Below are 69,923 nucleotides of genomic sequence, written 5' to 3' on the forward strand. Positions count from 1 at the left end.
CAAGCAAAAAGAAGAACAGGAAATCTTTTTGGGTTTTCTTTTTAATTACTACTACAAGCATGGAAAGTAAACTAATAAAAAGCTACAACTAATTTTTTGTTTTTTCTTAAGGTTTATTAAACACACAAGAAGAAAGCATAAAAAGGGAAATAAACTAGCATGGATGATACAATGAAAAAGTATGAGCACCGACATCTAGCAATGAGTGTGTGAACATGAATGTAATGTCGGTGAGAAATGCGTACTCCCCCAAGCTTAGGCTTTTGGCCTAAGTTGGTCTATGGCCACGGTTGGCCTGGCGGGTATCCATAGTAATAGTTGGGGTCGTACTGCGAAGAATAAGACTCTGATTGCCACTGGTTGGCAATCATCTCCGGATCCCACTGGTAATTAGACTGTCGTGGAGGATCAACTTGTGGTTCCGACTCTGGCTCTGTGGCTGATGTAGGGTTCCGGTAGGCGTGAATAGCCTCTAACGGAACAAGGTACTGGCCTGCAGATAAATCAAAGAAGAAAGGAGCAGGCAGGGTAATAGTCTCAGGATGATGTTTATCAAAGAACAATTTGTATTTAAGCTCCCCTTCCCTATTCTTTATAATAAAATCATGCGCTACCATACTCTTATAATCTAAATAAACAGTGGGCAGCAATTTTTCTTCTTTTTCATAGTGCCTAATGGGTATGTTAAAATGTGCAGCTAGGTGTGAAGCATAGATGCCTCCAAAGATGGAGCCCTTTGTACGGTTCAGACTTAACCGTTTAGCAATAATACCGCACATGCTAACAGAGTTATCACAGAATAAACCGTGGAACAAAATAATAATATCAGGAACACTAAGGTTTCCACAGTTTCCGTGACCAATTAAGCAATGACTAGCAAATATTGCAAAGTAGCGTAAAACAGGAAAATGTGTGCTAGTGATTCGTGCATCGGAAACCTTCCTCGTTTCCCCTACAGTGATGGGTATCATTAAACCCCTCCACATCACCGCGATGTGGTTCCTCTATCGTGCCCTTGAAAGGGACCAAACAAACCCGACAAAAATCATAGTGACAGCTCCTTATGCCCATCATATAAATAAAACTCCACCGTAGGTGGTGAGCTCCTAGCATGGAAATGAAGGTTTTGCACAAAGATATTGCTGAGTAAGAGATAATGTGCGCGTTGGTCGTGGAGGAAGGCGGTGAGGCCTGCATCCTCAGCCAATTCATAAAAATCATCATAAATCCCGACTGCTCTCAAGAAATCATCGGAAGGCCATTCACACGGCCGAACCTCCGCGGTGCGAGGCAGATTATATTTGGGCCTTTCTGCTTTTTCATTTTGCTTTTCCTTCGAGCTTCGGCTCGATGAGCCCCTCAAAAATCTCTTCATTATTTTATGAAAAAATCTGAAATTTTTAGTAACTTCAAGTAAAAGTAAACCAAACTCAACAAAATTGATAGCAACTACTCCTACAAGTGCCTAGAGCCTATATCATGCATCAAAACTACTTGGAACCATATAAATTTGACATGCAAGCTCAAGAACATGATCACCTAGGCAGCATAAATTTGTGATGAATAAAGCACTAGAACGAAAACTAATTGGACCAATGGAGGAGTCACATACCAAGGAACAACCTCCCCAAGCAGTTTTGTGAGGTATTTTGAGCAAGGAGATCGAAAATGGCAGCAAAATAAGCTAGAACTCGTGCTTGAGCTGGATATTCGTGTTTGTGGGAGGAAGGAGTGTGTGGGTGCAGGAATAGTGGAGGAGGGCTATCGTGGGCCCACGAGGTAGGGGGCGCGCCCAGGGGGTACACTAGTAGAAAAAGGGTCAAATGTGAAGCACATTAGTGTCGGTTTGAATTTGAGCCGGCACTAATGTGTCCATTAGTGCCGGTTCCAACGGCTAGGCGGGTGGACATCATTAGTACCGGTTCGTGGCGAACCTTTAGCACCGGTTCGTGCCATGAACCGGTACTAAAGTGAGTGGTGGCAGGATGTTGTCAGTCTAGGGCCCCTCCAGCACCTTTAGTACCGGGTCGTATCACGAACCGGTACTAAAGGTTGTCCTACATACACCCTTCGTCCACCCGAGCTCGCTCTGTTCTTCCCCTTTCCCCTCTCCTCTCTGTTCTTTCCCTCTTCCTCTCAAGATCATCACACATTTTGCCCAAAATTTGTCAAGATTTGAAGGCCCCCATCCATTCAAATGATCAAAAGGTTAGCAACTTTGTCCTTTCATCTCTCATTGCTAGATTAGCTCATGCAATGCTTTATATAGTGATTGATTTTTGAGTTTAGTAATTTGGGAGGAATTATATATATGTGCTAGTATTTGATCTATATGCAATTTGAGGTCAAAAATAACACTTAGTTTGCATATGTAGGTGTGGTTTACTTAGTGCCTTCTAAATCTCCGTCGTAACCACCGTCGATCGCCCGCAACGTCCCGTCGCCGGCACCACCTTATGGTGAGCCTCTTGTTCATGAATGCTTTATATAAAAAAATTGATGTTTGTGTGATTTGGATATATAGTTACTCGTATAATTATCTTACACATACGTTGTTTGTTATACATAGTGCCATGGTTTTGATATCCGTTCCCGTCGGCCCTCGTCTGGGTTATGATTCGGATGTGGTATATTCTCTTTTAAAACTATTTGTTGCATTTCGTGTTTATGACAAATTATGCCCATCAAGTTGACATAGATATTTGTATGTAGGAGGTAGTTGAACCGGAAATTCCAACCGACCCTATTGTCGAGAGGTTAAATTTAGTTGAAAGAGAAAACGAGGATTTGAAGGAAAAATTGAAAAGAATTGAGGGGGAGAAGATGGAATTGGAGTTGCATGTTGTCGATGTCGTCGTTGATCACAAGATTAAGATGGAGAAAATGCGCTTGAAGATTAGAAAGATTAGAAAATATGCCATTCATAGTGAGGCTTGGTATCATTACGTTGTTGGATCAATTGTTACCTTAGTTGCGATCTTGATCGCATTTGTTGTTGCATTTAAATTATTTAGCTAGAGAGTTATTTGTTTGTTGCATTTAAGTGTTGTATGAACTTTATGTATTGTATTAATTTGGTGTTTTCGGTGTTGTGTATTGAAGATGAGCCGGCAATGGATGTACGATGACCGATGCTCTCTCGAGTTCATTAATGGCATGCATACTTTTCTGCTTGCGGCTGAGGCAAACAAGCAGGCGGATGGTTTTATGCCTTGTCCATGTGCTGGCTGTAAGAATGGTCACAATAACTCTACGTCAAGAACCATTCACGTCCACCTGTTTGAGTCTGGTTTCATGCCCCACTATAATGTTTAGACCAAGCACGGAGAAAGAGGGGTTATGATGGAAGACAATGAAGAAGAAGAGGACGAAGACAGCTATCCTGGCCATGGGTTCCCTAAATACAATGATACAACAATGAGGGAAGAAGCTGAGCCGGCAATGCGGGAAGAAGCTGAAGAAGAGGCATCGGATGAGCCCGTTGATGATCTAGGTCGGGCCATTGCCGATGCAAAGAGAAACTGCGCAAGTGATTTGGAGAAGAAGAAGTTGCAACGCATGTTAGAGGATCACAAAAAATTGTTGTACCCGAATTGCGTAGGTGACAAGAAAAAGCTGGGCACCACACTGGAATTGCTGCAATGGAAGGCAGAGAATGGTGTATCTGACAAGGGATTTGGAAAGTTGCTGGTAATGATAAAGAATATGCTTCCAAAGGACAACGAATTGCCCGAGAGTACGTACGAAGCAAAGAAGGCTGGCTGCCCTCTAGGGTTAGAGGTGCAGAAGATACATGCATGCCCTAATGATTGCATCCTCTACCGCGGTGAGTACGAGGATTTGAACGCTTGCCCGGTATGCGGTGCATTGCGCTACAAGATCAACCGCGATGACCCTGGTGATGTCAAGGGCGAGCGCCCCAGGAAGAAGATTCCTGCCAAGGTGATGTGGTATGCTCCTATAATACCACGGTTGAAACGTTTGTTCCAAAACAAAGAGCATACCAAGGCGATGCGATGGCACAGAGAAGACCGTAAGAAAGACGGAAAGTTGAGAGTACCCGCTGACGGGTCGCAGTGGAGAAAAATCAAGAGAAAGTACGGGAAGGAGTTTGCAGATGACGCAAGGAACGTATGGTTTGGTCCAAGCGCAAATGGCATTAATCCTTTTGGGTAGCAGAGCAGCAACCATAGCACCTGGCATGTGACTCTATGTTTGTATAACCTTCCTCCTTGGTTGTGCATGAAGCGGAAGTTTATTATGATGCCAGTGCTCATCCAAGACCCTAAGCAACCCGGCAATGATATTGATGTGTACCTAAGGCCATTAGTTGAAGAACTCTTACAGCTGTGGAATGGAACAGGTGTACGTGCGTGGGATGAGCACATGGGGGAAGAATTTGACCTAAAGGCGTTGTTGTTCGTGACCATCAATGATTGGCCTGCTCTCAGTAACCTTTCAGGACAGACAAACAAGGGATACCGCGCATGCACGCATTGTTTGGACGATACCGACAGTATATATTTGGCTAATTGTAAGAAGAATGTGCACCTGGGACATCGTCGATTTCTTCCGAGCAGGCATGCCATAAGAAAGAAAGGCAAGCATTTCAAAGGTGAGGCAGATCACCGGACAAAGCCTCGCCACTGTACTGGTGCTGATGTACATGATATGGTCAAGGATTTGAAGGTAGTCTTTGGAAAGGGTCCTGGTGGACAACCTGTTCCGAATGACGCTGACGGACGCGCACCCATGTGGAAGAAGAAATCTATATTTTGGGACCTGCCCTATTGGAAAGACCTAGAGGTCCGCTCCGCAATCGACGTGATGCACATGACGAAGAATCTTTGCGTGACCCTGCTTGGCTTCTTGGGCGTGTGTGGGAAGACAAAAGATACACCTGAGACACGGGAGGACCAGCAACGTATGCATGGAAAAGACGGCATACATCAGGGTCATGCCAGCTACGCTCTTACCAAAGAAGAGAAGGAATTCTTTTTTGAATGTCTGCTCAGTATTAAGGTACCGTATGGCTTCTCATCGAATATAAAGGGAATAATAAACATGGCATAGAAAAATTTCCAGAACCTAAAGTCTCATGACTGCCACGTGATTATGATGCAACTGCTTCCGGTTGCATTGAGGGGACTTCTACCGGAAAATGTTCGATTAGCCATTGTGAAGCTATGTGCATTCCTCAATGCAATCTCTCAGAAGGTAATCGATCCAGAAATCATACCAAGGTTAGAGAATGATTTGGTGCAATGTCTTGTCAGTTTTGAGTTGGTGTTCCCACCATCCTTCTTCAACATCATGACGCACGTCCTAGTTCACCTATGCGAAGAGATTAACGTTTTGGGTCCTGTATTTCTACACAATATGTTTCCCTTTGAGAGGTTCATGCGAGTCTTAAAGAAATATGTTCATAACCATGCTAGGCCAGAAGGAAGCATCTCTAAGGGCCATGAAAATGAGGAGGTCATTGAGTTTTGTATTGACTTTATTCCTGACCTTAAGTCGATTGGTGTTCCTGAATCGCAGCATAAGGGCAGACTGGATGGAAAAGGCACGCTAGGAGGGGATCAAATAATATGTATGGACGGACATTCTCTAACTGAAGCACACTACACAGTTCTACAGAATTCTGCCTTGGTGGCTCCGTATATGGACGAACACAAGAATTTTCTACGCTCCAAACACCCGGAGCGGTCTGATGACTAGATTACATGTGAACAAACCAGGAGTTTCGCCGGCTGGTTTCAGACACGTACCATGCATGACGCCTCTATTGAAGATGACCTGTACTCGTTGTCCCAGTTACCATCTTTGAATATAATGACTTTCAAAGGATACGAGATAAATGATAATACATTTTACACGATCGCCCAAGATAAGAAGAGCACCAACCAAAACAGTGGTGTCCTCTTTGATGCAACAACCAAGACGGGAAAGGAAACATATTATGGTTACATAGAGGAGATATGGGAACTTGACTATGGACGTGGTTTGAAGGTCCCTTTGTTTCGGTGCAAATGGGTCAATATGACACAAGGCGGGGTAACGGAAGACCGGCAGTATGGAATGACAATAGTGGATCTCAACAATCTTGCGTATGCAGACGAACCATTCGTCCTAGCTAATGATGTGGCGGAGGTTTTCTATGTGAAGGATATGTCTACCAAGCCGAGAAAAAGAAAAGATAAGGAAGCAAATGCATCATACGATGAGCCAAAGCGCCACATAGTTCTTTCTAGGAAGAGAAACATCATGGGAGTGGATGACAAGACAGACATGTCAGAAGATTATGAAAAGTTTGATGAAATTGCTCCATTCACAGTGATTATTGACCCGAGCATCCAGTTAAATGATGAAGATTTTCCATGGCTACGGCGCAAAGGGACACACGCGAAGAAAAAGTTTCACACCCAAAGATCTGGGATGTGATCGGCTTCACTATCATCACTTTCTTCTGTGTTTCACACCCAGGAGGGAATCTCTGTAATAGTTAGGGTAGTTATGTGTTTTGGCATTTGAAACGCGAAGAACTTTTATGTGCAAACAAATTCTTTCATGCATTTACTGATTTTTTCAGCTAATTGACCCTGAAATTGAAAAGCATTTCAAATGAACTCAGAAAAGGTTGAAAGTTGGCATGGTATCATAATATCACCCACATAGCATGTGCAAAAAAGTAGAGAGGGTTACCGCAAAAACTGGATGCACTTCATGTACAAAATGGACAATCTCTTTCGAAGTATCGGGGTTTCAGACGAAAACTCATCCGTTACAAAGGCATTTCATTTTTTAAATAACCTAAGCATTACCAAATTGAATATAATGATAAAACACACTAATATTAAACATAAGAAAAAGAATCACTGAAAAATCTATTTTCAAAGTTAAGTTATTCACAAACTAGTGATTCACACAAATTTCAAATAATTCAAAATTTAAACTATTCAAATTTGTAAACTACCGGCACTAACAGAAAGTTTGTAATTTTTTGTACCTAAAGAAAAAATATTCACAAAGAAACTCTAAATACAGCAAAAAACAACTCAAAAATAAATAAAACAAAAATAAATAAAGCAAAAAAAAGCCCGCCTATTGCGCCACAACGGCCTGCATACGACTAGAAACCCAACCTGTTGTTGGGCCAGGATGCAGGCCCGCAAAGGCCTAGTGGGCCCACAAGACAGCACAGAATATTTAGGCCCGGTAGGCCTGCTTTGAGAGGAGCTCGAGAGAGCTACCGCACTGGGGCTTATAAACCAGTGTGAACGCCCCTCGGCTAGCGAGGTGGGACTAAACATGACGCACCGCACCTGCACCAGCGCACCCCCTTTAGTACCGAGTGGTGGCTCAAACCGGTACTAAAGGGGGGGGGTCTTTAGTACCGGTTGGAGCCACCACCCGGTACTAAAGGGGTGCCGTTCTCGCTGCTTGGCCTGGCCAAAACAGACCTTTAGTACCGGTTGGTGGCTTCAACCAGTACTAAAGGTTGTTCTATATAAGAAAACACTTCAAAAAATTTGTCAGTTTCTCATCTCTCCCTCTGCTTCTTTCTCCTCTGCCCCGTGGCCGCCGCCCCTCGTCGCCGCCCCCGTCGTCGTCCGTCGCCGCGACGCGCCCCGTCGCTGTGCCCCCGCCCCGTCCTCCCGTCGTCCCCGCCCGGCCCGTCCCCGTCCCCGTCGTCGCCGCCCCGTCCCCATCCCCGTCGTCACCGCCCGTCTCCGTCCCCGTCGCCGCCCCCGTCGTCGCGCCTCGCCGGTGAGCTCCTGCCCCGGCCGCACACACACACACACACACACTGTGTTATAGAAATATTAGAAATGTTGGTTATATAGAAATGTTTTTTAGTTATAGAAATATTAGAAATGTTAGTTATATAGAAATATTAGAAATGTTAGTTATATAGAAATGTTAGTTATATTAGAAATGTTAGTTATATAGAAATGTTAGTTATATAGAAATGTTTTTCAGTTATAGAAATATTAGAAATGTTAGTTTTAGTTATAGAAATATCAGAAATGTTAGTTTTAGTTATAAAATTTAGAATTTGCATATATGAAATCACAATTCATCATTTAAAAAATGTTACTTTACTTTTGCGGCATATAGTATTTGTTGTCGACGATGCCCGGCCCGCATCCTCGCCGTCGACCAGTTCGCGACGACGTCCTGCTTCAGAGGACCCATGTCCGGGACTGGGCTCCGCCGGGCTGGCACTGGGAGGTGCTACCTTCAGGGGCGCGACGCTTGGTGAGGAACCCGGCCCCGGGTCCCGTCATCGACCCTGATCTCCTTTGGTGGCGTTCGCGTGGGCCACTTTCGGTGCGGAGGGAGCCGGCCCTGCCGGAGGTGGTACGTCGCCGTGTCAGGGAGGAGACGAGCACGTCCATCGCTACATGGCTGCTATGGACGTTAGGTTCTCCAATACCTGGCAGGTTCTTTGGGGAGATCACCCGAGCTATGATCCAGTGATGGTTCCTTCACTTTGGTTGTCCACCGCCTAGATTACTCTCTAGTATTCGATCTTTATTAGCTAGCTAGCTAGTGTTGTATTCGATATATAATATTCGAGATGATTTATTTGAGATTATATATATTATTCGAGACGATGTATTCAAGATTATATCTATTATTCGAGACGACGTATTCGAGATTATATTCGATGATGCTTATTATGTACTATGATTGATTCAGTTTTTCCTTATTAATTGATTGCATCCATGCATTGTAATTTGAATATATTTCTTTTGGATTAGTTAAATAAAACCTATGGCGGACAATACCGGCAGAGAGGGAGAAGAGGCCCTGTTCAATATCACACGCAATCCTCGTGGGCCAGATGATGATCAGAATGAAGAAGATTATGACGGCTCCGAATATCTAAACAACAACGGGGAGGGTGATATGATATTCGATCGCGACGACCGAATTGATGAAGTCATGAACTATGAACATGATGAAGAAAATGTTGATCTTGAAACAACAAAGATCGGCGAGGTATATTTATATAAGCAGGCATCCGGTGATCATCACATGTTTTAAATGACTTGAAGATATATATTAACGAATCGATATTTCTTCTTTCAGCCATCCGGATCGGGCAAATCTTCAAGCAGCAGGACAGTACGAGGCCCGAACAAAAAGTTGAAGGAGGGCGTAAAGTACAATATCGAGGCCATCAAACCTAATGGCGAACCATTAGCGCCTAAGAAGATTGCGGACAAGTTCATTCTTCAGTGCGGAGTTCTTGTGAAGGACCAACTCCCGATCTCCCTTCAAGAATGGAGAGAGCCAGCAAAGCCACGTCCAGATCTTACGTTTGTCGATGACAGACAAAAACCTCTACTTTGGGAAATGCTCGTGGAACATTTCACCCTACCAGATCATTTCACAGATGCAGATATGGAGAAAGTCAAGGACGCTGCTCTTAGGAAGATGGCAGTTGCATTCAACAACCACAAGAATCGTGTATGGGACCAGTACGTCAAGGGAGGAAAGAAGACTCCAGTATTCAAGGGAAAACTAGAGAAGCAAAGTGCTCATTGGGACGATTTTGTGAAATTCAAGGAATCGGAATTATCTAAGGAAAGGTCGAGAATAAACAAGGCCAATGCCGCAAAAAAGGATAAGTTCCATAAGCTGGGGCCAGGTGGCTACGCGGTGGGAATGCCTAAGTGGGATAAGTCTGAGAAAGAGATGGAGGATGCAGGTGTCACTCCAGAAACATTGAGCTGGCCCCCCAGGTGCAGGACTTGGTTCTATGCGCATGGGGGGGAGTTGGACCCGAAGACAGGCAAAGTTTCGAAGAAGGCAGGTCTGGACGGAGCCGAAGATAAGCTACTTGTTGCAATAGAAGAGGCTCGATCGGGGGTGTTCGAGCCCAACAGAGAGAACGACGAGCTTACGCGTGCCCTGGGAAATCCTGAACACCCTGGAAGAACACGAGGCAAGGGCGCTATTCCGTGGTATGAGGGGTTTTCGGACTGGAACGCCGACTACAGAACCCGTGCGAGAAAGAAGATTGCGGAGGAGAAGAAGAGGAAGATGGAGGAGGAGCAGAGGAAGCTGGACTATGAACGCCTTCAAGGCCTAGAATCAGTGCATGCGGACTTGGCAGTCAAATTCCAGCGGCAGTAGGAGCATATCGACTCACTTAGCCAGCAAAGGGGGTCTCAGCAGCTGCAGCAGCTAGCGGATGATCCAGCATTGGATAGCACCGTCCCATCCATGCCGAGAAGCAGCGTGGGTTCCGCCCGGGGCGACGCATTGTTGGATAGCTACCCAGTGGATGACATCATGGAGAACACTAACTGCGAGCTACACTTCAAAATGAAGAATATATCCATGAAGGTGGCGGACGCCGTTGCTTTTATAAATCCCCCGAGGCAACCTTCCATTGCAACCCGATTCCGGCGGGCTATGCTCGTGTCTTGGTTGATGAGGTGGTGGACCAATATTCGGGGCTAGAGCTTGACATTCCTGGAGGTGACGAGGAGCACACACTGGGAGAGGCCAACCATCGTATCATCCTATGGAGAAAGGATTGCATCATCTTTCGAAGGCCACCGACACCGCGTCATCCGACTCCTCGTCGAAGTCCGCCACCGAGTCAGCAGACTCCCGCTCCTCCAAGTCCATCAACGCGTCAGGCCACTCCTCCTCCAAGTCCGGCACAGCTTCAGGCCACTCCTCCTCCTCCAAGTCCGGCAAAGCGTCAGGCCACTCCTCCTCCAAGTCCGGCACAGCTTCAGGCCACTCCTCCTCCTCCAACTCAGCCACGTCAGCCGTCTTCGCCGCCTCAGCAATCACGGAAGAGAGCCGCGTCAGCTATGGTGCGTAGCGGTACAAGTTGAGGTAGTACTGGAGGTACAGGCGGAGGCAAGCGATTTCAATATGGTCCAAGCAGCCTCGCGCCTCTTCCGCAGAGGCCTTATGACAAGTCTGAGGAGAAAAACGCATCCATATCGAAGGCCGAGGTGGAAGCCCATTTTGCACCGAAACCGCCACCGCCGCCAAGGGAGAAAGTGCTTGAGGAAAAGATTGAGCACTTTATTCGTATGGCTAGAGCACCAGCTCCCAAGCCTGTTGACACAGACTATGAGCGCCACCTCAAGAATTTAAATTGAGCGCGTCTACAGAAAGAGGCGAGCTCAAGCTCGAGCAAATCAGCTAGCAAAAGGAGCGGTAAAACCGTTCCCCAGCTGGGAGAACAGGCGGCGCAATCAATCCCCCGCTTGTTGTGCCAACAACACATGAGAGTACGCGCGCCCAATATTATTGTGGGCAAACCGTTAACGTTCCCGGGCTGGGCGATGTGGTAATAACCGAGGAGCATATTGAGCAGGCTAAAAGGCTCATGATCACTGTTGGACAACTCCTCGATATCGAGCCCATGTCTCCGATTAGAGAGGAGGAAATAAAACGGAAATATGTCCGGGGCCAACCTTTGGTCGAGCCAGACGAGGTCAAGAAGCTCCCAACGAGAATGTATGAATTGCATCAATGGTACATGGACATTACCAAGATTTCCAATCGAGAGTCCCTCATGGTGAATGTCAAGAAGGATCATTACTACCATGAGAAAGCTGTGTCCGTTGAGTATTCAAAACTATTTCAGTTATACAATCAAGACGCACTCGACAAATCTATTATCAGTTGCTATTGTCTGTAAGTGATTTCTTTCTGTAATTTAAGTCTCAAGCTAGCTGTAGTGATCATTTTGATCAATCATTATCTGTAATTGTCCTCACTATATTATTTTCTGTGGTATTATGCAGGATGAAGATTTATGAAATGAAAAAAGGTGGACGCTATGGCATTGGGTTCATTGACCCAAATACCATTAATGAATACACATGGAAATTAGATCCATATTATGAAAAAAGTATAGAGGAAAGCATGCTAGAGTTCTTCAAGTGCCTTAATACCAATGAAGATATACTACTTCCTTACAACTTCGAGTGAGTCACACTGTCTTGTACTACAAATTCTGTTTTTGCCTACTAGCTAGCTACATGTTTTTGCTTATATATGCCCGCTTAATTAAGACATGCAAACATGTGTGCATGCAGATTTCACTGGATCTTGTTAATCATTAAAGTTGATGAAGGAACAGTTGAAATACTAGACTCACTACTTAAAAAAGCAAGTGACTACGCCATCTTGTTTGGGATAGTCAATAGGTAATTTTAATCATTATTAACTATATCTCGGCCTATTTAGTTCTTCATTTCCTGATATGAACTATTTAATAACCCCTTTATTCATTTTCTTTGTCGGCGGGCAGGGTTTGGGCAAAGTTCATCAGCGTCACTCCAGGCCAATGGAAACGAAAGCTGAAATGGTATCGACCCAAGATAAGTAATTAACTAGTACTAGCTAGCTACCTGCCATCTCCTTAATTATCATGCTTGATTAATTATTATCTGATCAAATTCTATTCTCGTAAAGGCCCTGAAGCAGGCGTCGGGGAATAATTTGTGTGCATACTACGTTTGCGAGAACATTCACATGATGGCGTCCGAAAGGAGCAGATCTCAAAGACAAGAGTGGGTACGTTTGTCAGAACATTATTCACAATTTTTACACCATTATCGATATCTAGTCACACAACTAATACACATGCATATTGATCTCCTTCTTAACAGTTTAAAGAGGTGCGGGAGCAGCTCCTAGCAAAGGACCGCATAGGAGCAATTCAAGAGGAAATAGCGGGATTTTTGCTCGACCAGGTCATTGATCCCAAATGAGAATACTATTACCCGCTACCGCCCCCATGAACCACTCCCAATTGTCATCGTGCTCCGAAGGCACCAATTAGGCTAATGTCACTGGCTCCGAAGGCACCAATTAGGAGAAATTATATATAGCTAGCTAATTGTATATATATATATATACATGTGTATACATGTGTGTATATATGTGTGAATTAATTAATGGTGGTTGTGAGACATTCGATGATCAACCTTATATGATCGGTTCTACTAGAAATTCTATTTATATATATGCATAACGTGTACAATATGTAGTATCGTAAAATACCAGCAAACGAAAAAGAATTAAATGGAAAACACAAAATTAAATGAAAAAGAAATCATAAACCCCAAACCCCCCAACCTTTTAATACCGGTTGGTGTCACCAACCGGTACTAAAGGGCTCCCTGCCCCCGGAGCTGGCTCGTGCCACGTGGTTGCCCTTTAGCACCGGTTCATGCTGAACCGGTACTAAAGGGGGGCCTTTAGTGCCCACACTTTAGTGTTGGTTACCGAACCGGCACTAAAGGGCCTTAAGAACCGGCGCTATTGCCCGGTTCTGCACTAGTGGTAGGGCGCGCCCTCCACCCTCGTGGCCAGCTGGATGCCCCCCGTGCTGTGTTCTTAGTGCCAAATATTCTCAAATATGCAGAAAAAATCATATTTAAATTTCAGGGCATTTGGAGAACTTTTATTTTTGGGGTATTTTTATATTGCACGGATAAATCAGATAACAGACGAAAAATATTTATTTTTATTTTATTTAATATAAATAACAGAAAGTAAAAGTAGGGTACAGAAGGTTGTGCCTTCTAGTTTCATCCATCTCATACTCATCAAAAGGAATCCACTAATAAGGTTGATCAAGTCTTGTTAACGAACTCATTCCGAATAACATGGAACCGGAGAAATTTCGAATAACGCTATGTTACCTCAATGGGGATATGCACATCCCCAATAATAAGAATATCATATTTCTTCTTGGCAGTAGGAAGAGGAAATTCGAAACCTCCAAATATAATCGATGAAATTTTTCCAATAGAGTTGATACTATAAACTTGAGCTTGTTTCGTCGGAAAGTGTACCGTATGCTCATTACCATTAACATGAAAAGTGACATTGCCTTTGGTGCAATCAATAACAGCCCCTGCAGTATTCAAAAAAGGTCTTCCAAGAATAATAGACATACTATCATCCTCGGGAATATCAAGAATAACAAAGTCCGTTAAAATAGTAACGTTTGCAACTACAACAGGCACATCCTCACAAATACCGACAGGTATAGCAGTTGATTTATCAGCCATTTGCAAAGATATTTCAGTAGCTGTCAACTTATTAAAATCAAGTCTACGATATAAAGAGAGAGGCATAACACTAACACCGGCTCCAAAGATCACATAAAGCAGCTTTAACATAGTTTCTTTTAATGGAGCATGGTATAGTGGGTACTCCTGGATCTCCAAATTTTTTTGGTATGCCACCCTTAAAAGTATAATTAGTAAGCATGGTGGAAATTTCAGCTTCCGGTATCTTTCTTTTATTAGTAACAGTATCTTTCATGTACTTAGCATAAGGATTCATTTTAAGCATATCAGTTAATCGCATACGCAAAAAGATAGGTCTAATCATTTCAGCAAAGCACTCAAAATCCTCATCATCCTTTTTCTTGGATGGTTTAGGAGGAAAAAGCATAGGTTTCTGAACCCAAGGTTCTCTTTCTTTACCGTGTTTCCTAGCAACAAAGTCTTTCTTATCATAACGTTGATTCTTTGATTGTGGGTTATCAAGATCAACAGCAGGTTCAATTTCTATATCATTATTATTACTAGGTTGAGCATCATCATGAACATTATCATTAGTTTCAGGTTCATTACCAGGTTGTGTTTCAGCATCAGAAATAGAAACATCATTTGGATTCTCAGGTGTTTCAGCAATAGGTTCACTAGAAGCATGCAAAGTCCTATCATTTTTCTTTTTCTTCCTTTTAGAAGGACTAGGTGCATCTATATTATTTCTCTGAGAATCTTGCTCAATTCTCTTGGGGTGGCCTTCAGGATATAAAGGTTCCAGAGTCATTTTACCACCTCTAGTCATAACTCTAACAGCATTATCATTATTCTTACTATTCAGTTCATTTAGAAAATCATTTTGAGCTTTAAGTACTTGTTCTACTTGAGTGGCAACCATAAAAGCATGTTTACTAATAAGTTTAAATTCACCTTTGACATTAGCTATATAATCACCCAAGTGTTCAAGCATATTTGAATTGTATTTCAGTTGTCTACCAAAAGAAGCATTGAAGTCTTCTTGCTTAACCATAAATTTATCAAACTCATCTAAGCATGAGCTAGCAAACTTAGTAAATGGGATTTCAGCTTTATCATATCTATAGAGAGAATTTACCTTTACTACCTGTGTCGGGTTATCAAGACCATGTATTTCTTCAATAGGTAATGAATTAAGATCATATGTTTCTTCAACAGGCGGTAAATTAAGACCATGTATTTCTTCAATAGGAGGTAAATTCTTAACATCTTCAGCTTTAATACCTTTTTCTTTCATAGATTTCTTTGCCTCTTGCATATCTTCAGAATTGAGAAATAGAACACCTCTCTTCTTCGGAGTTGGTTTAGGAATAGGCTAGGAGTTGGCTCAGGAAGTGTCCAATTATTTTCATTTGTCAACATATTATTCAATAGAATTTCAGCTTCATCTGGTGTTCTTTCCCTGAAAACAGAACCAACACAACTATCCAGGTAATCTTTAAAAGCATCGGTTAGTCCATTATAAAAGATATCAAGTATTTCATTTTTCTTAAGAGGGTGATCAGGCAAAGCATTAAGTAATTGGAGAAGCCTCCCCCAAGCTTGTGGGAGACTCTCTTCTTCAATTTGCACAAAATTATATATATCCCTTAAAGCAGTTTGTTTTTTATGAGCAGGGAAATATTTAAAAGAGAAGTAATAAATCATATCCTGGGGACTACGCACACAACCAGGATCAAGAGAGTTAAACCATATCTTAGTATCACCCTTTAATGAGAACAGAAATATTTTAAGGATATAAAAGTAGCGAGATTTCTCATCATTAGTGAATAGGGTGGCTATATCATTTAATTTAGTAAGACGTGCCACAACAGTTTCAGATTCATAGCCATGAAAAGGATCAGGTTCAACCAAAGTAATTATATCAGGATCAACAGAGAATTCATAATCCTTATCAGTAACACAGATAGGTGAAGTAGCAAAATCAGGGTCAGGTTTCATTCTAGCATTAAGAGATTGCTGCTTCCATTTAGCTAATAACCTCTTGAGCTCGTATCTATCTTTACAAGCTAAAATAGCTAAAGAAACTTCCTTTTCAAAAACATAACCCTCAGGAATAACAGGTGATTCATATTTATTATGGGGGGAGTCTTCATCATCACTTTCATCAATATTATCAGATTCAATATTTTCATTCTCTCTAACCCTAGCAAGTTGTTCATTAAAAAATTCACCAAGTGGCACAGTAGTATCAAGCATAGAAGTAGTTTCATCATAAGTATCATGCATAGCAGAAGTGGCATCATCAATAACATGCGACATATCACAACGAATAGCAGAAGCAGGTTTAGGTGTCGCGAGCTTACTCAAAACAGAAGATGAATCAAGTGCAGAGCTAGATGACAGTTCCTTACCTCCCCTCGTAGTTGAGGGATAAATTTTTGTTTTCCCGTCTTTCAAGTTCTTCATAGTGACAAGCAGATATAAATCTGAAGTGACCCAAAGAATAGAGCTATGCTCCCCGGCAACGGCGCCATAAAATAGTCTTGATAACCCACAAGTATAGGGGATCGCAATAGTTTTCGAGGGTAGAGTATTCAACCCAAATTTATTGATTCGACACAAGGGGAGCCAAAGAATATTCTTAAGTATTAGCAGCTGAGTTGTCAATTCAACCACACCTGGAAACTTAATATCTACAGCAAAGTGTTTAGTAGCAAAGTAATATGATAGTAGTAGTAACGGTAGCAAAAGTAATGTTTTTGGTATTTTATAGTGATTGTAGCAATAGCAACGGAAAAGTAAATAAGCGAGGAACAATATATGGAAAGCTCGTAGGCAATGGATCGGTGATAGAGAATTATGCCGGATGTGGTTCATCATGTAATAGTCATAACCTAGGGTGACACAGAACTAGCTCCAATTTATCAATGTAATGTAGGCATGTATTCCGAATATAGTCATACGTGCTTATGGAGAAGAACTTGCATGACATCTTTTGTCCTACCCTCCCGTGGCAGCGGGGTCCTAGCAAAACTAAGAGATATTAAGGCCTCCTTTTAATAGAGTACCGGACCAAAGCATTAACACATAGTGAATACATGAACTCCTCAAACTACGGTCATCACCGGTGAGTATCCCGATTATTGTCACTTCGGGGTTAACGGATCATAACACATAATAGGTGACTATAGACTTGCAAGATAGGATCAAGAACTCTCATATATTGATGAAAACATAATAGGTTCAGATCTAAAATCATGGCACTCAGGCTCTAGTGACAAGCATTAAGCATAGCAAAGTCATAGCAACATCAATCTCAGAACATAGTGGACACTAGGAATCAAACCCTAACAAAACTAACTCGATTACATGATAAATCTCATCCAACCCATCATCGTCCAGCAAGCCTATGATGGAATTACTCACGCACGACGGTGAGCATCATGAAATTGGTGATGGAGGAAGGTTGATGATGACGATGGCGACAGATTCCCCTCTCCGGAGCTCCGAACGGACTCCAGATCGGCCCTCCCGAGAGGTTTTAGGGTTTGGCGGCGGCTCCGTATCGTAAAACGCGATGAATCCTTCTCTCTGATTTTTTTTCTCCGCGAAAGCAAATATATAGAGTTGGAGTTGAGGTTGAAGGAGCTCCAGGGGGCCCACGAGGTAGGGGGCGCGCCCTGGGAGGGGGGGCAGGCGCGCCCCCATCCTCGTGGCTAGGGTGTGGGGCCCCTGGTCTTCATCTTTTGCAATGATTTTTTATTATTTCCGAAAAGATATTCCGTGAAGTTTTAGGTCATTCCGAAAACTTTTGTTTCTGCACATAAATAACACCATGACAATTCTGCTGAAAACAACGTCAATCTGGGTTAGTTCCATTCAAATCATGCAAGTTAGAGTCCAAAACAAGGGCAAAAGTGTTTGGAAAAGTAGATACGACGGAGATGTATCACGCCTCCCCGAGGCCGTCCGCTCCAGGCCGTCCCCGTGGCTGCACCGACCCTCGCGCCGCCACTGCGTTGCCCCGTCGGGCCGTAGCGAGCGTGGCACGCGGTCCACACCACCGCCCCGAGGCCGTCCCCGCGGTTGCACCGACCTGCGCTCCGCCGCCCCTTCGGGCTGTAGCATCGTGGCCCGCGGTCCCTGCGACCGCCCCGAGGTCTTCCGTCGTCGCCCTGACCCGCCCGCCGCCGCTGTGTCGCTCCTTCGGGCCGTAGCGCCATGGCCCGCGGTCTACCGCCGTCACTGCTGCGTCGACTTCTCATGGTATGTGCCGCGTCGCGTTCCTTGGTGCGGGAACGCCACCGTCCGTGCCGGTCTTCGTCATGCTGTCCGATTCTTCGCCTCCTTCGAGCATCGCCACCACACTCCTAACCTAGCCGCCGCCGCCGCTCTTCTTCGGCCACCACCGCCGCTACCCCAGTAGCCGCCGCAGCGACGCATCCACCCCGTTCGTCTTCGTCCAGCACCAGCTCGTCGCTAGCGTCATCGTCATCTACCCCGACCACTTCGTCTACTCCGACAACCATGGGCGACATCGGCCTCGCGCTGATTGGCGCCGCAACTATCGTCGAGTCCTTCTCTGCTGGCCTCTCCGACTTCTCCGACATGGCGTACAGCTCGTGCAGGTCCCAGTCTACGCATGCCCGGTGCTGGCAACACCGATGCATGCCTTCGTTCACGACGTGTCCCCGGGCCTGGCAAGCCTGGTGCGGTGCTTCGTCAACTTCGTCTTCGTCTGTCTACGCATGCCCGGTGCTGGCAACACCTATGTGTGCCTTCGTCCACGATGTGTCCCCGGGCTTGGCAAACCCGCCGCGACGCGTCGTCAACAACGTCTTGCTCCCGACGCACCACTACTTCGACACCACTGTGCCCATGTCTAACTCGACGCCTCCTTGTGCCCGCGGCTCCACGACGACTTCATCGCACCGGCTACCCCGACTCGACATCGCCCATGACTTTTTTCGCATGGCTAACTCGATCACGGCTCCACCATCCTACGCTCACGGGTACCACGACATACGGCACAAAGGGCTATCGCCTTGCTTGAGCAACCTCGTCGGTTGCCACTCCAGCCACGACTCCGCGATGCATCGACCGTTACGACTGTGGGGGGTGTCCGTCGGCTTGCCTTCACATTCTTCTCCAGTCTTAGCGTCTGCATCGCTACCGTTGTGACTGCGGGGATGTTGAGTATATTAATTATTAGGAAAGACGAGATAAACAAGGATTTATTCTGACTTGTCTTGTACTCCAAATAAATCATTGTACTCATATATAACTGTTCCACCAAACCTCTCTCTCCCGTCTAACAACCAGTTACAACACAAACAATTGTTCAGTTTTCTACACCCAGCAGCCAGCAACGGATTAGTCAGTACAAAGGATTTAGCAAGCGATCGATTACCTTGACGATGGCCGTCCACACACCCTCGGCGATCAGCTCCTCCACATCTGAGTCAGCGAGTCCACGGCAACAGAGAAGGCCAGAACTGAATCCTGCTCCTGCCACGTACACCTTGGGGCCCTTCATGCGCCGCCCGTCATCAACAACTACAGGATGTCCTGGGTGCACTCTCCATCAGCCAGCGAGTTTATCCACATGTGGCGACATGCCATTTGTGCCGGCCAAGTGCAGTGAGCATGCATGGAGTCGACGATCTTTAGGTCATCTCCAACACCAACTCTTAAATTTCCTGCCTGTCCGAACCGTAAAAGCCATCCAATGTGATCCTGTATCGGTTCGCGGTCTAGTCCAAACGCGTTTTGTCCCAGAAACCGAAGAAAAACATGGGGAGTTGTGCAGGAGTCCGGACCGCTCCCAACCCTCTTCTGATCACCCTGGTCCACAAAAAACCCCTCCCCGGTCCACACACGCTTCTCACCAGTCGTCCAGCTGCCTATATTCATACCGCTATAGAGCGCGTCGCTCCACATCGAAGGTAGCTCGAGACAGACATGACCTCTCACTGCCTTCGCCTTTGAAGCGGGACGCTCTGCTGGGGACGTCGAGACGGAATTGGAGAAGGCAAAGCTTCAGTTCTCGGGGTTCATGGCCGGACACAGGGAATGGCGCCGACGATCATAGATTAGGTGTATTACTTATAATGAAATACTACATGTTTATATGAAATCTAGCAGTGTTTGGACAAATTTCGTTTGGTTAGTTCGCATTGTTGTTGAAATGTATGTGGGCAGCGTTGGATGGCAGCCTCTCGCATCCGTGTCCGCAGACGGATGCGAGAGGAAATATGCGAGTCGTCATTGGATATGCCCTTAGTACTCAGTAGGTTCTAGAAAATATAAACAAGGATTTTTACTATTTATGCCACTTGTTGTGTCTCACTACTCAGTTTTGCCATTAAAAGTCACAACTATTCAAAATTACTATTGTTGCTCAAAAATGACATTAAATATCTAAAAAAATACAATTATTTTCATTAGATGTTTGCTAGAAAATGCCATTAGACATCGTCATTGTTAGGTCAAACCCGTAGACCATGTTGTATGACAAAAATACCCTAGACCCACATGTTAGCTCTCTCTATCTCACAATGATAAGTGTGAGTCTCACTTGTCAGGAGCAAGCAAGCGAATAACTTTAGAGGAAAATAAAGACACTGTTGGGATCAAATAGGACTCACACTTTTATTGCAGTGAGATAGAGGAAGAACTGACATGGCAAACGAACGACAATGATGTCAAGTGACATTTTTGAATATATGCGCGTAACGAAGCGATGTCATTTTTCAGTAGTTTGATATTTCTAGTGGCAAAACAAGTAGTGTGGCATAAATAAATGATAAACCCCAAAAAAAGTGAATATCTTTTTCAAGGGAAGGGAACGAAGCAGAGATTCCGTTAGCCTGGTTGTAATGGGGAGTATCATATACTAGTATCGTGCATATGATACTAGTCTATGATTCCCTAATACATAGTATTATATGTTGGTATCATAGATGACTACATTTATTGCCATGCATGACACAAAGTAGCACATCATTTAATATGATACGGTATCATGATATGATACTCAAGCCTCTTTTTTTTTATTTAATTCTATATCACTTCATCAAAATTGCTTAGTTGACATACATAATACTACCTATGATACTCCCATTACAGGCAGCCTTACCGACGGGAAGCCCAGAATTTACCGCCTCGAATTGCTCGCACAGATTCTTCACCTCGCCAAGGCAGCGCACCGGGGCCCACACGCCACGTCCACGTAGGAAACCACGCACGAACGTCCAACCCCACCCCACCCCACCGCTTCTTTATGGCGTCGGCTTGACTCGAGCACGCAAGACGCAACTCCAACCCCCCCTCCGTCCATCCCCCGTCCCCTCCCCACCCCACCCCACCACCAAAACCCCAATCTTTCCCCCCTCCGATCGCCCCCCGCCGGCCGCGATGGACTCCGACGACGAGCCCTGGGGAGGGAGCGACGACGACCCCGTCGCCGTCGGGGACTACTACTACGACTGCAGCGACGGGGGCGGCGGCGGGGGCGGCGAGGAGGACGAGGGATCCGACTGCGCCGGCGACGACTACGAGGTCCGCGAGGAGGTCGCCTCGATGCGCGAGAAGGTACCGTCGATCGCCCCGCTCGCCGGTAGCGGCATCCGCATCTACTTGCTTGTTCCGTGGGGCGGGGCTGGGCCGCGAACGCGATGGCCGCACAGCGTGTAATCTCGGGCGCTGGGTGCGGTGGCTCTCTGAATGCGCAGTGCTGGCGCCGAATTTCGGGGCGGGCCTTCTCGAGATTTTTCTTATCGCGGGGGCAGTGGCCTTCTTATCAGTCAGTAGACGTTGTGGCAGAGAAGTGGGCGCTTGCTCTGCATCTTGTCGTCAGTAGACGTTGTGGCAGAGAAGTGGGCGCTTGCTCTGCATCTTATCGTCAGTAGACGTTGTGGCAGAGAAGTGTGACGACAGTAGGTTTCAGTGTGCTGTGCTCCTCGAAAGTGGTAGGTTTGCTGGGAGATGAATTCTGCTGTGGTGAATAGATTTCACAGATATACATACATACATACATACATACTACTGCACAACGGTTAGTCTGTGCTAGGTGGTCAGTGTTGTCAGAGCATAGTGGTCCAAGGGCAAGTCTGTATAGGTCTCGCCATTTTTGGCACGCTAATTGTTAAGCATAGCAGCTTGTTGTTATCAGTGTTGCTACGCACGCGGGTGGAGCACCTGCCAAAATTGCCATCACCCTCTTGTTTCCTACAAGAAGCATACACATTAGCAATTTATGATGGAGCTTAAAAAATGACTCTTTTTTACTTTATGAAACTCTGCTTTCTTGCCAGTTTATCCTCTATAAGGATGTGCATGACATAACTCAGTTTCGGGATTTTCTCCTCCATGTTTCTTTTCTTTTCTGTTCTGTTGTCTTTTCATCTTATAGCTCTGAAAGTCACTCAAAGAGCTTGTGTTCCTTTTCACCACAAACAGAGATACATTGTGTTATCTGAAAATGACATACATGAGCGGCAAGAGGAAGCCATAAGACGGGTATCTTCAATATTTTCAATTCCAAGAGAATCAGCATGCATCCTCCTTCGACATTACAAATGGTCAGTTATGCTGCCAAAAAAATACATGTACAGCTAGCCATGTTAGATACATGAAATGAAGTCATATGTTCCAGTACATCTTATCTCTGAGTTTATTCTACTGCTCTACATTCTTTTGCAATGTACCTGAGAAATTCGTCTTGAGAAAGTTTCTGAGATTTACTCGTTTCAGTGGACATAGTAATAATATGTATAACAATTTTCTATGTAAACTATGCTACATGCATATAAGATTCTGCTTTCAAATTGTTGCAAAGGTGGAATTCTTGTGAGCTGAAAAGGTAGATTCTCTATCTCAATTTTGTTCAGGAATATTAGCAAGTTGAGTGACGAGTGGTTCGCAGATGAAGAACGTGTCCGTCATTTTGTTGGCTTGCCTACAAATGGGGCTGTTCTTCCTGACTGCCAGGAGGTAGCTTTTCTTATCAGCCGGTATCATATCTGGTTAAATCAGTGACTTAACATGTTTTATCTCTGATGGTTCCTTTGGTTGCAGCTAACTTGTGGAATATGTTTTGAAGGATATTCCACAAGTGCACTGAGCTCTGCTGGTTGTGTTCACCTCTACTGCCATGAGTGTTGGGAAGGTCTCTTTCTCAATGTTGTTATTTCATCCACATAACCAACTTGATTAATATTAGTAATATAAACAACACATAAATGCATAAGGATCAAAACGGGGGCTCTAGGCGTGTAAGAAAACAAGAATCAGCCGACTGATCAGAGTATGCCGTTGTAAGTTTGTAACGCCGGTCAGGGATGAGGAATCTCGCTGATGTTGGATCTATTTCCCCATCCCTATGTACCCTATGTCTGTTAGGAAAAATCTCAAGATCGCAAATATCCATACTGATGTCGTGTTTGTGCATGGCATGCAAATGTAGCGCAGCCTACTAAGCATGTTGCATGTATGTAATCATGTTATTTATTTTGATGTAGTGGGAAGCATAGCTGCAATTGTGAAATTGTGACATATAGCTTACCTAACATAAGTAACAGGAGTTGAAGGATTGAAGTTGTACATTTTTTACACACAGAGAACTAAATAGGGAACTATTGAATTGCCAGATCCTTCTCCTTATTCGTAGTGATCAATTGAATTTCTAGTGCTAAAATAAGGTAACTATTTCAGGGTATATTAGTGCTTCAATAAATGATGGTCCAGGATGTTTGTCACTGCGGTGCCCTGAGCCATCTTGTACTGCCATGGTTCTCGAAGAAACCATTAATAGATTGGCTAAAGATGAGGAGAAAGTGAAGTACAAACAATTTTTATCATGCTCATATGTTGAAGACAACAAGAAGGTAATTCCTTGAAGTGGCCTAGCACTTTTCTTGTTTGTAGGCGACCGGTTTTAAGGATGATATGCGTTTAAGAGTTCATTTTATGTCATTTGTATCCTATGGTTTCTGAAATTTATTCATGATATCATGTTAATATTCAGATAAAGTGGTGTCCAGCTCCTGATTGTACCCGTGCAGTGGAGTTTCTTGGTGATGAGAACTATGATGTCTCATGCATGTGCAAATTCAGCTTCTGCTGGAACGTCGGTATCTTATTTTGGTTTAATCTCTTGCCATATCTGGTTGTTTTATTGTAATAATCCAGAAGCTTATTATTGCAATGCTACCTTTTCCAAATATATGCAGTGTACAGAGGAAACTCATCGACCAGTTAGCTGTGAGACTGTCTCAAAGTGGATATTAAAGAACAGTGCAGAATCCGAGAATGTGAATTGGTTCGTTATTACACACAATTTCTTTGTTCCATAATATATTTCAGTTCTTTGTTTATAAGGCGGTGCGACCTAAGGTGAGCACCAACCACCCTAATGCCTAAGCGCCTAATGCGGACGCCTAAGCGCCTAATGTGGGCATAATTGCAAGGCACTGACAGGGCGCCTTGCGCCTAAGCGTCCAAGGTGGGATGCCTTGTAAATAATGTTTCAGTTATTGCTAGTGTTTCATTGTGGAGTAAAGTGCATTGGGCGTAAAGGTGGATTTGTTCCGGTACTTGAAAAATGGAAGTTTAGTCCTAGTGGTGCATTAAGTTACTTTTGTCCTGCTAGTCCAGTATGTATAGGTTTGCTCTTGTGGTGCCTTCACCCTTGCCACAGAGGTGAATAAAATAGGAGTGGCCTGCAGCTAGGGGTGGGCATATAAACCGAAGACCGAAGTACCGAACCATAAAAACCGAGACCGAGCCTGAACTGACCGAAACCGAGAAGTTCAGTCGTTACTTCGGTCAAAGCTTGTGAAAAACCGAAGTAGTTTCGGTAAGTTCGGTCATGACCCTCGGTCACCTGAAAGAACCGAGATATGTCGTACGTGCACGTGTATGTAGTCCAAATCTGAGAAACAACCCACATAATTGCCTAACTCCATGGCTCTTGGCCCAATTCAGGCCCAAGATCCCACGTGATGGATAGGCACGCAATCCATCCACCCGATCCCCCCAAAAAATACTATATCCACTCGATGCTTTAACCTAGCCGCCAGCGTTCCTCTCGAAAGAAAAAATTAGCCGCCGTGCTATCTGCTACTTCGGCCAGCGGCGGCTGCGGACTCGCATGCTATCTTCCCCGGCCAGCGGCGGCAGCCCAGCAGCGGCGTTATCTGTTCCCTGCTTCTTCCTCGTCCACCAGCGCTTCCTTTGCACTGCATCTTCTTCTTTTTACCTATCTCTTTTTTACCATCCCGTTGGGGATTGTTTCTTGATTTCTTTCGATGTGTTCACGTTCTCACAAGAAATTGACTGCTACACGCGATGCTCTTGCATCTGATATGTTTCCTTTCTTGTTCGAGTGGTGAGGGGCTGCTCAAATTTAGACAGAACTCTCCACAGATTCCTATTGTCGGGCATTGCTTTAGCTTTGTTCGGTTGAACCGAGAACCGACCCGAAATACCGGTGGACCGAAGTCATCGGTTATTGTTTTTCTAAGAAACCGATCGGTCAACAAAGTAAGAAAACCGAAATTTTTATTAACCGAGAAAACCGAACCGAATGGTTCGGTCTAACCGAACGCCCAGCCCTACCTGCAGCGAGTTCAACCTGGTGTGTTGTAGCCAACACCATGATCGAATGTATTAGCTTGTAGCAGTGGAGAGCAAGGACTGAAGCGACTATGCGAACATCGTTACCAAACCATGGGCCTGGAGAATGCCAAAGCAGGGGATGCTCTGGGTCTAATGGGGCCTCGTGGTGCTTTGGAGAAGGGACTCACTGGAACGGCAGACGTGCGTCGAGGTTTAATGCTGGACATGTCCCGCGTTTGATGGAAGTGAGAGGGACAAGCTCTCATCCGACATGGCTCGGGTCAAAGTGCTATGTAGGCTGTCAAAGGCTATCTATTAGTCTTTGTCAGAGCCTCTAGTTACTCGCTTAATGCACGTCACTGACTAGAACATGCAGTTTTGTAGTACGGGACCTATGACACAACAGTTTGTGTAATGGCTCATTTTAATTTCTGCATACATAAGGAAACATCAAAAACTATCTCTGAAGTGATTCATTTTTCCAGGATAATAGCTAATTCAAAGCCCTGTCCTAAATGCAAACGACCAATAGAGAAGAATCATGGTTGCATGCATATGACGTGCCGTCCTCCTTGCAAATTTCAGTTTTGCTGGTACACTCCCATCTCCTGAGCTTATTTATTTTTGTACTCTGTTTTGCTGATGAAAATTGGACATTTTGCATGTGATATCTTTGGTCTGATGCTCTTACATCATCACAGGTTATGTCTAGGTGACTGGTCAGAACACGGAAGTAGGACCACTGGTGGCAATTATGCTTGCAATCGCTATGAAGCAGACAAGAAGAAAGGCATAGTATGTTCTTTTTTGGGCATTATCCTTCTCTGTATCGAGGAAGAATCGCATTCCTGGGTTTGATCCCAAGGTGCATAGCTTGCTATTGGCCAGATAATGCAAAACAAGCCCGGTCCATTGGGTCCCTTCTAAAAATAATAATTAAAAGCTCATTTGGAAGTTAAAAAAAAACTGATTTTCTCTCACAAGTATGGATACACTATTAGTATGTACCCGTATGTTTTCATAAAGAAATATGTTTATTTGAGGGCTACCCAAAAGACAAATATCTGGGTCTATAATACTCCACAATTTTTCACTATTATAGGGCCACAATCTTTTTTTTTGTGCACCCCACAAATGAAAATATCTAGTAAAAAAATTACAAGTATGTAGATCACACCAATATGTACACCTGGGTTTTTTTTCAAAAATTTCTGAAACTTCAAAAATATGTTTTTTTTTAAGTTTCGGGATCCAATAGATACAGGATTGAAATGACCGTTCTTGCTACTGGCGTGCTACTCAATTATGTGGTTTCCTGACTCTATTTACTGCTGCCAACTGCAATTTGTTGTTACTTTCCCTGTTTATTTTATCTCATGTTCTTTTCTTTTAGTATGATGAAGCTGAAGCACAGAGAGAACGGGCTAAAAACTCACTTGTGAGATACACGCATTATTTTGAGCGCTGGGCATCCAATCAGAAGGTACATTCTTCAGGATCCTGTTGCAGCCGTTTCATTATTTGAAATTCTGAATTTTGCCTCGTTTTCCCAGGACATGCTTGTACAGTGTCATGTACTCCCTCCGTCCGGAAATACTTGTCCGAGGAATGGATGTATCTAGATGTATTTTAGTTCTAGATACATCCATTTGTATCCATTTCTATGACAAGTATTTTCGGACGGAGGGAGTATAACTGTAGACAAGACAAGTCCACATTTTCAACCCTGAACTCTAGCCAAGATTTGATACTCAACTCTGCACTACGAAACCACCTAGAGCATAACCGTTGACTATACAAACCATCCACTTCACCTCGTACGACCCTCTCCACTCTTATTTTGGCCCAACTTAGATGCTACTACATGGGATCCTCATTGTTAACTGATGAAGCCTTGTCAGCGATGGATCCCACGTGATTTCAATACTCCCTTTTGTCATTAGCAAGTTACCAGTTCACCACTTGACATGTTGCACTTACTAATTAAAAATTCAGCCTCCGGTTGGAGTCCGGGGGGGGGGGGGGGGGTTATTATTATTATTAAAACAAGTGCATGTATGTCCGGTGTGTTTGTATTATCCCCATAAAGTTGGCTATTAGGAGAGTTTTAGTTTCCTCAAAAACTGCCCAAGCAAGTCCTTATGACATTAATAATGTTATAAGAGTCAGGATCTAATTTTACATCTCTGCTTGTAAGTACCAGATCCATCTCTTATGTCCTTGCTAAGTCAATTATTTCCTTTATTCTAAACTCATCTGAGGAATTTTCTTGTGATTTTACATTTCTTCTTTGTGGTGATCACAGTTTATTTCATTTTCTACTAGTGTTTACTACAAAGTATGCATTGTTTGGTTTATGGGGCACGAGTTTCTGTATATGATGCCTTGGGTGCTTACTTTTTTGGTTCTTGCCTGTTGACAGTCGAGGCAGAAGGCACAAGGAGATCTGCAAAAGTTCGAAAGTGAAGTAAGTATTTAAAACCTTACATTGTGGCATCCACCCTTCCTCTTAAAAATACAGTGTCATGCACCCAATATTTGTCTGTCAGTGCACAAGTCTGTTGCTATTGTCTCCAATTAGTAGAAATTTTTACTGAAAAGGATGTATGATTGTCACTCCTTTTAGTTTGGGTTCTTGCATTTCAAGTCTTCTTTTTTTCCCCACACATTTATCATACCTGTGCTTGACTATTTGTTCACACTCTAGCTTGCGAAGCTCAGTGACATTCTTGGAATACCAGAGTCTCAACTAAAGTTCATACCTGAAGCTTGGTCACAGGTTAAATATCTTATAATGCCCATAAACTGGCTCTATACTTTTAACATAGCCTTCCTTTTTCTGACACGTCTGCCCTACCATCCTTCACTATGACAGATTGTAGAATGCAGACAAGTGCTGCAATGGACATATGCTTATGGGTATTATCTCGATGATAAAGCCAAGAATGATTTTTTTGTGTACCTCCAAGGTAGAAGGTTTTAAGCTTGCAGCTTAAGGTTTATCGCATGATTGACATAGCCATACATCTGGAAATTTTGTAGGTGAAGCTGAGTCTGGTTTGGAGCGCCTCCATAAATGTGCGGAGAAGGACATACATGCAATTTTACCTAAAGCTGGTGAAACTGAACCTCTTCCTTCATTACAAGACTTCAATGAATTTCGTGTGAAACTTGCTGGTCTAACAAGGTATTGCGGGGATGTCTCTGATTACTACTGACATTTGCAGTTATATACAGTATTTTTCTTGTGTGTGTGACCAAGTTACTAACTTGTGCTAGTTTAGCCTCTCTTGCTCCCTCTGTTTATCCTGTCAAAGGTCCTTATTTACCTGACTTTTGGCCATTCTTTTTCTTCTCAATTTGAACTTTATGGTGATGATTTTTGGACCATTCCGAGCGAAGATCCATATGGGCGTCATGTGATGTTGTAGGAGTTATGTGGCCCGCATAGCATTTTCAGTGGATGTTAGGTCAATCATGCTCCTCCATTTATAACCGTGTTCTCATTTGGCTGAAGTTGTATGCATTATGCCATGCATAATTGTACCAACATCTTGTGTAGCCTCACTGTGCCCTCCAAATACTGAATTTGACTTACCATTCTGTACTGCACGAGTCTCGTATCAATGAATATGTTAACTAAGCTAATTTTAAAGAGCAGTGGCTAAGCTGAAACTTTTTTTGTTACAGCGTAACCCGCAACTACTTTGAGAACCTTGTTCAAGCACTGGAAGCAGGGCTGGAGGACGTGCGTGTTACGGGCGGCCAGTCGACTTCGAAGAAGAAAGCCCGCACCGCCTCCAAGAGGAAACCATCGGCCAAAGGCAAGTCAGGCAGGAATAAGAAGGCGAGAATAACCATCTCTTAACATTCAGGTGGGGGTTGGCCCTGTGAGCGCTGCTGCGCCTTCAGTCGACCCATCTTCACAGATATCATCTGCGATGGTCCGGGGGTAGAGGTAGGCAGTTAGGGGGCCCTTGCCAAAATTTGTATAGCGAGTCTGGATGCTTGTTCTGCCCAGGCATTCTGGTGGCATGGACGTGAAGCGCTGTACATATCCTGTCATTTAGCTGGATATAGAGTGCGTACTTGTTTTTCCTTTTTCTTTTACCGTGTCTAATCGCGATATGGTGGTAAATATGATACAAGGTATAGAGAGTGAATTTGGCGTGACAAAACTCACTGTTTTGGTAGCAGCTACGCATTTTTGTGTGACAGCCTCCCATCTCTTTTGTTTCTGAAAGTTGGGGTGAGGGTGGTTTGAATTTGTTCTCTCTTTTGTCTATGTCGGGAAGGGGGCAGTACAGCGACAATAAGAGGGAGGCGATAGACTGATAGTGTATGGCGGAGCTAAGCGGCTGATGTCTTTGCCTGATGTACATGTGAAATTTGAGTACTGTCCCGTGAAGACAAGATCATGAGTACTAGTACCCAACATATATGATCCTGGTGATTTTTTTTTTCATTTTCGTGTGCGTTGCGGTTGAAAAATATGTATGTAAGACTCTGTTAGCCATATCTCAGTTGCTTGAGAAATTTGTCATGTCAGTCGGTTCTTGCGTGGAGGAGAGCAACGCAGCCCGAGGCTGGGGAGGCCGAGCCATGACCTAACGACGTTGTGGCTCGGCTGAAGGAAGATGAAGACTAGCCGTTGGATTGAGAAAATTGAGAGAAATCAGTTTTTTTGGTTAGTTAATAATAAGCAGTTGGCCCTATGTAACGGTGGAACCAGAGAAAGACCAAGAAACAATGCTCTTGCGTTCTTTTGGACGGCACATTACATGACTATAAGTTGTTTATCAGTTCAACCGAAACTTGCTTATCCATTTTTATGTTATATCTTGCTCTTCTCCTTGGCCAACTAGTATCGGTTCGCACTAAGCTATCGGAATTCTTATTTTACAGTTGGTATAACCCACCCGATCTCCTTGTAAGTCTCCGCTCTCCGGTCCAGATTCCGATCACCATCACCATCGGCCGATCGGCATGGCCGCTGGCGACGGCGAGCCGGAGCCGGCGGTGCAGCAGCGCCCGCAGCTGCAGTCGAAGAACGTGTGCGTCGTGGGGGGCGGCATGGCAGGCCTGGCGGCGGCGCGCGAGCTGCGGCGAGAGGGCCACGCGGTCACCGTCATGGAGCAGAGCGGCGACGTCGGCGGGCAGTGGCTGTACGACCCGGCGCCCACCCGCGGCCTCGTGCCCAGCGCCAGCAGCGCGTACGCGTCCCTCCGCCTCCGCACCCCGCGGGAGGCCATGGGCTTCTCCGACTTCCAGCTCCTTCCCAGGGACGGCGCCGGCCGCGACCCGCGCCGCTTCCCCGGCCACCGCGAGGTGCACTGCTACCTCCGGGACTTCTGCGCCGCGTTCGGGCTCATGGACGCCGTCAGGCTCAACACCCGGGTCGTCCGCGTCGCTCCGACGTCGACGGCGACGCGTCAGTGGGCGGTGAGGTCCGTGCGGCGCCTCGGCGGCCCGGAGGATGGTGCGCGGGCAGAGGAGGAGGAGGAGGAGGCAGTGTTTGACGCGGTGGTCGTGGCCACCGGTCAGTACTCGCATCCGGTGCTCCCCAGCGGCATCGAGGGAGCGGGGGAATGGAGGCGCCGGCAGCTGCACAGCCACTTGTACAGGACGCCGGAGCCGTTCCGCGGCGAGGCGGTGGTGGTGGTCGGCTGCGGGGACAGCGGCACGGACATCGCGCTGGACCTCCGCCGCGTCGCCAGGGTGGTGCACCTCGCCGCCGGCTCCGAGGCCGCCACGCCGGCCGTGTCGAGGATGGTGGCCAACCACGGCGACGTGCTACGCCTCCACCCGCGTGCACGCCGGCTGCACGCCGACGGGCGCGTGTCGTTCGACGACGGCTCCTCCGTCGTCGCCGACACGGTGATCTACTGCACGGGGTACGGCTACTCGTTCCCGTTCCTGGACACGGGCGGGGCGGTCGCCGTGGGCGACGGCGGCTGCGTGGTCGGGCCGCTGTTCGAGCACGTGTTCCCGCCGTCCCTGGCGCCGTCGCTCTCCTTCGTGGGCGTGCCGAGGAAGGTCCTGGTGCCGTGGTTCGTCGAGGCGCAGGCGAGGTGGGTCGCGCAGGCGCTGTCCGGCCGCCGCGCGCTGCCGCCGGAGGCGGAGATGGTGCGGGCCGTGGAGGAGCACCTCCGCGCCAGGGAGGCCGCCGGCGTGCCGAGGAAACACTCCCACCACCACATCAACGGCATTGACGTAAGAACTGAACAGTACATAGACATTGATCGCTGATTACGTTTGACATTATCCATTTGCGTTGGATCAGAAAATGATCGAGTTCATGGAGGAGCACGGCGGCCTGACGCCGATGGAGGAGTGGAAGGAGGAGCTGCTCCTGTCGAGCGTGGCGAGCATGTGCGACGACCTGGAGACCTTCCGCGACCGCGCCGACGACGGCGAGAGCGTCCGGAAGGGCCTGCAGGGATGGCGCGGCGGCTTAGCTGCTCAGGCTCAACACGAAGCCATGGATGCTGCTGCTGAAGCTGAAGCTGATGGGTTGGCCATGGATGATTAATAAGCTCCCGTTTAACTGAATTGAACTGCACAAGAGGTTCTGTGGGAGATTCAGTTTAATTCCCTTCGTTTCAATAAAAATGCAAAAACAAATGGTGGTGACAAAGAAATTTGGCGGCGCTGGTCACCATGCACCCGTCCGATTAATCCATCTGCAACCGTCAGATCTGCCCCGTCCCTTCCCTTCTTCCTCTCATACCGTTCTGCACGCGCAAAGCATCCCCCACCCCCCCCCCCCCCCCCCCCTCCCCCCCGACTCGCAACAAAAAAGCTCGCCGCCGAAGCTCATCGCTACCGAATCACGGAAAAAGGCGTAGCAGTTTTCTTTCCTTTCTTTTTTTTTCAAAAAGGTTAAAGACCATATATTAAAGTCGATCAGCTCTCACAAGACCATCATTATAGAAATTAAAAAATACACACGGTCGTTGGAAAAACCGAGCCCCCGTCGGTCAGTCAATGACAACTTCAGTAGTAGTATCAAGTAAAGGTTTTGACAGGATACCCAAAACAGGTTCCATATTGTATTGTTTAGGCCTTCTTTGGTTCATAGGATAGGAATTTTATAGAAAGAGAAAAATCATAAAAAGTGAGATGACATGCATGTCAATTCCTACAAAGAAAAAGACATCATTTGGTGCATAAGATAGAATTTTTTTTCATTGAGTCTAGTCTAATGTTTTTTTCTCTCCAAAACGTGAAGGATTGATTCCTATACTACATAGAAATAGAAATCCATTCCTACAAATCAAAGGACTTGAAAGAATTTTTTTTTTTTGCAAATCCTATCCTACAGAATTTCTACATGCCGGAACCGCCGCCGCCCCAGCCCCCAGCAGCGCCTTCCCGCGCAGGCGGACGTCTCCCGGTGCTCCGCCCGCCACCTCCGAGTCTGCCGGTCGCACCTCCCCGAGGATCACTGCACTCTCAATCAAGGAAAGAAAAACAGAAAAGATAAACAAGACAAAACATCAGGTGCACACACGAGGCAAGAAAGAAAACACCGCCCAGACTGGTCGCCGAATCAATCAAGGGAAGCAACCCAAAGGGGTGACCTGAGAACACAATCGCATGCGATCCGAAGCACCTGACAAAGGAGCCCGCGCTTGTGTTCTCAGTGGCACTCCTCTGGATCGGCTTCTCTTCATTAGCACATCCAGCAATCTATCGGGGCGTCGGCGGGCTTGAAAACTGAGATGCGTGTACATGCGAGCGCGAGATTCAGAAGAATTCGCACGCAAGCACGCGGGGGAGGTAATGATAGATAGGACGCTGTGACCTGTGAGGCTTGGAGTGCCATAGTGTTGACATCTTGGCAACACCCCTCCCCTCCCCTCCTCTCGTGTTGTTGTTTGACCCCATCATGCGGACATCCAGATCCAGTACGTGCCACTGGTTGGAAGAAAAAAACACATTTGCCACGTCCCGGTAGACATGGGCTAGGATGAATACGCATGGAGGCCTGACACGAAAAGACTAACTCTTGGACATGGCCGGGCCAGCAAAATTAGGGGCCCAATGCCAAACTCAAACAACCGGGCCTAGCATTAGGGCACATACAATGTGGGGAGCAACTAGCATTAGGTCGTACCCCTGAAAAAAAAAAACTAGCATTAGGTCGTGCTACCAATGATGAAGCACATAGTCTAGCCAAATATTCACTCTCGTTGGGTCTAAGGCGTCATGTTTGGTTTGGCCAACCTCACGACCCGAATTGTATCCCTGTGGTTTTTTATCAATAAAATAGGCTTTATCCCTAAAAAAGACTAACAAACGAGTATTCTTAAAAAAAACACTAACGAACGAGTACTTGTTTGGGAGCCCCGAAAGAGTCACATGTGGGGGCTGAGAGCGCGCCACTTGGCCCGCTTTTAGCCGCCGCCACATGTCACGCTCTAGGCGTTTCCTTCATTTTTTATTGTCCTGCATGTGTTTTTGGCTTTTTAAATGTTTTTGGCTTTTCACTGATCTTTCCTAGTTTTTAGACAAAACAATTGTGCGAAAAATACGTTTTTTCCTTACGCAAGAGGTACAAATTTGCTTTCGCGAGAGGCACGTCCGTGCCTATCGCAAGCGGAAAAAAGTGTTTGCCTTTTCTATTACTTCCGCAAGAGACGCGACAGTGCCTCTCAGAAACAAAAAAAAAAACGTGTTTTTTCCTTTTTTTTTCTTCCGCGAGAGCCACGGATTTGTTTCCGCAAGATGCACGGATTTGCTTTCATGAGAGGTACGGTCGTGCCTCTCAAAAACGGAAAAAATGTTTTTTTTTCTTTCATTAGAGGCACAGATTTACATCTCGTGAAGGCACGGATTTGCTTCTGCGAGAGGAACGGTCGTGCCTCTCCGAAAAGAAAAAAAAATAGCGTTTTCTATTTTTCCTTCCGCGAGAGGTATGGGTTTACTTCTTGTGGAGGCATGGATTTGCTTACGTGAGAGGCATGGTCGTCTCTTTTGAAAAGAAAAAAAACATGCTCCGGGCTCGGTTTTTTCGTTTGTTTTTTTTTTTCGTGAAAAAAAGTTCATCAAAACCTATCAACATGTGATCTAGTTTTGAAGATTATCGACGGGAAGAATCCAACGGCTAAAACAGTTCGAGATTTCGATGCACGGTTTAAAAGATAAAATCGTTTTGAATAAAGGATTACGAAAAAAGAGAAAACTCTCACATTGTGACCAATGCTTTATGCAAGGGTTTTATGTTTTTCTTTATTCTTTCTTATTTGGTTTTGTCTTTTTAGTGCAACAATAGGCAAAACGGGTTGTGCTTGGTTCTCTGCTAGATGAGCCACGAAAAATCGTTGGAGCTAGGCTTCCTCCCACATCGAACGTTTTCATTCGATTCGTTCGATAGTTCCCGGCGAACGATTCGTCTGATCTTGAAGCTCCCAGACCGAATGTTCGGGTGTTATTAGGGTCCAATGAAGAACAGCACGCCTAGTTCAGTGCTACATACTCCAAATGCTTTCCTCTTGAGCTTGTTCATGAATGTGAATTGCTTAAGCCTGGATCGAACATTGGACAAGCTCCCTGGGCAACACATTCAGGCCTTATCGGCGTTCTTGAGCCTCAGATGCTCTGTAAAAACCCAAACAAAGTTGGGTGCTGCTCCGCGTCGGTCGGCGGATCTTTTTAAAAGATCTGCCGCCCCGAGAGTCGTTGGACTTGATGGATTGAGTGATCCAGCGTCACTTTTTATTATTGCAACGTAGGTCGTGTTGCGAGAAATTTCTGCAACACGAGTCATGTTGCAGAAAATTTTATAAGATATTTTTTTTGCAATAGAGGCCTTGTTTTAGTTTTTTTTATACAACAGAGGTCTTGTTGCAATTTACTTCTTTTTGCAATAGAAGTCTCATTGCAAACTTAATTTTTCTACAACATAGGTCTTGTTGCAGTTTTTGCAACAGAAACTTTGCTGCAGAAACTCATTGTAGTGAATACTGTAGTAAGCAGCGGCCATATTGACCGAAAGAAAGAAAAAAAAAACCCGCTCGGTTAGGACACGCGCCGTATGGACGAGCCGGCGGATGCTCGCGTGTGATCCGTCGGTAGGAGCCAAGCGTTTTCCAACGAAGTTTTGCTTATTTTGAATAATATAATATAATTTCTGCTAAACAGATTAAAAAGTGTCACAAACGCATCTCACGGGAATTTACTCCTTTATATATCCCCTCAATGCCAGATTGCAGTGCATATAAACTTATTTCAAAATAGTAAATTTTGATTAAGTTTATGGAAATAAATGGACATTTTCCAATGCCACTGCCACCAGTACATCCGCAGAACAAAGTCGTTGCCTCGGCCACGCACGGAACGCGCGGGAGGCGTTCCGCTTCTGCAGCAGCCTGGCCCTGGCCGGCATCCGCCCACCTTGAGGTCCGTCTTCTTGTCCATGCCGATCGCCGATCGCCGACCGCATCTTCTCCCCGAGGTTCACTGCGCACAACCCACGAGGAAGAAAAGGAACAAGCGAAAACACCGCCAGTTGATGAAAACACAGCGGATACCGTCTCAAATTCGTCGGAGTAACCTGGCGGATACCGCTGGGATTATCCCAAACTGGTCGCCGAATCAATCAAGATCAAGGGAAGCAGCCCAAAGGGGTGACCTGGGAAAACAACTGCGATTCAAAATACGACGAATCAAAAAAGGAATCCGCACTTGTGTTCTCAGTGACACTCCTCTGGACGCGGCTTCTCTTCGCTAGAGCATCAAGCAGTCAATCGACGCACACAGGGGAGAGGAGGAATATGCACTTCCGCATATGCGCAGGCACGCGGGAGATGTAATGGCGGGACACTTGTGATGAGATCTGAGCGGCAGACGCGTTTTTTAAGGGGGCAAAGCACGGGTTTGTCTGGGCATGGCCGCATGGCGAAACGCTGTCCTCTTTTGGAGCACTCAGGCTTGGAGTGCCATAGTGTTGACATCTGGGCAACACCCTTCCCCCCTCTCACGTGGATGGACATCCAGCGCGTGGTTCTAGGCTTCTAGAGTACTTTCTTCGGTCCTTTTTACTCTTCATATAAAAATTATCTAAAGTTAAATTTCGTAAAGTTTGACCATATTTATATAAAAAATATTAACATCTAAAATGTTAAATTTATACAATATGAAAAGTAAAGTCATGACGCATCTACCGTTGTTGATTTCACATTCTAAACGTTTATATTTTTTTATAAACTTAGTCAAAGTTTACGAGGTTTGACTTCAGACAAATCTTATATGCGAACTAAAAAGGATCGGAGGGAGTAACTCCAACGGGACGACCCAAACGGGAGTCGTTTTTATCCGTCTGGGTGGCCGCCTGCCCGGCGTCCGTCCTCTTTTAGATTTGAGTCGGCAGTGCGCCCAACGCGCCAACCCATTTTATGTCCGCGCGTAATTTTTAGTAAAGACCCATTGCCATAGATCATGCCAACGGCCATGTCGTCGCCATGGTTTTGACGCTCCAGCACGCAGGAAAGGATCGCGCGAGCGGAAAAAAATTGGCCTAGTGCACGCTGGTTTTGGCACGCCGCGTCCGGTGTGCGTTATTAAGAAGGCGCTCCCTCCACACTCTGTCCGCCGCCCACTCGCCTCGCCCCTTCGCACTAGCCACGCCGCCTCTGCGCCACCATGTCGATGCGCCGCCTGGGTGCTTCGGATTTTCGCGGAGTCCGCGAGCGCCACACCGACGCCTTCTCCTCTGAGATCTGGTTTGGTGAGAAACGCCTCGGTCTCGGCACCTTCGACACCGCAGAGGAGGCGGCCCGCGCGTACGACGCGACGGCGTGGCGCCTCCGGCGGCCTCGTCGGGAGATGAATTTTCCCGACGTGTCGACGAGCCAGCGGCTCGCAGGATCTCGCGCCTCTCTCGCGGCTTTTCATCGACGAGGATCGTCGTGACAACTGGAGGCGGCAGCGTCACCTCGCCATCGTCGAGATGGACGAGGAAGCCATGACGGTGTGGCGCCAACGCTTTCCGCAGGACATCGTCAACGAGCGCCAGTTCTACAAGCAAAGAAGGATGGAGCGAGCCGCCTATCGAGAGAACAAGCGTGCGCGGAAGCAGGTCGCTCAATTGAACATGAAACTAGGAGAAGCGTCGTCCTGAGACTTCGAGGACGAGCGGTATGTTGACGCCTACATTCAAACGTCGGAGGATGACATTACCGAGTTGAAGTCAGAAAACGATGAGTAGTTGATCTTTTCTTTTTTTTGTTTATGCTAGAACTATCTATGTATTTTTTTTATCGGAAAAAATAGTCGGTGGCGTTGGCGACGAAGGAGGCGGGCGAGGGTGTGCTGTTGGATGGGGAGAGGCCAATGTGCCACGACCAGCGGGCCTGGGGAGGGAAGAGGGCGAGCGCGCGCGTCCGTCTCGTGTCCACGCCGATGCAAATCCGGCTCAAAAATGGGCCGGGAATGGGTCGACAGGCAGAGGCGAACGAAAAGCGGACGCGCGTCCGTTTGGGTCGGCGCGTTGGGCCGATTTTTCTGTTTGCGCCGACCCAAACGGACGGCGGTGGACGAAATGAGTCGCCCCATTGGAGTTGCTCTTAGGGCATCTTCAAGGCGGACCCGTAAATCTCCTACGACCGTTCAGACTGCGCTATCCGAACTACAAAAGTCATCCAATGCTGACTCGTATCGGTCCACGAAATGGTCCGGACACGGTTTCTCTCGCAAACTGAAGACAAAAATAAGAAAAGTTTGCTGGGGTCCGGACCGATCCCAAACCCGCTTTTGACTGGCCTGGCTCATCAAAAACCCGCCACCTGCCTCTCCCGCGTTTTTCTTTCGATGCACGCGCTGCTTATAGCGTCGCATTCATGCCGGCCCAGAGCACGCGAAGGCCGGCATTGATGCCGCAATGTGACCGGAGGGAGGCAGGGAGGGCGGCGCCGACCGATGCGACTTCTCGGCAGCCGCCGCTTCAATGCGGACGCAAGTTCCTGAGGAATCAACTCCGACCGTTGCGCGCGCATTAAAGCTGCTGAGCTGCTCTTCGTATGGTCCTCACTGCGGCTATTTAAACCACGCGCCGGAGTTACACATAGATGCACCCCTGCCCAAGCACCGACCCCCTCCCCTTCCCCGTCTCCGTGCCCGAGCCCCTCCCTCCCCCTCTTCGACCAAAGCTGCGGCAACGCCAAAGTTGTGGTGCTCCGCGACACATACACACACTATTTTTTTTTTTGAGTAATACATACACACACTGGAAAATTGACATGTCTGACATGATCATAGATACATGCACACAGTAGGTGGGAGCTTTTTTTCTGTAAAAAAAGCGAACAGGCCGTAAGTGTACACATGATGACCGGCCCAGCTAGCCTGGGCCACGAAGACTCGAACTGGCGCCCGATACGAATACGGCCTACTTTCAGATGGTGGGGCCAGACAGGCCACGTCAGCTTCGTTACTACTCCCAAAATGAAGGCCGTTGACCTGCTGCCACTCCCTCCTCCGGGGAAGCTCACACCCACGGTTCCTCGGCCGTTCCCTCGCCTGATCGCCCCCCGTCTCCGCTACCGATGGACGCCGTCGCCTTCTCCCCCGCTCCGAACCCCAACGCCGCGCCATTCCCCTCCGCCTCCCCGTCCTCGCGCGCCCGACGCTTCTCCATCCGCGGCCCGCGGCGGCGGCGCCCGCTCCCGGCCCTCCGATCCAGCGCCTCCCCCTCCGCCTCCCACCACGACGTGGTCGTCGTGGGCGCCGGGATCGTCGGCCTCTCCATCGCCCGCCACCTCCTCCTCCACACCCCGCTCTCCGTCGCCGTCGCCGACGCCGCCGTCCCCTGCTCCGGCGCCACCGGCGCAGGTACCCACACCCCCTCCTCGCGCTCGCGTATGCCAAGGTCAGCTTGGATGCATCCTCCAGGGTTCTGATTGATTTTGGTTCGGCGGTGCTGCTGCTGCAGGGCAGGGGTACGTGTGGATGTCGCACCGGACGCCCGGGAGCGACACGTGGGACCTGGCGGTGCGGAGCAAGCAGCTGTGGGAGGACCTCGCGGCCGAGATGGACGGCCTCCGCGCCGGCGGCGCGCGCGAGAGCCTGGGGTGGATGAAGACAGGTAAAGCCATGTGACAGTTGTCGATAAGTCGTTGACTCTGATCGAATTGCGGATTAACTTCTTTCTACCCCCTCAAATACTAGTCAGTGGAATAACTACAGACTACAGTAGCAGTATATTTAGCTCGAAATGGCAGTGAAAGGTCAACTGCATCTCCTCTGGTCCAGTAGATTTCACTAAGTTAGTTAATTAAGGCTACCTTGGACTCCGACCTTTCTGATGCTATGTGCAGCTATATGGTACTTGAAATTGAAATGACTCACTTCTTCGATGACATGTCTTACTGCATTTCACTATATGCACATCCCAGATTATTTATTTCTCAGTCACGGCGAGAGAGATTGAACAGAAAGTGAAATGCTTGTTTTGTGAAGGAAGCTTATTAGTTGGAAGAACCTCCAAAGAGCTGGCTACGCTGGAGGAGAAGATTAAGGTTCTGTCTCAGGCAGGCATCAATGCGGAGTGCTTGTCTGCCTCTTCGTTGCATGCATTAGAACCCGCACTCTGTGTTGGAAATGATGGTGGTGCCATGTTCTTACCTGAAGACCGTCAAATCGATGCGTTCCAGGCTGTGTCTTTGATTGAAAAGGTTTCTGATCTAGAACTTTGATTCTTCTATGATAAGTGTGGTTAGAAGAATCCTTGTACGTCTCTAACTGTTAACATTTTCTCTTATTAGATCAATAGGTCATATACTCCAAAAGGGAGATATATGGAGCTCTACAATGATCCTGCCATGTCATTGATAAGGTATGAAGGTCTCTTCTTTTCAGACTACTTCTGTTGGTGAACACAAGAGCAACAGCTATCAGGCTACTGGAATTGCAGCAAAGTAGCTTCTATAATTAGCTTGACGATGATGTTATCCATCACCCTGTTAGGATGCCTTCTCATTTATTCCGAAGCCATTTCCATTCTTCTGTATTATTGATGTTCCTTTTACTTTATGCAGATCAGAGGTTACTGGAAGGGTTGAAGGTGTCCAAACTTCTAAGAACATCTTATATGGCAGAAAAGCTACTGTAGTTGCTTCTGGCGCTTGGACTCGGTCCTTATTGCATAGTTTCCTAGGACCAAATTCTACACTGGATATTCCTGTGAAGCCACGAAAGGTACGTGCTATTTTCCAAATTTCTTTGATTAACCTTTCATACGAAATATTTCGATTGATTTTCCTGGTTTTTTCAACATCTCACAACATAAAAAAATGTAATTTTTTACATTATCCATTTCAGGGTCATCTGCTTGTGTTGGAAAATTTTGACATGCTAAAGCTGAATCATGGCATAATGGAGCTGGGATATGTTGACCATCAGGGCGATAATTCACATAGCATACACTTGTCGTCAACATCCAATGAAGATGAGCATGACGCCGCATCCATATCAATGACAGCAACATTAAATACAAAAGGGCATTTAGTTTTAGGTGATCTATAGAGTCCAAAGTTATCCCTTTGTTCCACCTTTTGCTGACCTTTTTGGAGATCTTCTGAAATAAATCTATGGATGAGTAGATCAAGCTTTTTCTCAGTAAATAATTTTTTGATTCATACAAGAATATCTTTTCTATATAACTTTTTTCGCCAACTATGTTAGAAAATGTGAATCCTTGATCACAAATATTTTTTTACAGGAAGCAGCAGGGAGTTTAAAGGATTTTCAAGGGAGGTTGATAAATCCATACTGAAGAGTATATGGGACCGTGCAGGAGAATTCTTTCCTGCCATCAATAATGTTCATCTTGATATTGACGAGGACAAAGAAATCAGAATTGGGCACCGCCCCTACAGTAAGGCCCTTTGGTTTTAGAACAACAAAATAGTGCCTCAAAGATATTTCAATGCAATGTTATTAGCTTTGCACTCTATATTTGATAGAAATGCCTCATCTGTTTCAGTGCCTGATGGGAAGCCAGTTATTGGATTTGTTCCGGATATGTCAAATGTTTTGATTGCAACAGGACATGAAGGAAGTGGACTTGCTTTGGTAAGTCGATCGTGCAAACCTGCTCCAGTTAATGTTTTTCCCTCTTCGTGCTTAGTATTTTTGTAAGCAGTTCAGCATATGACATTTCCATGCTCCTGGAGAACAGGAGTTGCAGCAAAGATAGCCCCATTGCAGCCCCCGTTCCTGGGAGTGTTCCCATTCATTGCATACAATTAGTTGTGCACTGTGCTACCCTGGTTGCATTTTTTTGTATTTCTAGTTCTGTGAGATGACCAGTTGAATGACCCTGCATGCAGGTATCATATTCCAACTGAGATAGAGTAAACCATATGTCAGCATGCGCGTTGCTTTCTTTTTGAGCCTCTTCATTTTTTGAGTTTCCATATACATAAGCTGGAAGTCGCCTATCTAGAGCGCAGAATGAGGCTGTACTTAGATGCAGACTCTGGTGAATTTCGACCACCAGAAAGCTAAAGCCTAAGGCATTTTCATGTTGTGCATGATCAAGCTCCATGTACATAGATAATGTGTCGTTTACTTGCTAATATTGGCATTCTGAACCCATCTACCTACAAGTAGCTCAAAACATTGTTGACATTTGCAGTGACATAACAGACATTCCCTTGCTATGAAAGCTTGCTCCCTTGATTAAATAGAACAACAACACACAGTTGCTTGATATGGTTGACTAAATACAGTTATGAGATTTACACATTCTTAATGGTTGGGATAAATTTCTACTGCTATTTCCCTTTTTAAGAAGTTAATAAAAAATGATATTCTTCTTCTGCTAATTTTACTTCAGGCGCTAGGTACTGCTGAAATGGTGACGAATATGATTCTTGGTGACCCTGGAAGAGTGGACTTCACGCCTTTCTCCATAGAAAATAGATTTTCAGGTAATTCTACTCCCTCCGTCCCATAATATAAGAGCGTTTTTTACACTACAGTAGTGTCGAAAACGCTCTTATATTGTGGGACGGAGGGAGTAATAAACACCATGGTAACCTATTTGCGACTAAATTGCTGGTATGGTTCAATATATCTGCCTTAATTTAACTAGCAGTTTTCTTCTGAACTTCTCCATTCTCATTGGAGTTCATGGCAACTCTGCATGCCGCGTATCAGTTCATTGCACGAAGTATACTGGATGGAAAGGATGCTCCTTTTGGCAATTCGCAATGTTGATCCATGAAATTTTTATTTCTATTGGATTCAACTTCTTTTAAAATTTGACACAGTAGTAAAATGTCAAAATTTGGGAAGTGCTTTTCTTCCCTTACATCTGTCCATACCTAAGTCATTAGTATGTATCCTAGGTGTGAAATATTTTGGTTTCAGTACAAAGGACGATGCCATTGGGTTTTCTGCTTCTGCTTGAGGAACTTTGTCATCCGAGCAACTGGGTTATGGGCAAATCCTGATGTCCTCCAAACCCAGTAATCCCATTTGAGTTTTAGGTCATCTACTGATGCTTACTTTCTATTCGATGCACTCAGTGGGTTAGCTGCTGCTTGGATCGGTCTTGTTTCATAGAACTCCTTGGCGCAGCTTCTGACTGAGGTTGCTGAAATTTGCTGTTGAGTACCGCCGAGAAGCATTCCTCCAGTCTGAGCCAGATCTCATCATCACTTCAAACTCCTGATAGCTAATGCGACCATCCTGTTGCATATGCATATAAAATGTCAGTTATCCTATAGAAGAATGTGTTTGTGTACTCTTGGACTGGAAAACCCCATGGATGGCAGCAATAAGTTAGTTATTATTGCTTCATGGATTTCTCGTTACACTAGAATTAGGTAAACACTAAACAACGCTGGCATTTCAGCAAATTATGGGGATTGTTGTTGATTTACGCTTCTTTCCAGGTGTAGTAATTTCCTTTTGTCAAACATTAGTTGGCACTTCCCGAGAACGATGGGGGAAAGCGGGTAGTTTTCAGATGTGCCCTTTTCACTGGAAACAGCCTCAAACCGTCTACAGTTTCAGGATTTAAAATTGGGGTTTAGGGTAAACAATCCAGCTAGCTTAAAATTACATTGGATTCATTTGATATGGATAAATGGCGTCTACAGTATCAGGATTCAAAATCAGCAAGGTCCACTTTCCTGAAATACAGCAGCATTAAGTGATCAATGTTTTTGATTAATTTGTTGTCTAAACTGACCTCATCCGTGTCAACGTCACGTATAATGTCTTTAACCACTTGCTCATCTGGGCCTAGTTCATCATCACCTAAAGCCTCCATCAATTCCTCCATTTCAATATATCCATTGCCATCTTTGTCAAAGTATTTGAAAGCTTCAGGTAGGTACTGCTCATTACTCATTTTTTTGATGTGAAGTAAGACTGTCACAAACTCGTCAGTGTCCAAGGTGCCATTTCCATCTATGTCACCCTGGAAAAGGAAGAAAGTGTGTTAGAACATAATGTAGCTCGTGATTAATACTTGGTTTCAATTGCGTTTAGACTCGTGTCAGAATTGGGAAAGCTAGATATGTGCCACTGTTAAGTACTCAATTGTGAGATATGCCCCACGAATTCCACTTTAAAATGACGCTGCTAACTTTATTTTTCAAATCCTATTATAAACCGGAATACCCCTCTAAATGGAAGAAAACGCTCCTTTAAAAGGAAGATAATGGTATATTTGTCTTTTCATGCCTCACAATGTCATCTGAAACAATTACAGCAAGTTTGCGGAGTCAGTTTTCAGAAGTAGAACTTTGTAGCGACATTATCTTGGAATCGAATACTTTGCAATGGCATATTTCTAGATTTCCCAGAACATTTTTCGTTGCATTTGTACAGCTCTCACTTGATTTATTTAATCTAGCTTCCACTATCCCAATCATCATAGCTATTTTGTTCATATAAGAGAGCAATGAAAACGTCGAAGTGCATATAGTAGGCACTCACAGCTTCTAACAGCATCTGTATCTCTGTCTCAGGAACAGCATGACCGTTTATCCGCAAGCCCTCCTTGAGCTCCTCAAGCGTCAAAGTACCGTCCTTGTCCTTGTCCATCATTTGAAACATCTTAGTGTAGTTCTCGATGTCCTCTGCCGGTAAATTCTTGGCAACGACCTTCATTAATCATTGGAAAATGATTCACGTCAAAGAATATATCACACTGGAAGAAAAATCAAGAACAATGTAGCCCGGTTCTGTGCAACTTACTCCGAGTGCCTTCTTTTTGAACTTGTTCATGGACGAGAATTGCTTAAGCCTGGATCGAACAAGCGCTCCAAGCGACACATTCGGAGCCTTGTCGGCGTTCTTGATCCACGGATGCTCTGGTTCGTAGGAGAAGTTAACGCTCTTAGTTCAGTGCATAACACTATTCATCATGTATCGCTAGACCTCCGGTTTCCCAATAATACCATGAAATAAGCAAGTTTGCTGTGAACTTGTAGCAAATTTGTGAATGCATATTGTGTTTGTTTGGTTTGCCCACGAGCTGGAAACTAGACCAAATTAAGGCGGCCATTACCAAAGACTTGCTTTGCCGTCAAGCGGGTAGCAGGATCCTGATCAAGCATCTTCTTGACAAGGTCCTTTGCAGTTTGGGAGACCTTGGGCCATGGCTCCCTCTCGAAGTTGATTTCACCCCGGATTATCGACTCGGCGATGCGCTCATCGTTGTCTGCGCCCGGTTCATCCGGACATAAAATCACATGAGCACTGGGGTTCAGTCATGAGAGGAGGAATGGACCTGCATTCTTTCATGCCGATGAAAGGTGAAGAAAGAAGCAAGGAAGAAAGGCACGCACCTCCCCAGAACGGAGGCACTCCGCAGAGTAGGATGTAGAGGATGACGCCGGCGCTCCAGACGTCGGCCTCCGGGCCGTAGCTCCTCATGAGCACCTCCGGCGCCATGTAGATCCCGCTGCCGACCACCTCGGTGAAGCGCTCCCCGGGCTCGAAGTAGACGGAGAGGCCGAAGTCGATGGCCTTGAGCGGCGAGTCCTCGGCCTTGCCGGCGAAGAGGAAGTTCTCGGGCTTGAGGTCCCGGTGCATGACCCCGTTGTCGTGGCACAGCTGCACGACGTGGGCGATGGTGCGGCCGATCTTGGCGGCGGCGCGCTCCGTGTAGTGGCCCCGGGCGAAGATGCGGTCGAAGAGCTCGCCGCCCTCGCACAGCTCCATCACCAGGTGCACGCCCTCGGGGTCCTCGCAGGCCTCGCGGAGCCGCACCACGGCGCCGCCCGCTCCCTCGAGCGCCGACATGCGCCGCAGGATCTCCACCTCCCGCCGCACGTCCTCGGCGTCGGCGGCGCGGCGCAGGCGCTTGCGGCGGATGGTCTTGCACGCCAGCGCCTCGCCCGTGGCCGCGTCCTCGCAGCGGCGCGTCACCCCGAACTCCCCGCGCCCCAGCTCCGCGCCTAGCCGGTACCGCTTGGCGAAGCCCTCCCCGCCGGGCGCGCACTGGTCGTCGTTGCCCAGGATCGGCGCGCTCCGCCTCCACTTGGTCGACCTGCGCTTCTTCTTGCAGCAGCTGCTGCTGGCGTCGCTGTCGGGCGGGCAGTCGTCGGCGCTGGCCACGGGCATGATGGCGGCGGCGGCGCGCCTCCGGGCCAGCAGCCTGGAGGCCGCGATGACAGAGTAGCAGCCACCCATGGCGCCGTTGCACGGCCAGACGGAGGCCGCCGGGTGCTTGCCCCTGCCTCCGCCTCCGCCTCAGCGCGCGCCCCCTGCCTCGGCTCCGTTCGCGCGTTCCACGCACACGCACGCGCGGGGTGGAAGGGAAGGAGGGAGGGAGGAGGGAAGGGGGGGTAGCCACCGGTCTGCGCGGTCGGCCGCTGGTCTCGGAACCCGCGAGCGCGCCACTGCTTGCGTGCCCCGTACGGCCGGCCTGTGTACGGGAGGAGCCCGGCCGGGCCGAGCAGGGGCGGCCCGTCAAGGCCCACGGTCATGCGAGAGGCCTTGTCCCATCAGACAGCAGTGGCTTACCTCAAAAAACAAAAAATCAGACAGCAGTGGCATTCTGGAGATTAATGGAGACGAACTCGCCGGCAGCGTCCCAGCGAATCAGACTGTCAGAGAACGGAGACGAACACAGCGCTCGGATTCTCGCCCATCTCCGCATCTGTTTCACTTTTCACACGCGCGAACATCTCTCCTCCTCCGTTTCCGGATGAGCCAACTGCCTCCTTCCTTCGGTTGATTGGATTCATTTTCTCCCCTCTCCGACTCCGGCGTCCGGCGAGATTTTGCTGGTTTTCCGCCGGGGTCAGATCCTGCGTTGAAGCAGGTAAAACCTTCCACCCCTTCGTTTTGATCTTGCCTTGCGATGCTAGCACTTGCTGTTGCTTGGTTATGTTTTCTTGATTCATGAGATGGGGATTGGGGGCGGTGTAGCTACTCTGTTCTCCCCTCTATTCCGGCTACTGTTAATGTCTTTTTTTAGATGAGATAATAATGGGGTACTGGTGATGTGGGATGTACTATGGTTTTCAACCTAATTTGTGATTTTGCTGTTTCAGACTGACCAGAAGCGAAACAATGTGGTCGCCGTCGCTGCTCTCGTAGTGCCTCGCCGGCTTACTGTCTCATGACAAGGCCACAGCTCACTGCGTCGACATCGTGCCAGAGAGGGATCAGTCACGCCGGCCGTCGAGATCGTCCCATCACAGGTTGCTTGTTTCCAATTGTTGTTCATGGCAAAGTTACAAGTCCTGCCTGTTCAGAACATTCCCCGTCCATAAGGGCATTTCGTTATCTGCTGACTGAGCTGGCATTGTTTGCATTTGTATGCAGAATGTTCATCCGTACAAGTATGCGGGCAACAATATCGAAATGCACGGCATGAATATGTTCAAGGTGGTTGATTACTTTTTCCTATTCTTGCTATTTGTTCCAGCTTATTTTTGTTCAGATTTATGGACTTGTGCTTTAATCATAGTGGCTATTTGCCGAAAAAGGCTTTCGCCCCGCTTTATATTATAAAGCAACTGCCCAAGCCAAACATCCAACAAGGTTCACGCACACACACACAAGTCTCACAAACAGGGGGTATCCAAGGGTTAGTGCTGAGGGCACAGCTCAACAAGCCCTGAAAACAGAAAAAAACTCGCACACACGGAGCGCAGAAGGAGGAACTAGTCGGGCTTGGGGGGAGGGGGGGGGGGGGGGGGGGGGAGGGGGGGGGGGGGGGGGGTGGAAGCGGGGGCGCCAAGCGGAAGGCCATCGATCGAAGGTCGGCGAGGAGAGTGTTGATGGCATCCCGGTCCTGGGGGTGGCTAAGCGGCCGCCAAAGCTGCAAGTAACCACACATTTTAAAGACTGCGTCAGTTGCACGTTGAAGAGGCACCTTCTGGATGACAAGCTTATTGCGAACGGTCCAAAGCATCCAGGCAAGAACCCCCACGCATAGCCATCTAATATGGCGGTAGCGGGGAGGGGAGGCGTGGATTTCCGCAAGCAAGTCAGGGAAGTTGGTGTTGCACCACTGGCCACCGACTGTCTCGCAGAAACAGGACCATAGAAACTGGGCCGTGAAGCAAGAGAAGAAGATGTGGTTAGCATCCTCCACCGTGCCGCACAGGGGGCAGATCCCATCGCCAGGTCCATTGCGCTTAAGTACCTCCACCCCAGACGGGAGGCGTCCACGGATCCACTGCCATAAGATCCTGATTTTCAGTGGCAAGTGGATATCCCAAATCAGGCTAAAGGGCTCGGGGGCCGGCGAGGGGGCGATGGCCGCGTAGAGGGATTTAGTGGAAAAGCAGCCCGAGGGCTCCAGTCGCCAAGATATGGAGTCAGGGGTGTCGTCAACGTTCATCGGGAGGAGGGCGATGTCCTGGAGGAGGGCATCCCAAGCGGCCATTTCCGGCGGGCCAAAGGGGCGACGGAAGGCGAGGCGCCCTAAGTCAATAAGGGCCGTCTCGACAGAAACCTGAGGGTCCACCGCAATGGCAAAAAGCTCCGGGAATCGCACGGCCAGGGGGAGGTCGCCGGTCCACCGATCAAACCAGAACAGGGTCGCGGACCCCGTGCCAACCGAGATGGACGTGCCGATGCGGAGCACAGGCAACAGCTGGATGACGGCCTGCCAAAACTGGGAGCCACCAGATCGCTGACAGAATGCGAGTGGCTGGCCCCGAAGGTACTTGTTCTGGATGATGGTGAACCAAAGGCCACCATCGCCATTGGCGATGCGCCAGAGCCAACGGGTCAGGAGGGCTATTTATGTGGTAGGCATATCCAGAGGAGGGCTATTTATGTGGTAGGCATACAATTGGTACTCGTTTGTGATTCCTCTGGATAAGCATTATTGTGGGACTATCTAGATCAGATCTTGCAACTCCAAAAGGTGAAGGTAAGAGTAATAGCCCCACCAGGCATATCATTGTACTTACTACTTGGAAAGGTGAAGGTCCGGATTTAATTATCTTACACTAGGGCCCTTGAAATGCTGTGAGAGTTCACTCGAGCTAGTAAATGTTCTGAAGAATGAGATCCGTGATGGACTACTGACGTTCAGAAGCAAATGGGTTTTAGAGGTACAACTCTAGCTTTGTTCCATGTATGCATGCAGTACTTCTAGTAAAGCTATGTTCATGCATTTAGTTTGTAGCGCTTACTGTTTGTTTAATAGTGTACTGCCTCAAGCCAATTTTCTTATATGAAGGACTGCGAATGACACAAACTCACAAAGACTAAGTACTACCCAATGTCCATTTATTTGTTAATTTCGTCCTTAAATCGATTTATGTAGGCAGCAATGCAAAGGCTGCACACTGTAGATATTGTTCTTACCTTCAAACACTAGAATATTAAGTGCAATAACTATGAAAAGCTGTGAACAACAAGTGGTTCTAGCGATCTATTGATCTCCACCTAACAAATGTATTGTCCTTCTCATTAATCATGTATTTTCACCAACACTAACACGCTCCCATCCTCTAAGTTGGTATCGAGCCTATTGCCTGGCTTGAAACGTTGTTTTCAGTATGTGTTGTACTTATCAGTGTGCACAATAAATAAAGGTTCTTTCACTGAAATTACTTCTTGGGGCTTGGTCTGTTTCTTTACGTCCTAATGCGAACCACATATATTGGCATACTCTGATCAATTTGTGGTTCTTTGGCAACTGTTTAATTATTATTTTCTGATGCAGCTGGGCTGCAGATATGGGCTTCCTGGGATATTTTCTTGCCTGAAGGTACTGCAGCTATCCATGACTTATCTATATTACTTAAAAAAAGTAACTTCAGATTTCACTTGCCTTCAGTACCCAAGTCATTTACCATAGTTTATCTATCTAGTATACTGCTGTTCATTGTTGTTCCATTCATGCACAAAAAAGCGTACTTACCTGTACTGTCTTTGGCTAATGCACCAACAATGAATATCCTTGTTTCTTTTCTGAAAAAAAATGCAACGTTTAGGCTTCTAATGCCCTCTTTCCAAACATTTTAGGGAGCTTCAACAGTACATTTTCAGGATCCCAGTGCTGGAATAATAAGATGCAGAACAATCCCCAATGTACTCGCAAATCTCGAGCAAACTCGAGACAACCAGAGCCACCAACAAGGAAGCCCTCTTGCTCCATCATGGCAACAGTTGTCTCAAGACATCCATTTCTATGCTGGGGAGTGGGATGAGCTTCACACGGTCCTGTCAGTGATACAGGAGGACGAGGTGGATGCATCGTCCGGCATAGGGCTAGGGTTCTGTGAAGACGATTTTTTGGATGGTTGCAGCAGCCAGGATGGGAACAATATCTGCCACGAAACCTCGTCAAGGCGATCAACAAAACTGTCAGGCAGCCATGCATGGGAGAGGGGAAACGAGGCCTGTGCAGGAGATGAGGGTTGATATGACATAGTGTTGGTGAATGAGATCCCTTACTCCGCAAGTTCTCTTCAAAACCTTTATTCACTCATCAAAAAGGTTAGTTACTAGATGTGTAATGCTACTCTCCGTGTCATTTTGTCAGGGAAGACTCTTTCTCGGCATGAGATGCCCAATAAAGGCAGTGAGTACTTTCCTGGGGGGCATTATGCAGATTCGCCATCTACCTCGAAACTGAACCTGCTTAACCTTACCTTCATTCACTCTGTTTTTCCTGCCCTTGCAGTGCCTGCGGCCACCCTATGGAGTGATGTATCTCACGGCGAAAAAGAACTACATCGGCTCCAGCAGTGCGGTGCGGCAGCTCAGAGCATTGGTCGATGAGGAGGGCGCTTTTGGTGTGCACCTTGTTGCCGAGCCCCCCGAGAGGGAGATCTGGAAGTTCTTCTCTAAATAAACACAGCTCATCACGGCTCGAAAAAAAAAACCCGACCAAGGCCGCTTGAGCCCTCAGGCCTGTATATAACTTAGACGAGTAGTCCGGCCAATGTCTGGCATTGTTTGCCATTTTTTGAATGTAGTGTTGATCATGTCAAACTAGAGACAAACTTTGACGTTAGGATGTTCTCTGCTAGGTGTCGAGGTTCAACTGGGTAAAGCCAACTTGATGAGCTTTTGAGTGCAGTTTTATTTGATCAGATAAGTTGATTCAGCTTAGTGGAGGCTCACAAACTATCTACCTAAGTGCTGAGGCCACTATGAGCTCCAAATAAAGGCACTCAACAAACTTTAGTTTACCTGAAGTCTTAAGCCCACACTGGCTGCATTGATCAGGATAAGAATATCCGGTACCGGATTGGAAGGAAAAAAAAAATCCTCAGAGCCATCTGCACCATGTCACCATCCTATATGCAAGAAATTACATTGAGCCCTAGCTTTCTGCTTTACTTTTACCCCTTGCAACCTATTCCTGGCCATAATCATTCCTTTTTGCTCGCCCCTTTTCGCGTGCTTGCCGAGCAATTCGCCGAGTTTTCAAGAAACAGCACGCATGCCTACGAAATGCTAACCACCTCCTTTCCAGTCATAAAAAGCTCATCATGTGAGCTAATGAAGCACTTGGAAAAGGTGATGAACTACTTATATAGCAACTAACTAAGGTTGTGGAGGATGCTTCAGAGGCCTCATTCTGTGGGTGGCTCCTTGCTCCATGACAACTTTTAACTGTGCTATAAAATAGCTTGCAGTTCAGGCCCTCTACATGAACCCTCCTCATGGTTGCAGAAGAAGAAGAGTAGGAGCACTTGAAGAAATGCTTAAGAGGAGACAGATGGAGAGATTGCCTGCGCTGCATCTGGCAGTGGTGTCTCTGCTCGGCTTCTGCTGCCTCATCCATGCTTCAAGGGCTGCCATTTCATTCTCAGCTGGTAATCATCTCATGCCATCTAGAGATTTTGTTATATTGTTCTGCCTGATTGAGAGGACGATTTTATTCCCATATGCACCAGCGGCCCCGAGGGAGCAGCTGCAGAAGACCGACGCAATCCCAGCTTCCAGTGGAGCAGATGGTCAGGTGATGATAGTATTCTAGCTATCTGTGTTCATGCAAGCAGCTACTGGCAGTTTCAGACCATACTATGTCAGGTGCAAACTGTATTTGACCTGAATTTTTTGGTATGATCACCCCAGGCTGTCGTAGCGGGAGAGGTAGACCGCGGTGCTGTCAGCAGGAGGATGGAGATGGAGATGCAGCTGGAGGACTACCCGGGGTCCGGCCCCAACGACCACCACTCGCCGTGGTGGCGGCAGGAGAGTAGGAATTGAGAACATGGAGCAAATTTGTATGTGTGTTCGTAGTGTTGCACAGTTGTGTATGTTTCTCAATCAAACTGTAATACTCTACTCCTGGTGTAACATACAAGATCGACGCTTGTTACTTGCAAGGGCATTAAGAGCATCATATATAAAAGCACTAGCCCCGAAAAGCGTCATCAAATTAGTTGTTGCTCATTTGTTTTATATTTATGAGCTTTTGTTGTTATATAGTCATATATCTTGGAATACTAATGTTATGGTAAGAAGAAGCCAGCCAAAAATCTCAACGGCTGATTTCGTTAAGTGTTGCTGGATCCAGAATTTATAGACTCAGTTGGGTTGCACTGGAATGGAACATAGATGGTTGCACCAGTATATTCAAAAATCAAAAGACTGCACTTGAGCTATAATTTCATCAAGATTTTTTTTTTTGAGAACAATTTCATCAAGAATTTGATAGCACACCACGGGAGAGACCGAGAGAGTTTAACACAATCCAAAATCTGGGGTGTAGTTTGAACATTTTCAAGAAGTCAAGTCATACTGAACTGTCCATAGAAAAAGTTACTTTGAGAGTTTGAGTGCCAAAAGTTGTTGTGACAAGTAAGAAACCATTAGTTGGCCACTTTCGGTGGATCTCTATGCAAGACAAAATGGTAAGAAAGATGGTGCTGAAAACTGCATGAGCTGTACTCACTTGTTTTCTGTTTACTTGATCATGCAAGGTAAACATCAGCATCACACGTTTTTCTGCTAAGGATGGAAAAGTGCGAGAGCCGATATTAGGCATTTGCCTACTTTCCGCCGGCCTAGAGACGGTGTATGCAATATCATGCTATCTGTAACCATCTCAACAACCATAAAATCAATATTAAGCATAACCTTCTAGCCTATATGCTTGTTTGGAGGGGCCATAGGCTAAAAGTGTCCAATCTAGGCCCCCTATGTGATTTTTTTTTTTGCGGGTGAATTTTTTTTTTTGAGATAAATGCACCAGAAGCCACAAAACTCTCGCGAGATGAGTACTTTGGTCACTACAAATTCAGGGCAAAACGTAAGTTTTGACAAGAATTTGGATAGTGAGTAAGTACACACACAAGTCTAGAGATTCGCTAGAGTTATACCTGCTTTCCAGTGACTCATTGAAACAAAGAGTGCACATAAAAGATTGGGGAAAATTACGTTGAACTAGTGATTAATAAGCTACAAAAGAGGATTATTTACATCACAGGTTTATATTACAGGAAGATGCAACATAGATAAAAAATGAAACTATAGTACTAATATACTAATACTAAAGATCTAGCAAGCTGCCCATGCCTAGAGTTCATCATGATCGTCCTCTTCAGTGTTGCTATCATCCGGTGCAGCTCCAGACCTCTGGTACGGCGCCGAGATGACAGGGTTGCACAGGTCTTCAAGCTCCCGGAGCTTCTCATCGTAGTCCTCCTTCTCTGCCTCCGGGTTGTCGTTGAGCCACTCGTTCACCTCCCTCATTGCATCCTGGACCTTCTCCTTCTCGTCCCCTTCCATGGCGTCGGCCATCTTGCCGTCGACCGTGTTCTTGATGTCGTATACGTACGCCTCGAGCTTGTTCCTGGCGTCGACCCTCTCCTTGACCTTGCCATCCTCCTCCATGAACTCCTCTGCCTCGCGCACCATCCGGTCGATCTCCTCCTGGCTATGCCGGCCGCCCTCGTTGGTGATGGTGATCTTCTCCGACTTGCCGGTGCCCTTGTCCGCCGCCTTCACGTGCAGGATGCCGTTCACGTCCACCTCGAACGTCACCTCGATCTGCGGCGTGCCCCTCGGAGCTGGTGCGATTCCAGAGAGATCGAACTTGCCGAGGAGCCTGTTGTCCTTGGTCATGCTCCTCTCGCCCTCGTAGACCTTGATGGACACGGTGGTCTGCTTGTCCTGGAACGTCGTGAACACCTGCGTCTTCTTCGTCGGCACCACCGTGTTCCTCGGGATCAGCTTCGTCATCACACCGCCGACCGTCTCCAGGCCTAGTGTAAGCGGCGCGACATCGATCAGGATCATTTTCTTGGTGTTTTCGTCGACGTGTCCGCTCACGATGCTGGCCTGCACGGCGGCGCCGTACGCGACGGCCTCGTCGGGATTGACCCCCTTGTTGGGCTCCTTGCCGTTGAAGTATTCCTTGAGGAGCTGCTGCACCTTGGGAATCCTGGTGCTGCCGCCGACGAGCACGATCTCATCGATGTCAGCCTTGCTGAGCCCAGCGTCCGCCATGGCCTTCTTCACCGGCACCATCGTCTTCCGGAAAAGATCGTTGTTGAGCTCCTCGAACCGTGCCCTGGTGAGCGGCTCCGAGAAGTCGACGCCGTCGAAGAGCGATTCGATCTCGACGCGCACCTGGTGCTGGTTGCTGAGCGCGCGCTTGGCGCGCTCGCACTCCCGGCGCAGTTTCCCCAGCGCGCGCAGGTCGCCGCTGATGTCCCGGCCGTGCTTCCGTTTGATCAGTTTGATGAAGTAGTCCATCAGGCGCTGGTCGAAGTCCTCGCCGCCGAGGTGAGTGTCGCCGTTGGTGGCCAGGACCTCGAACACGCCATTGTCGATGGACAGCACGCTGACATCAAAGGTGCCGCCGCCAAGGTCGAACACCAGGACGTTCTTCTCGGGCCCCTTCTCGTCGATGCCGTAGGCGATCGCTGCCGCGGTGGGCTCGTTGACGATGCGGAGGACGTTGAGCCCGGCGATGACGCCGGCGTCCTTGGTGGCCTGGCGCTGCGCGTCGTTGAAGTAGGCCGGCACGGTGACCACGGCGTGCGTGACCTTCTCGCCGAGGTAGGCCTCGGCGGTCTCCTTCATCTTGGAGAGCACCATGGCGCTGACCTCCTCGGGGCTGAAGACGCGCACGTCGCCGTCCTTGACCCGCACCTGAATGTGCGGCTTGCCCTTGCGGTCGACGACCGAGTAGGGCAGCAGCTTGATGTCCCGCTGCACGACGGCGTCGGCGAAGTCCCGGCCGATGAGGCGCTTGGCGTCGTAGATGGTGCGCTCTGGGTTGGCGGCCGCCTGGTTCTTGGCGGCCTCGCCGATGAGCCGCTCGCCGCCGTCGGCGAAGGCGACCCAGGAGGGGGTGATCCGGTTGCCCTGGTCGTTGGCGATGATCTCGACGCGGCCGTTCCGGTAGACGCCGACGCACGAGTAGGTGGTGCCGAGGTCGATGCCGATCACGGTGCCCGCGTCGCCGCCCGTGGGCGCAGCGGAAGCGGCTGGCATCACGAGAAGCAATGCCGCGACGAGCGTAGCGAACATCCACATCGGCGCACGAGCCATCGATCTCGACTGACTCGTTTTGCTTGGTTTGATTTGATTTGATTGATCTGTTTTGCTTTGCCGTCGTTCGTATATATAGCGGCATAGCGTGCGTGCGTGCTTCATGGTGAATCGGAGGCGGTCTGCGACTCCGATCGTCGTGGGACGTCTGGACGCGTCCCTCCGGTGATCTCAGCCGTGCGTTTTGCTGATCTGACGGCTAAGAAGATGCCCTGACGTGTTGTATGCATGCTGACTGATCGCGGTAGGAACGTCCATGTGTTTCGGGCGTTGCTATTCCGCGCGCGCGCGTGCCAACGCTCGCTTTCCGACAGGCCAAGGATCTCCCGATTTGGAAGGTGTGGACCAGGTTACGTTTATGATCAGGGTAAGGATTATGGTAATTAGGCTGGTTGTAACGGGGAGTATCATATACTAGTATCATGCATATGATATTAGTCTATGATACTACATCCCTAATGCATACTATTATAAGTTGGTATCATAAATGACTAAATTTATTGTCATGCATGACACAAAGTAGCACATCATTTAATATGATACGGTATCATGATATGATATTCAAGTCTCTCTTTCTTCATTTAATTTTATGCCACCTCATCAAACTTGCTTAGTTGGCATGTATGATACTACCTATGATACTCTCATTACGGGCAGCCTTAGTGTGGGCCCCCCTCGCCCCCCAAAATCAGGGGGGCAGATTATATGGAGATTATTGGGTGGGCTTTGCATGTCTTAGCACTTCTTAGCGATATGTGGTGGGCCCCCGGCGTGATACCAAGAATTTGTCGCAGGACGCTTCGTTCGGATCGATTCAATCGCTCCAGCGAGTGACCGCGAAGGAGCTTTTCCGGTTTCCCATCGTTTATGGGCCTTTCAGGGCCCTTTGTTCTGGGTGGGCCGGAAGCTGGTGGGTCCATAGCTCTGTGGTAGAGCAAATGGACCCGAAGCTGGTTGTGGACATTTCACATCAAACTTGCCATATTTTTTTAAGCTAAAATGAATTCTTTTTTAGTTTGAAATCTTCAACTGAAAAAATCCAGAAATTTCCAAAAAAGATTCCATATTTTTAAAATAAAAAATCCCTACAAATCCAAAAGGCTGCCATGCTTTTTTAGAGAACTTGCTTTAAGAAAATTGACATGTGCAAATTATATTTGTTTTTTGCCATGTACCTTTGTTTAGAGGGGAAACCTTCTAAACTTGCCATGTGCAATTATATTATAGGTAGCATGGCATTTTTGTGTAGGAACCATGTAATTTTTTAGAAACCATGGCATTTGCAATGTATATACCATGGCATTTTTATTTGTGAGAGCATGGCATTTTTGTTATTAAGAGCATGACATTTAAAAAAAAATTACATGTCATTTTTTGAATAGCATGGCATTTTTTTAAAGTAGCATCACATTTTTTAATAGCATGCCATTTTTTAAAATAGCATGTCATTTTTGTTGTTAAGAGCATGGAATTTTTTAATTATCATGGCATTTTTTCAAATAACATGTCATTTTTTTATTAAGAGCATGGCACTTTTTAAATAGCATGGAATTTTTTGTAGAGCATGTCGTTTTTATTATAAAGAGCTTGGCATTTTTTCTATAAAACATGTCATTTATTATTTTAAAGAGAACGGCATTTTATTTATAAAGAGCATGTAATTTTGGTAGAGCATGGAAATTTTAGTTAGTACGAACATGTCAATTTTTTATCATAAATAGCGTGCTTTTTTCTTTTATAAAGAGCATGGCATTTTTTAGTTTATAGCATGGTAATTTTATTTCTTGTTTCTGGCAAAGAAAATATAGGCATTTTTCATATTTTTAGAGCATAACAATATGTAAATTTATGTTCTCTACCTTTTATGCATCATAATTTTTATTATATTCCGATGGTATTTTAAAAAAACAATTCACTGGGCCTACCATTTTCCCCCGCATGCTATCTGGGCCAGCTGTGAGTCGCGTTGGACCGCTCGAGTGAACGTTCCACATGGGGCAATTTAGTTTGCTGGAATGAACCTCCCCTAGTGAACAAAACGTTCACTGGAGCCTGCCCTCCAGTTGACAGGCGCGACATATTGGGGTCCTTTTTACGAAAACCATAATAACCAACTGACGTTCGCTCGTTCCCGTCCCAACGCAAGGCAATCCGGGACGTTGACGACCACGTGCTAATCTTACAACAAGCTCCCCGTTGTTGACCCCCCCCCCCACACACAATGACGTCACCTCCTCATCCCCGCTTCTCATCACTAATAGACGCAACCCTGCACCACCTCACTCATTGACATTCCTCTCTTGAGTTGGCTGATTACATCAATGGAGAGCAAGTCACTGTCATGGGCGGAGCATCATGGAGGTCACTGGAGGGCTATGCTCTTGGGGGTTGCCTAACAACACGGTGGCCAGGAGGAGGAGTTGTGTGGTGCCATGATGGGGGCGAGGGAACTACAATGCGAGGCCCCATGCCTATGCAAGAAGGCGCAGAAAGAGCTCTATGATAAGCATGGACTGGCATGGACTGGCAAGAGCTTTTCCATTATAAAGAGTTTTGAAGCTTGTGGCCATCTTCACTACAAAGCTCAAGTTCATTGAAAACGGATTTAGTATGCATCACCTATTGTGTTTTTTATGTTGGAGGTTTTGCCGGTTCATATTTGGGGAAGGTTCTCTTCCTTGTCCTATTGACATTTCTTCTCCATTGCTAGTTTTTGATATAACCAACAAGCTTGAGTTCACTGGTTTTGGAGTTCGTTTGTAGAAGTTATGGTAGTTTTGGTCTTACTTGCATCCAACTGTTTGCCTGAGATATTTTTAAAGCACCCAGGCGGTAGTATCGCTCTAGTCCATGGTAGTACCTCTTAGGCGGTACTTCCGCAGATCAGTGCCGCTCCTACTGCCGCTTGGGAAATGGCTTCGGTTGGTCTCTGTTTTATGAACGGAAGTGGCACGGTAGTACCGCACTACACGGTACTTTCGCTCTACCATCGCTCTAGTACCACCGGTTCCTCTGTACCTAGTGACATTTACCGGCACTACTACTCCGATACTAGCTGTACTCACTGTCTATGGCTGGAACTGCCGCTCTAGGTGGTAGTACTGCTTCCCCAACCATTAGTATCGCTTGTGCACCACCAGTGCACTTAGCGGTTGGATTCGAGCCCCCACTATAAAAGGGGGTCTTCTGTTCCATTCCCCCCAACGACTTTGGGCAGCTTTCTCCTCCATTGTCGACCTCCAAAAACTCCGCCTTCTATCTATTCCTCCCATGATTCTTGCTAGTTTTTTAGGGGAAAGAGAGAGGAGATCTAGATCTATATTTCCACCAATCCATCTCTCCTCTAAGTGAGGGGAACCCCTTTGATCTAGATCTTAGAGTTCTTTGTGTTCTCTTCTTGGTTCTTCCTCTCATATTCCTCCATAGCTTTTGTTGTCGTGGTTGGATTTGGGTGAGAAGGATTTGAGCACTCCGTGTGCTCTTGGCATTGCATTAGTTCCATCGATTTGAGCTCTCCATGGTGATACGTGAAAGTAAATAGTTGAGAAGCTTATTACATGTGGGTGTTTGGGCACCCTAGAGCTTGTGCCTCTTCGGTGCTTGGGTGCCCTAGACGGTTAGTTGTGTCGTGTAGCTCAATCATTGTGGTGTAAAGCTCCAGGCAAGCTTCGCGGTCTCCAATTAGGTTGTGGAGATTGCCCCGAGCAAATTGTACGGGTTCAGTGACCGCCCCAAGGGTTGCCAATTGTATGGATTCGGTGACCGCCCTCAAGGGTCTCTTAATGGAATCACGACATCTTTTCATTGTGCAAGGGCGTGAGGAGATTACGGTGGCCCTAGTGGTATTTTGAGGAGCATTGTGCCTCCACTGCGCTCCAAACGGAGATTAGCATCCGCAAGGGTGTGAACTTCGGGATGCATCGTAGACTCCTCGTGCCTCGGTTATCTGTTACCCGGGCCCTTTACTTATGAACTTTACTTTGTGATAGCTACAGTGTTTCATGTTATATATCTTGCTATCACTTAGTTGTTTATCTTGCTTAGAATAAGTTGTTGGAGCACATAGGTGAGCTAGTTGATTTAGGTTTTGTGCTTGACAAATTAAATGCTAGTTTTATTCCACATTTCTTCAAACCTAAACCGTAATTATTTTAAAGCGCTTATTCACCCCTCTAGGCGATATCCATGTCCTTTCAGTAGCCATAGCTGCCAAAAATCTACCGAGCCATCTCTGCACCCCACAATCCTTGTATCAGTCCCCACGTCTCTCCACGCGGTCGACCCCAACTATAGTTGTGTGGAACCATATCAAAGTTTTAAGGTATAACGACGTTCTCAATTTGGCAGTGCAACATGTGTACTAATTTCACTAGAAATAATCAATGAATAACATTATACCGATTTCTAATATGTTATCTCACTTGTATGAATATGTTACTTCCAGACATTCACATGCTATAGAATACGTCGATTACAATTGTTATTTATTCCATTTTCTGAATTGGATTTCTATAGTACTTTCCATCGGTAGTGTGGAAATCTTGTATCTCTCGAGTACCTTAATTTAGTCACTAGTCTTGTTAAGAAATTGAATCCATTGTTAGGATATGTATGTGTGACATGAGTTTATATTTTATTCTAGTGTGCACACTAGGTAGATGCTAGACTCGTCATTATTGTCTTTGTTTTCAGCTTGCCTTTGTTTTTTTGTCTTATAAAAAATCTGCATGAGTGGAACTTCATTTCTGTATGTATGAGGTGGATGGCATTTTCCCAAAACCGAAGCACCTTTTTGGATGGTTGATTATTTAATTCAATGATTATATTCTTTTTTTTCTTATGAGGCTTTCCATACATTTTTATCTGATCAGTGAACTACATCATATATTTTACTCTTTCCAAATTCATCCATACCATAGTTAGTGGAGCCCCGCCACAACTCTTCTCGAAGTGGAAGGACATTCTATATCATTCCTTGTTGTGTTACCTTGTGGTAGTTTGATCGAGCATTGGGTAGTTGGGATTAAGATGGATCTATGTGGTTTTAATTCTTCATAGGTTTTTTCAAACCCTTTGATTTTCTAAGATTCTATTTTTAGTTGTGATTTATGTGGACATACTTCAACTCTTTCATTAAATAATGTCAAGGGATGTGGATGTCTCGGATCTCCTCCACAACCCATCCCAAAATATTGCTTCATATTTCTGTGAGGCATAATAGAAAGGTGAATTACAATGTGACTTTCTCGTCATGAGTGTCAATTTGTACCCATGGGTATTGAAGTGGGTGTGTATAGAAATTTTCTGTGGATATGTGTTTGGGCAGAGGAGGATTCTACCCACCCATGCCCTACCATTCTCAGCCTTCAGTTGACTTTCCCACTGTCATCTTCTCTATGAAAACCACCGACACGATCCACCACCAACTTACTCTCCACTGTCCTTGCTCTCTCATCTTCCCTCGTCTTCTCCATGTCTAATGACTTTGGTTCTCCTATTCTTAGCCTCCTCTCCATCCTATAGACTGCGATAACACTCTTTCTCAATCCCTAATAGCTATTTGTAATGTTTCCCAAGATCACAACCTAGTACATAACACATATAACACTATGAAAGTGCAACTATCCCTGGGTGGTTTTGGTAATTCCTAACAACATATAGCTCATTGAGCTAACATTATTCCAAGATTAATATTTCAGGAAAATCTCAATGAATGGCATGGCATGGATGAGGAAAGTGGATCCCTCAAAATTCTAAGGACAAAAAGTTTGGCTCAAGCTTGAAGCTCAAGACTCTACATTTTATATTTTAGTGATCCAAGATAACATTGAGTCTATAGGAAAAGCCAATACTATCAAGGAGGGATGAGGTGTTGCTTAATGGCTTGCTTGCTCAAAATGCTTAGTGATATGCTCCAAAACCCTCAACTACCTTCCCACACCCACATATGACCTAAACCAAAAGTCAAACTCGGCCCCACCGATTCTTTCTATCCGGCGCCACCGAGTTTCAAATGTCATAGCCACTGCCACAAACCCTAGCAAATCGGTCTCACCGATAGGGATCTCGGTCTCACCGAGATGGGATTGTAATCTCTCTGTTTCCCTTCGTAACATTTCGGTCTTACCGAGATGAGCGATCGGTCCCACCGAGATTGCAATGTAAACTCTCTGTTTCCCTTTTGTAAAATTTCGGTCTCACCGAGATGAGCGAATCGGTCCCACTGAATTTACCCGACCAACTCTCTGGTTAGCTTATTACCAAAATCGACCCACTGAGTTTGTGTAATCGGTCACACCGAGATTACGTTATGCCCTAACCCTAACCATATCGGTCCTACCGAGTTGCATCTCAGTCCCACCGAAAATCCTAACGGTCACTAGGTTTGCTGAATCGGTCCGACCGAGTTTAATCATTCGGTCCCACCGAGTTTGGCAAATTGTGTGTAACGGTTAGATTTTGTGTGGAGGCTATATATACCCCTCCACCCACTCTTCATTCGCGGAGAGAGCCATCAGAACATACCTACACTTCCAATACACATTTTCTGAGAGAGAACCACCTACACTTGTGTTGAGGTCAAGATATTCCATTCCAACCATATGAATCTTGATCTCTAGCCTTCCCCAAGTTGCTTTCCACTCAAATATTCTTTCCACCAAATCCAAATCCTGTGTGAGAGAGTTGAGTGTTGGGGAGACTATCATTTGAAGTACAAGAGCAAGGAGTTCATCATCAACACACCATTTGTTACTTCTTGGAGAGTGGTGTCTAGATTGGCTAGGTGTCACTTGGGAGCCTCCGACAAGATTGTGGAGTTGAACCAAGGAGTTTTTAAGGGCAAGGACATCGCCTACTTCGTGAAGATCTACCGCTAGTGAGGCAAGTCCTTCGTGGGCGACGGCCGTGATGGAATAGACAAGGTTGCTTCTTAGTGGACCCTTCGTGGGTGGAGCCCTCCGTGGACTTGCGCAACCGTTACCCGTGGGTTGAAGTCTCCATCAACGTGGATGTACGATAGCACCACCTATCGGAACCACGACAAAAACATCCGTGTCTCCAATTGCGTTTGAATCCTCCAAACCCTTCCCTTTACATTCTTGCAAGTTGCATGCTTTACTTTCCGCTGCTCATATACTCTTTTGCATGCTTGCTTGAATTGTGTGGAGATTGCTTGACTTGTGCTAAGATAGCTAAAATCTGCCAAGAACTAAAATTGGGAAAAGGCTAGATTTTTATTTGGTCAAGTAGTCTAATCCCCCCCCTCTAGACATACTTTCGATCCTACACAAGTGGTATCAGAGCTTTGGTTTCCATTTTCTTTGATTTCCATAGCTTTTGGTGGTCATAGCCTTGGTTTCACAACCTAGGAGAGTATGACGTCTAGCGAGGGAAATTATCACCGTAGAGGTCCTTACTTTGATGGCACTAATTTTGCTAGTTGGAAGCATAAGATGAAAATGCATATTCTTGGACATAACCCCACCGTTTGGGCTATTGTGTGTATTGGCTTGCAAGGTGAATTCTTTGATGGGAAAGAACCGAACCGTGAAGCTACCGCGGAAGAGTTGAAAATGCTGCAATACAACGCTCAAGCTTGTGATATTCTCTTCAACGGATTGTGCCCTGAAGAATTCAACAAAATCAGCCGTCTTGAGAATGCAAAGGAAATTTGGGATACTTTGATTGATATGCACGAAGGTACCGACTCCGTCAAGCAATCCAAATTGGATGTGCTTCAAAGTCAACTTGACAAGTTCAAAATGAAGGATGGTGAAGGTGTCACTGAAATGTACTCTAGGCTTGCTCTTATCACAAATGAGATTGCCGGCTTAGGGAGTGAAGAGATGACCGATAGATTCATCATCAAGAAGATCCTAAGAGCCTTGGATGGAAAATATGATACCGTGTGCACATTGATACAAATGATGCCAAATTACAAAGATCTCAAGCCAACAGAAGTCATCGGAAGAATTGTTGCTCATGAGATGTCACTCAAGGATAAAGAGGAACTTCACAACAAATCAAGTGGTGCTTACAAAGCCTCATGTGAAGCCCCCACATCATCAAGTGAGAAACAAACCTTCAATCAAGAATTGAGCTTAATGGTGAAGAACTTCAACAAGTTCTACAAGAGTAGAAGCAAAGAGAGAAGCTCCAAGTCAAGGTCCTACAATGACAAAAGATCTTCTAGTCGAGAGCAAAATTGCTACAATTGTGGAAGGTCCGGACACTATTCCAATGAGTGTACGGCCCCCTACAAGAGAAGAGAAGATTCTCCCAAGAGAAGAAGTAGAAGAGAAGAATCACCATCTAGAGAAAGAAGGAGTAGAGATGATCGTTATGAACGAAGACCCTCACGGAGAAGCAAGGATTCGGAAAGAAAGGACAAGTCATCAAGGAGCTACACAAAACGAAGACATCAAGCTCATGTTGGTGAATGGGTATCCGGCTCCGACTCCGACAACCACTCTGAGAGAAGCTATCACCCCGACTCCGAATATACTCAAGATGAAGGTGTTGTCGGTCTAGCACTTGTGACAACCAACTCCTACGACATATTTGACTCACCAAATGAAGGAGTTGGAACATGCTTCATGGCTAAAGGCCCAAAGGTATCACACCCCGAGTATGTTGATTTCAATAGTGATGAAGATGACTTGTTAGGTGATGATGATTTACTTGTTGACAACTCTAGTGATGAATACTATGATGAAACGTCAATTAATCATGCTAATCAAGATAAAACGAGTGACAATGATAAGGAGAAGATTGAGTCTCTAACTAAAGAACTAAACATTCTTAAGTTAGCTCATGAAACTATCTTAGGAGATCATCGAGAACTTTTAAGGACTCATGAGAAATTGCGCTTTGAAAAGCTCAACCTTGAGCAAGAGCATGAGTTCTTAAAAGAAATCAATGATGATCTTCGTAAGAAAAGTTCTTCTTACATTGCCAAGCGTTTACTCTTATCCACTTACATGCCTCAAGTCAAGTCTAGTAACAAGAACAAGAAAGATTCTTCCTCTAGTAGTAACAACAATCATGCTAAATCAAATATTGTTGCTTCTAGCAGTTCTCTTGATTCCACTAATGATTCTCTTAGCCAAGTTACACTTGAGCAAGAAAATAGCTTATTGAAGGGAATTATAGAGAAAGGTGTTTACAAGAGCCTTGCCGGAAGTAAGCAATTCGAGGAAATTGTACGCAAGCAAGGAAGGCACCCGAAGAATCAAGGTGTTGGTTTTGAACGAAAGTTCAATGCCAATGGAGTTGAGTGGGAAGAAGATCAATACCCCAAGACGAAGTTTGTTCCTCAACAAGAGAAGTATGATCCTACTTCTCTCAAAGGGACACAAGCTCAAGATGATCTTCCACCACAAGACCACAAGCAAAAAGGCAAGGACAAGCTTCAAGAGGAAATTGATGCATTTGAAGAAGCTCCTAAGGCCTTGGTCAAGTGGGTTCCCAAGACTACTTCAAGTTCCACTTCATCAAGTACAACTACAACACCGAGGATTCCCATCAAGATGGTGTGGATCCCGAAGAAGAAGAACTAGAGAGTTCTTGAGGGTGACTCCGCCAACATACTTCACTCTTATCATCTTGGCAAGAACAAGTGCAATCAAATTCCACATCTTGCACTAGTTCAAGGAGTCACAAACCCTCTTGTTGGTAAGACAAGGGACAAGGTAACCTAAAAGCTTTCATAGACATCATCTTGTGTGTGCATCACTCTATGTCTATGGATATCCTTGTTTGTTCCTTGTGGGACTAACCCGTGTAGGTATTGAAAGTGCAACTCACTCCAATGGATAGCTTCAAATGATCTACATCAACATTGAGCATCCACATCTTCAACATCTACATGAAGTCATCATCGACAAAACCCAAGGTTAGTTCATCCCTCTTAGGGGGGATCTCACATCTAGGGGGAGCTTTACTCTAAGAATTGAGTTAAAGCAACTCTAATGGTGTGAACACAACAAATACTTTATGTAAAAGTGGTAATCCCACTTGTGCTTAAATGATGAGTATGACCTATGATCAAATGTTCTTATTTGACTCCTAAGTCAATATACTCATATATAGATGACCTAGTCATCGCCAATTGTTTGATAGATGCTAGAATTGGTTGTGCATGCTTTGCCACATATTTCAATTGCCATTTTATTGTATGAGCATGTTGATTGCATATTTTACTCATTCGAGGACATCCACTTGTTGTTTTGATTGATTGGTTTTCTTTTCTTTTGCCAAGTGGATGGACAAGAATGCCTAAGAACCCTCTCTAGCTATCTACGCTTTTCTCGTCTCAAACTCTATTCATACTACATCACAAATTTGATCAAGTCAGATTCGAACCACTCTATGTGAGGAGCACTCGGAGTCCCCGATTCGTCATAGACTTAAACTTCCAAAACTTCTTTGTGCTTCTCGGTCTGACCGATTTCTCCATTTCGGTCATACTGAGATCACTAAGTCGATCTAGGTTTTCAATCTCGGTGCAACCGATTTGAACCTTTCGGTCACACCGAGTTTCAGTAACTGCTTGCAGTTATGAATCTTGGTGCCAGAGAGTTGTTCCACTCGGTCACACCGACAGGGTCGGGCTATATATACTCACGGGCAAAATTTTGGAAATTTCTCCGAAACCCCTTCGCCCGCGCATAGCTCGCTCTGCCTCCTGGGTCTCCGGATCGTCCTCCTCGTCGCCAGCCGCCTCCTGTCGCTGGTCTTCGCCGCCGTCAACGGAATTCTTCCCCGCTGTTGCCTCCGTAGCGAGTTCATAGCCGAACTAGGGTATGGACTCGATCACAGTGCTATCCCCGTCCGATTCCTAGCACATTGTGTTCATTATGATTCTTACCACGATTGAAACGATCTTATCCAGTCAAAACACTCTGTAGATTAGAGTTGAATTGAAAATTTAGGGTTAGGTTTCCGCCGAAACCATCTCGGACCATCTGAGTTGTGGAACTCGGTACCACCGATTCGGCTCAGGCCATTGCACATGTAATTTTCGGTCTGGCCGAGAATTGCAAATCGGTGTGACCGAGTTCAGGACTTTGTGAAACCCTAGCAGTCTCGGTACCATCGAACTATGACTCGGTCTGACCGAGTTCACTAGTTTAGGTTCCAACAGCTGCTTCGGTATCACCGAGTTTACAAATCGGTTGATCCAAAATGCTTTCTGTGGAAAACTAAAACTAAGTTTTTGACTCATTCTCTTGCAAAAACCTCTGCATTTTGTGATGCTCATCCACTCTATCTCATCTATATCTATTCACAGGGTCTGCTGTCAGTGTTTGAAATATGTCTGATCAGAGTGACAGCCAGAACAGGTCAGAGGAGCAGGTTCACCTGAGTGAGGGCACTAGTCCCTCTAGCAGTTCAGATGATGGTAGCAGGAGCACTCCCAGCAACTTTCCCAAAGCTGCCACCAGAACAAGGAAGAAGAAAACTTCAGAGTCTGAGGATGAAGACTATGTGGCCACTGAGGATGATGCCACATCAAAGAAGAAAGTGGTTAAGAAGGAATATAGCACTGCTGCTGCCACCAAGCCAGGCATGAAGCAAAAGGTTCCTGCAAAGAGAATTCCAATGGCAAAGGCCAGAGCATCTACTCAAGTCCCTTTGGGATCTGAACCCAAAGAGGCTGCTGCAGAAGGGAAGAAGAGGAAGGGGAGGATCAAAAAGACCACTGCTAGAGTGCTTGGGAGATCCTCAATCATGAGAGATTCTGAAGAGGAAGAGGAAGAAGAGGTTGCTGCACTAGCACCCAAGGCACAAAAGCTGATGGGTGATGCTATAAAGTCAGGAGCTGCTTCATCAAAGCCCAAAGAAGCACCCAAAGCATCCTCCAAGCCCAAGAGTGCACCTAAGAGGAATACCAGGAGTATACCAGCTGCTGAGAAGAACAAGGCCCCAGTGCCTGAAGTTGCTACTGATGAAGATGATGAAGGACAAGTCCTGAGAAAGCTCAAACCCAAGATTCTAGACCACAATGATGCTCATCTTGTGGCTGAGAACATGAAGATCAGGAGAGACTCAGGGTTGAGGCTATGGAGAGAGACAGATCCATATGCTACCAGGAGAAGGACTGCTGTTGATTACAGGTTCCACACAAAGGAACAGTAGGACTTCTATGAGACAATCTTGTTGGACAAGAAGCCTATAGTGTGTGAAATGAGGTGGGTCGACTGGAAGTATATCAAGGAAGATGAGGAACACTATCCTAGTGTGTTTGACAGCTTCAGTGCTTGTGGAGTTGCAGACTTTGTTGGGCAGAAGCTCACAAAGTGGAATGAGGAGCTCATAATGCAATTCTACTCCACAGCACACTTCTATCCAGATGGCAGGATAGTATGGATGTCTGAAGGTACAAGGTACCACTCAACTATTGAGGAATGGGAAAATCTGATCAATGCTCCTAAGGAAGAAGAAGATGACTTGGATGTCTATGCCAAGAAGAAGATGGATCACAACTCTATGGCAAACATGTACAAGGAGATTCCTGAAGATGATCTTGAGACTCACCAGTTTGGGTCAGTAAAACACTTGCTGTCAGGGCTGCCTACAATCAATTGGATCCTTAGGAACACTCTCTTGCCCAAGTCTGGTGATCACAGAATGATCAGAGGCCATGCAATTAACTTGCTACATATATTTGATGTGCCACAGAAGTTCAAGGTCATGAGCCTTATAGTTGAGACTATCAAGAGGACTGCAGCTGACCAGAAAAGAAGTTGTGGATATGCCCCACAGATCCAGGAGTTGATAAACTCAAAGATGGGCACAGGCACATACTTGTTGGATAAGGAACACTTGCCTATCTACCCAGACTTCGAGGACAATCAAGTTGTGATGAATGAGAATGGACCATCATCAGTACAAGCTCAAGAGAAGAAGGAGAAAGCAAAGAAAGAGAAGGCTGCCAAGATGCCAACTCAAGAGGAGGCATCTGAGTACTTTTTGAAAAGCAAGCAAGATCAGCTTGGCTACCTGATTGCATCCACTCTGAGGATTGAGAAGGGACTGGCCACCCTAACTCAAAACCGGGAGAGCTTGGAAAGAATCGTGGAGCAAAAATTCTATGACTTGGATGTGAAGGTAACTGAGATTCAGTCTGTTGTGGAGCAGCTTCAAGATGACATGCAGGAGAGGAAGGGTAGAACAACCACTGATGCATTTGCCAGAGTGCCTAGAGCTCAGAGGTCAACTGCAGTACCTGTTCCAGACACTAGAGTCACTTCATCTGCATCAGCTACAGCTCCAGCGCAACCAGCTCCAGCACCAACTCCTTCAGCTCCATCCACATCAAGTGAAGCCTTCGTTCTTGGAGTTCTCCGGACACCACCACCTGAAGACCAAGCTTGAGAGACGTTCTAGTGCTATGCATTTTTTATGAACTTTTTGGTAACTTGTTGCCAAAGGGGGAGAAAAATGTATAGATCATATGCTTCGGGAGAGAGCGTTGCTTTTTATTCTCTCTTGCTTTGGTGGTTGAACTTTGTTTGTCTTTTGATTGCTTGAGATACTATGCTATTATCTGTGAGACATTGATGATCATGTGGTTGATCATAAGCTACACTTATGCTTGTTAGATGATATTATCTTACTTATCCTTATATGATCATTCACTTTGCTTGGTGATGAGTGCATGTATTTAATTCTTATCATTTTGAGCACTCCACCAAGATGTATGTGACATGGAAGAGTAACCCATGATCCTAACTCATTGTGCATTTGCAGTCCAAAGCAAATCTTAAGATATGCACAAATTTAGGGGGAGCTCTTGCTTTTCACATACTTCTCAAAGCGACAATATCTTTCACTCTTATTATCATTTGTCGAAGCTTTGATCTATATGTTGTCATCAATTACCAAAAAGGGGGAGATTGAAAGTGCAACTATCCCTGGGTGGTTTTGGTAATTCCTAACAACATATAGCTCATTGAGCTAACATTATTCCAAGATTAATATTTCAGGAAAATCTCAATGAATGGCATGGCATGGATGAGGAAAGTGGATCCCTCAAAATTCTAAGGACAAAAAGTTTGGCTCAAGCTTGAAGCTCAAGACTCTACATTTTATATTTTAGTGATCCAAGATAACATTGAGTCTATAGGAAAAGCCAATAATATCAAGGAGGGATGAGGTGTTGCTTAATGGCTTGCTTGCTCAAAATGCTTAGTGATATGCTCCAAAACCCTCAACTACCTTCCCACACCCACATATGACCTAAACCAAAAGTCAAACTCGGCCCCACCGATTCTTTCTATCCGGCGCCACCGAGTTTCAAATGTCATAGCCACT

General features: G+C 46.1%; 4 protein-coding genes and 1 pseudogene across 8 annotated transcripts; 3 read left to right on the forward strand and 2 right to left on the reverse strand.

Annotated features, from left to right (window-relative positions):
- Window positions 1–21,349: 21,349 nt before the first annotated feature.
- On the forward strand, window positions 21,350–32,217 carry LOC125510069 (probable E3 ubiquitin-protein ligase ARI5). 2 transcript variants are annotated; one of them, XM_048675160.1, is made up of 16 exons: window positions 21,350–21,626; window positions 22,494–22,615; window positions 22,925–23,027; window positions 23,112–23,202; window positions 23,748–23,920; window positions 24,061–24,162; window positions 24,266–24,354; window positions 26,138–26,245; window positions 26,354–26,447; window positions 27,046–27,135; window positions 28,075–28,119; window positions 28,360–28,431; window positions 28,528–28,621; window positions 28,695–28,839; window positions 29,343–29,400; window positions 31,936–32,217. In XM_048675160.1, exons 1-16 carry the CDS (start codon window positions 21,450–21,452, stop codon window positions 32,182–32,184), a joined length of 1,812 nt encoding a protein of 603 aa, XP_048531117.1. In that variant the 5' UTR covers window positions 21,350–21,449; the 3' UTR covers window positions 32,185–32,217. The 2 variants fall into 2 exon arrangements, with proteins under 2 accessions (XP_048531117.1, XP_048531116.1); XM_048675159.1 differs by lacking the exons at window positions 21,350–21,626; window positions 22,494–22,615; window positions 22,925–23,027; ... (10 more) ...; window positions 28,695–28,839; window positions 29,343–29,400 and adding an exon at window positions 29,527–31,865.
- Window positions 32,218–39,107: 6,890 nt separating this feature from the next.
- On the forward strand, window positions 39,108–51,088 carry LOC125510070 (glycine oxidase). Of its 4 annotated transcripts, XR_007284471.1 has the most exons (15): window positions 39,108–39,485; window positions 39,586–39,738; window positions 40,113–40,327; window positions 40,418–40,488; window positions 40,691–40,850; window positions 40,974–41,166; window positions 41,374–41,529; window positions 41,638–41,726; window positions 42,493–42,586; window positions 47,174–47,323; window positions 47,448–47,510; window positions 49,092–49,192; window positions 49,810–49,854; window positions 50,112–50,585; window positions 50,773–51,088. XR_007284471.1 is itself a non-coding variant. In XM_048675162.1 (10 exons), exons 1-10 carry the CDS (start codon window positions 39,200–39,202, stop codon window positions 44,647–44,649), a joined length of 1,428 nt encoding a protein of 475 aa, XP_048531119.1. In that variant the 5' UTR covers window positions 39,109–39,199; the 3' UTR covers window positions 44,650–45,143. The 4 variants fall into 4 exon arrangements, 1 of the variants encoding a protein (XP_048531119.1); XR_007284470.1 differs by having other exon boundaries at window positions 47,448–49,192; XR_007284472.1 differs by lacking the exon at window positions 49,092–49,192.
- LOC125510071 (calcium-dependent protein kinase 22-like) lies at window positions 42,600–46,935 on the reverse strand. The gene is made up of 6 exons (XM_048675163.1): window positions 45,461–46,935; window positions 45,181–45,333; window positions 44,868–44,983; window positions 44,607–44,774; window positions 43,855–44,085; window positions 42,600–43,349 (listed from the first exon to the last, which is right to left on the reverse strand). The coding sequence occupies exons 1-6, from the start codon at window positions 46,305–46,307 to the stop codon at window positions 43,218–43,220; spliced, it is 1,647 nt and encodes a 548-aa protein (XP_048531120.1). The 5' UTR covers window positions 46,308–46,935; the 3' UTR covers window positions 42,600–43,217.
- On the forward strand, window positions 47,193–51,088 carry LOC125507215 (annotated as a pseudogene).
- A 2,290-nt stretch (window positions 51,089–53,378) lies between these two features.
- Window positions 53,379–55,624, reverse strand: LOC125556418 (heat shock 70 kDa protein BIP5-like). Its single transcript, XM_048719156.1, has one exon. It carries the CDS (start codon window positions 55,602–55,604, stop codon window positions 53,622–53,624), a length of 1,983 nt encoding a protein of 660 aa, XP_048575113.1. The 5' UTR covers window positions 55,605–55,624; the 3' UTR covers window positions 53,379–53,621.
- Window positions 55,625–69,923: the final 14,299 nt, after the last annotated feature.

Source organism: Triticum urartu, chromosome 5 (genome assembly GCF_003073215.2).
Source record: "Triticum urartu cultivar G1812 chromosome 5, Tu2.1, whole genome shotgun sequence".
Classification (NCBI taxonomy): domain Eukaryota; kingdom Viridiplantae; phylum Streptophyta; class Magnoliopsida; order Poales; family Poaceae; genus Triticum; species Triticum urartu.

Coding starts and splice junctions, on each gene's coding strand:
- LOC125510069 (XM_048675160.1), top strand. CDS start 21,450: ATGGACTCCGACGACGAGCCCTGGGGAGGGAGCGACGACGACCCCGTC. Junction 24,355..26,137: donor GAATCCGAGAATGTGAATTG/GTTCGTTATTAC, acceptor TCATTTTTCCAG/GATAATAGCTAATTCAAAGC. Junction 28,432..28,527: donor TACCTGAAGCTTGGTCACAG/GTTAAATATCTT, acceptor TCACTATGACAG/ATTGTAGAATGCAGACAAGT.
- LOC125510070 (XM_048675162.1), top strand. CDS start 39,200: ATGGACGCCGTCGCCTTCTCCCCCGCTCCGAACCCCAACGCCGCGCCA. Junction 39,739..40,112: donor CCTGGGGTGGATGAAGACAG/GTAAAGCCATGT, acceptor TGTTTTGTGAAG/GAAGCTTATTAGTTGGAAGA. Junction 40,328..40,417: donor CTGTGTCTTTGATTGAAAAG/GTTTCTGATCTA, acceptor TTCTCTTATTAG/ATCAATAGGTCATATACTCC.
- LOC125510071 (XM_048675163.1), bottom strand. CDS start 46,307: ATGGGTGGCTGCTACTCTGTCATCGCGGCCTCCAGGCTGCTGGCCCGG. Junction 44,086..44,606: donor TACAGATGCTGTTAGAAGCT/GTGAGTGCCTAC, acceptor TTCCTTTTCCAG/GGTGACATAGATGGAAATGG. Junction 43,350..43,854: donor GTGACGTTGACACGGATGAG/GTCAGTTTAGAC, acceptor CATATGCAACAG/GATGGTCGCATTAGCTATCA.
- LOC125556418 (XM_048719156.1), bottom strand. CDS start 55,604: ATGGCTCGTGCGCCGATGTGGATGTTCGCTACGCTCGTCGCGGCATTG.